The 67,919-nt window shown below is 47.2% G+C and overlaps 6 protein-coding genes across 14 annotated transcripts; 4 read left to right on the forward strand and 2 right to left on the reverse strand.

The window, feature by feature from the left end:
• The first annotated feature begins 4,459 nt into the window (after nucleotides 1–4,459).
• UPK2 (uroplakin 2) lies at nucleotides 4,460–6,703 on the forward strand. Its single transcript, XM_069553570.1, has 5 exons — nucleotides 4,460–4,584; nucleotides 5,046–5,180; nucleotides 5,367–5,505; nucleotides 5,747–5,817; nucleotides 6,199–6,703. The coding sequence occupies exons 1-5, from the start codon at nucleotides 4,509–4,511 to the stop codon at nucleotides 6,327–6,329; spliced, it is 552 nt and encodes a 183-aa protein (XP_069409671.1). The 5' UTR covers nucleotides 4,460–4,508; the 3' UTR covers nucleotides 6,330–6,703.
• Nucleotides 6,704–16,647: 9,944 nt separating this feature from the next.
• FOXR1 (forkhead box R1) lies at nucleotides 16,648–26,788 on the forward strand. Its single transcript, XM_070289328.1, has 6 exons — nucleotides 16,648–16,723; nucleotides 24,146–24,220; nucleotides 24,315–24,559; nucleotides 24,705–25,024; nucleotides 26,012–26,250; nucleotides 26,712–26,788. Exons 1-6 carry the CDS (start codon nucleotides 16,663–16,665, stop codon nucleotides 26,738–26,740), a joined length of 969 nt encoding a protein of 322 aa, XP_070145429.1. The 5' UTR covers nucleotides 16,648–16,662; the 3' UTR covers nucleotides 26,741–26,788.
• Nucleotides 26,789–37,552: 10,764 nt separating this feature from the next.
• On the forward strand, nucleotides 37,553–45,356 carry CENATAC (centrosomal AT-AC splicing factor). The gene is made up of 11 exons (XM_069553725.1): nucleotides 37,553–37,741; nucleotides 37,872–38,035; nucleotides 38,478–38,576; nucleotides 41,050–41,116; nucleotides 41,192–41,254; nucleotides 41,576–41,640; nucleotides 41,790–41,895; nucleotides 42,963–42,993; nucleotides 44,771–44,860; nucleotides 44,938–45,070; nucleotides 45,156–45,356. The coding sequence occupies exons 1-11, from the start codon at nucleotides 37,622–37,624 to the stop codon at nucleotides 45,220–45,222; spliced, it is 1,005 nt and encodes a 334-aa protein (XP_069409826.1). The 5' UTR covers nucleotides 37,553–37,621; the 3' UTR covers nucleotides 45,223–45,356.
• Nucleotides 45,338–47,630, reverse strand: RPS25 (ribosomal protein S25). The gene is made up of 5 exons (XM_069553727.1): nucleotides 47,178–47,630; nucleotides 46,845–46,940; nucleotides 46,136–46,319; nucleotides 45,472–45,570; nucleotides 45,338–45,369 (listed from the first exon to the last, which is right to left on the reverse strand). Exons 1-4 carry the CDS (start codon nucleotides 47,178–47,180, stop codon nucleotides 45,476–45,478), a joined length of 378 nt encoding a protein of 125 aa, XP_069409828.1. The 5' UTR covers nucleotides 47,181–47,630; the 3' UTR covers nucleotides 45,338–45,369; nucleotides 45,472–45,475.
• TRAPPC4 (trafficking protein particle complex subunit 4) lies at nucleotides 47,292–50,992 on the forward strand. The gene is made up of 5 exons (XM_069553726.1): nucleotides 47,292–47,856; nucleotides 48,041–48,215; nucleotides 49,524–49,627; nucleotides 50,245–50,371; nucleotides 50,648–50,992. The coding sequence occupies exons 1-5, from the start codon at nucleotides 47,682–47,684 to the stop codon at nucleotides 50,724–50,726; spliced, it is 660 nt and encodes a 219-aa protein (XP_069409827.1). The 5' UTR covers nucleotides 47,292–47,681; the 3' UTR covers nucleotides 50,727–50,992.
• A 655-nt stretch (nucleotides 50,993–51,647) lies between these two features.
• Nucleotides 51,648–58,360, reverse strand: SLC37A4 (solute carrier family 37 member 4). Of its 9 annotated transcripts, XM_069553723.1 has the most exons (11): nucleotides 58,166–58,215; nucleotides 57,207–57,409; nucleotides 57,044–57,101; nucleotides 56,618–56,958; nucleotides 55,578–55,810; nucleotides 55,024–55,267; nucleotides 54,118–54,276; nucleotides 53,786–53,871; nucleotides 53,199–53,312; nucleotides 52,452–52,590; nucleotides 51,648–52,344 (listed from the first exon to the last, which is right to left on the reverse strand). In XM_069553723.1, exons 4-11 carry the CDS (start codon nucleotides 56,763–56,765, stop codon nucleotides 52,178–52,180), a joined length of 1,290 nt encoding a protein of 429 aa, XP_069409824.1. In that variant the 5' UTR covers nucleotides 56,766–56,958; nucleotides 57,044–57,101; nucleotides 57,207–57,409; nucleotides 58,166–58,215; the 3' UTR covers nucleotides 51,648–52,177. The 9 variants fall into 9 exon arrangements, 8 of the variants coding, with proteins under 8 accessions (XP_069409824.1, XP_069409823.1, XP_069409825.1 ...); XM_069553722.1 differs by lacking the exon at nucleotides 57,207–57,409 and having other exon boundaries at nucleotides 58,166–58,222; XM_069553724.1 differs by lacking the exon at nucleotides 57,044–57,101.
• Between the last annotated feature and the right edge of the window lie 9,559 nt (nucleotides 58,361–67,919).

A 67,919-nucleotide genomic window follows, 5' to 3' on the forward strand; every position in this document is an offset into this window, starting at 1 on the left:
CAGCAAAAAAATCAAGCTCCTGGCTTCCTTGGTGGTCTAGTGGTTACGAATCCGCCTGCCAGTGCAGAGGACACGGGTTTGATCCCCGGTCAGAGACGATTCCATGCCACAGAGCAACTAAGCCTGTGCACCGCAACTACTGAGCCATCACTCTAGAACCTGTGCTGCACAAGAGAAGCCACTGCAACGAGAAACCTGCATACCACAGCTGCAGAGTAGCCCCTGCTCGCCGCAACTAGAGAAAGCCTGCAAGCAGCAACGAAGACCCAGCACAGCCAAAAACGAAAAAAAAGCCAGGCTCCTTAGCATAGCGTACAAAGCCATTGGTGGCCTAACCGATGGCTAGAGCTCTCACTGTTCGTCCTTGAATACTTCTTGCTAGCCAAGATGTATTGTTCACAGTTCCAGGAGGTGTCAGGATAATTCACATCTTTGAGTCTTTTCATGTGCTGTTCCCTTTTTTTTTGGAATATCCCTTTCCACTTAGGAAGGCTAACTGTAACTCTCCAAAAATCAGCAACTTGAGAGCAGGAGTTGTGTCTTGTCATCTCTGTATTTCATCACCTAGTGTAGTACCCACCATAGAGAAGTTGTTAAACAAATATTTACTGAATGAAAAGGGTGTGAGCAGGCTGTTCCCTCGCCCCTGGCGCCCCTTCGGTATGTGTGTTATAGCCGATTCACCACAGTCACTCACCCCCCACCCTGATCCCAGACTACCTTTCCTGCCCAGCCATCTCCTTTGCATCAGTGGGTGCATGCTCAGTCGCTCAGTCATGTCCAACTCTTCCCAGTCCCATGGACTGTAGCCCTCCAGGTTCCTCTGTCCATGGGATTTCTCAGGCAAGAATACTGGAGCAGGCTGCCATTTCCTCCTCCAGGGGATCTTCCTGATCCAGGAATTGAACCCACATCTCCCGCACTGGCAGGCGATTCTTCACCACTGAGCCACCTGGGAAGCCCTTACCTCAGTGACATGGTTGGAAAAGCAAATTCTGAAGTCTATCCCACCTCATTTGCTGCTCACTCTGAGACCTTCAGAATGTTATTTATTGCCTCTGAGCCTCTAGTCTTCTTCTGCACCAAGGGTTAATAAAAAAGAGAGGATAAGATAAATTACTTAAATTAATATTTATTGAACCAGATACAGTGCTAGGCACTCTTAAATAAATTACCTTGAGTAATAGTCATAGTATCCTGATGAGACAGATTTTATACCCTTTCTATGGAAGAGAAAACTGCAGCTCAGAGTAGTTAGGTAGTTAACTTGGTCAAGGTCAGAAAGCTGAAAGGTTTGAGGGAAGTGGTTGTGTCATGGGCAATATTAGAAAAAAAAAAATAATAAAGACGCATCCAGTTGGGTTCTATCACTGAACGACTGAGATTTTCTGACTCTCACAGCCTTTTCCAGCCTCATATCTCAAGGATAGATGCTCTACCATTCATCATTGGACCAACATTTGGTGAGCACTGCATCTGACCTCTAGATCCAAGTTGCCAGGGTTTCCCCCAGTCTGCTACTATAGATTCTGACAGTGGTCTCTACATTCCTGCTGCGCCTTTATTTTTAAAGCATTTTTACAGCTGCCATATGTTGCTAGACAAATGGTAAGGAAAGAGTCTTTCCATTTCCTAGGTGAGAAAATTGAGGTTCAAATTGACTCACCTAAAGTTACATGGTAGTGCCCATCAGAGGTTGACATGCCCATGGAACCAAGTGGGCATGTTCTTCTAAGTGACTAAGAATGGCATTGCCAAAGGAGAAACAAAAGTATAATATATCAGGCAGACCTGGGTTCTGACCCAAGCTCTTTTGGTTGCGAAATTACCATAGTTCCATTTAAAAAGAATGAAAGAAAGGAGGGAGGGAGGGAAGAAGGAAGCACTGAAGGGAGAAAGAGAGCAAGAAAGAAAGAACCACAGTTTAGAGAGTAGGTCTGTTTCAGGAGCTAATCTTTGGAGCAGAACAGAACAATCAGGAACTCCTTGAGGGCAAAAATTTATCTTACCCTCATATCCCTGGTGCCTAGCACAGTTCCAGGGACGTAACTGGTATTTAATAACTATTTGCTATTTGGAGGGAAGGAGGCAAGGGAGGAAACTTGAGTGAGTTGAGAATCGAGAAACCAAGAGGGAGACAGCCTAGAAAGAGTGGGTCCAAGAGACAGACCCCAGGCATTTATGGCCCTGGCTCGATTTCTCCAAGCCATGAGGAAATCCTCCAGAGGAACAGAGTGCTGTAGCTTTAAATGACTTCAGCGTTGTCAATGAATCTGCTCTGCTAAAAGAGTTATCCTCTTGCTCCTGTGCTTGTCCTCCCCCTCCTCTTAGCTCCCCAAACCCTTCTCGGTGGCTGTGATGGGATAATTAGATGCGAGAGCTCAGCACAGATGATGCTCCAGTTGCTTAGCAACTAATGGTTTCCATGGAGACCCCAAAGCACAGCCTCCAGAGCAGCCAGTGAGCAGCTCGGCAGGGCAGGGAGAAGACGCAACTCTCAGCTCCTCCAGAAACCTGGGGAGGGCCAAGGGTGGGGAAGGGGGGAGGACTGAAGGGAGAGAAAGGAGGGTTTAAAGGCACAGGCCCCTCTTATCCTTTTAAAATTTGGTCAGAGCTCTGTCCTACCCTACCCCACTCTGTCCCACTCATAATTTCAGATGGAGATGGGAGCTTAGGAGTGGACACAACACGACCCAGTCTGCAATAAACCCATCCCCTTCTCCTTTCTGCTGCTGGTTTGTGACTGAGATGGGAAGTGATCTCTCCCAAGCCCAAGTGTAAACATCCTCCTGGCTGGGGATGGGATGTAAAGAGTACTAAGAAGATCCCTCACCCTGGAATTCCACCATTTAGTCTGTTCCCTCTCTCCAAAGTTCTCAATGTGCCGAAGATCCTCTTTCATTTTGCAGAATGATGATCAGATCTTATCTGAAAGGGAACAAAAGCCAAGGCACACGGAAAACAGAATTCATTTCTTCACCCAAAGGCAGCCTGTCCTGGGAGACGGGGGGTGGGGGGGGGGGGGACACCTGACCCTGATCTCCAGCCGAGGATCCAGAGTGTGCGTGTGGGCGGGGGCAGAGGGAGGCCATACGGAGCATCTGGTGACTCGAGTGTGCGCCTCCCAGGCTAGCATCAATCAGCCTTACCTGGAAGCTCGTTAGAAATGCAGAATTTCAGGCTTCACCTCAGACCCACTGAATCAGATACTGCATCTTAACAAGATCCCCGGTGGTTCACATGCACGTTCAATTCGGAGAAGCGCTGGTCTGAGGCCCTCCCACTCTCCGCTTTGGTCCAGGAGTCCTGTCTTTATTTTCACCCCCTGCTCAAACCCCAGGACAGGAGCTGACTTTCTCACTGTGGGTGTACGGACACACCCTCACCAGCCCCTCAATTCCCTGGTGGGACCCTGGCCCTCTTCTGGGACTGGGGGAGCCAGAGTGGCTCCACGGGCAGAAAGACACACATAAACGCTCTCTGCGGAGGTCTACGACCTCTCCTGACAAAGTATTCCACGTTCCACAAGCGGCTCTGAGTCTCAGTTTCCACATCCACGAAAGGAGCCAGTAATGTCCACCGCACGGGCTGGCGGTGAGCGTGAGTGTAGAGTAAAGTGCCTTCCTGCGCCCAGGAGAGGTGCTTTCTCCTCCTGTCTCTCGGCTCTCTCACCGAGCACAGTGGTGGGAGGGCCTTTGGAGAAGTTGTCTCTCTTTCATTTTCTTCCTCCGTCTCTCTCTCCGCTTTATTCTCAAACAGTTCCACAAATGTCGTTGACAGAAGCTGACGGTGTGCCTCCCCCACCCGCACTGGGCAGGTCAGTGCCCACCTCTCTGATCTCTGGAAGGCCTCTATGGCATCCCTGGCCCACTCTCCAGAGGAATGGGAAGCCCTATGCACTTCCTGGCACCCATACCCCTCTGCCTCTCCCAGAGCTCAGTGCCTGGCCCTCAGTGGATGCCAAGAATTGGGGCCCTGGGCTCTGATGCCCCGATCCTGTCCTGCCGGTTTCTCTGTTTCTCTCCTGTTCCTGCCCAGCCAAGGCCCTTTCAGGAGCCCCTCAGGGTGACTCCCCTCTCCCCACACACCAGGGAAAACTCAGTTCTTGCCACCCTCATGGGAAGACCCCCACCACATGGAGGGGTGGTCCTCTACAGGCCAGGCTCCAGATGCTCGTGCAGGTGGGAACACTCGTGCTCTTACACGTGGGTGTCCCAGAAGAAGGATTTTCCACCCCCACCTCAGCTCCTCTGCCCCTCTGCGGTGACTAAGCCACCGAGATCCAGCCAGGCCCTCCCCTTCCTGGCCTGAGGGCTAGCTCCGCATCCTGAAAAACCTGTCTGGGGGCCTCCCCTGAGGCTGTTGGTACCCAAGGGGCAGGTTGGGCAGGATTCCCCTCGAGCTCCTCCCACCCCCCCAAGACAAAATCAGACAGCCCCCAGGGCAGGGCTTCAGTTGCCTTAGGCAGTCACAGCCTGCCAGCACCCACCCCAGCTCCCAGCCCAGCGATGGCATCTCCGCGGCCTGTGCGGACCTTGTCTTGGATCCTGATTCTGCTGGCTGTCCTGGCCCCCGGGGCTGCAGGTCTCTACCATCTCTGGCCGGGGTGGGGAGGGGCTTGGAAGGGGGGGTCTGGAGAGGATGCACTGTGCCTTCCAGGGCTGTCAAAGAGGGGCTGGTCTGGCCAGTTGGGGCTGGGGAACTGGTGATGGCGGTGACCAGGCATCAGTCACTGGGCCCAGGGCACACGCCTGTCCCCTTCCAGATCCAGGAGGCAGGCAGGAGTGGGGAAGAGACCAAGGCTTTCGACAGCGGTGGGGTTGGGAGCTGCCCCCTCCTAGCACCCCTGCATCTGGAGGCTTCGAGGAGTACCCAGCTTCTGCAGCCCAAGCCTGCCACCTGGTGGTCATACAGGCAAAGACTCATGTTCTGCAAACAGACTAGAGTGGAGAGGACTCTTCGTCCTTAGAGAGGACCCCCACGGGTGGAGTGGGGTGGCCGAGAAAGGGATTGATCCTCCCCTGAACTCCTTCTTGGCCCCCTAGCTGACTTCAACATCTCAAGCCTCTCTGGTCTGCTGTCCCCAGTGATGACGGAAAGCCTGCTAGTTGCCTTGCCTCCGTGTCACCTCACAGGGGGCAACGCCACACTGACTGTCCGGAGAGCCAATGACAGCAAAGGTCTGCTTCTCGCTCCCAGCACCCCCTAGTCCCCATAGATCCCTTCCCAGGATACCCAGGCATCCCTCCTCCCACTCTCCCTTCCTGTTGACCCCCTTTTCCCACCATCCATACTCTAAATACTGCCCTTCTCCTTGGGGCCTCTTGAGGCTTGACCCCGCCTTTCATCACCAATTTCCCACCCAGTGGTGAGATCTAGCTTCGTGGTGCCTCCATGCCGCGGACGCAGGGAGCTGGTGAGCGTGGTGGACAGCGGGTCTGGCTTCACAGTCACCCGGCTCAGTGCATACCAGGTGACAAACCTGGCACCAGGAACCAAATACTAGTAAGTATCAGGCCCAGGCCTGGGGCACGGGTGGGAAGGGCTATAAGAAGAGGAGCTGGGCCCTGACTTTGGTGGCAGCGGTGGTGGGATGTGGTGAGTATGGGAGAGAGAGCAGGGGCCCAGCTAACAGAACAGGGCCTCTGCTGGGCACAGCTGCGGAGGGGGGGCCTGGCCTCCCTCATACTCTAAGTCCTGGACATTGACCAAGGATTCTGTCCTCTCCTGAACCTCACCACAAAAGCATTTCCTACCTCGTGACAAAGGGGGCATCCACCGAGTCCAGCAGAGAAATCCCAATGTCCACACTTCCTCGTGAGTAACGTCTCAGGGCCCCAGAGCCTTCCCTGGCCCATCCCGCCCCATCCCCCATCTGCCCCTTCCTATCTTCCCTTAGCTTCTCTGCCTTCCTCTATCCTCACACTGAGCCCCCGGCAATTTAAGTGGCCGCTGACACATTTCCCCGCACCGCTAAACTTTGTGGGTAGTGACTGTGTCCGATTAATTTCTGAATCCTCAGTGCCTCACATAGGAGATGCTTCATAAATGTTTATCTGATGATTCGTTGGTTGGTTGGATGAATACATGGATGAGGGGATGGCTGGCTGGATGAATGGATGAGGGGCCGGGCTAGGAGCCTTCGGCACGGTGGAGGCCCTTCCTCCCTAGAACTGCCTCCCTCCTCTCTTCTGACAGGAAGAAAGGCAGAATCCATTGGGCTGGCGATGGCCCGGACAGGGGGCATGGTGGTCATCACGGTGCTGCTCTCGGTCGCCATGTTCCTGCTGGTTCTGGGCTTGATCATTGCCGTAGTACTGGGCGCCTGAAAGTGAGGAGGACAGCCCCGGGGAGCAGGCAGCAAGTCCAAGGCACTGTCCATGCTCTCAGCCCGGGGCTCTGCGTCTGCTCTTGTCTCCACTGCTGAGAAGACGGCCTGCTCCCAGGCCACAGGCACCAGGCCTGGGATCCTTCAGTACCATCCCCTCCCCTCCCTTCACTACAGCCCTTTCCTCCCTCCGTCCCCTCCTTATCCCCTAAGGTGTCCCCTTGGCCCAACACTCCCTATTCCTGCCCTCACCCCACTCCTGTCAGAATTGGTTTTTCTCCCATTTCACTTCTTTAACCGCTCTACCCCTGACAGACAGGAATTTTCCCCTCCCTCATTGAATTTAGTCCCTACAATAAAGCCCGATGCCACGTTGCTGTGGGTGTTTCTCTTTAGTGGGCTCCACTTTGGGCTTCCCCGGTGGCTCAGCTGTTAAAGAGTCCACCCACAATGCGGGAGACCTGGGTTCGATCCCTGAGTTGGGAAGATCCCCTGGAGAAGGGAAGGGTTACCCACTCCAGTATCCTGGCCTGGATAATTCCATGGACTGTATAGTCCATAGGGTCGCAGAGTCAGACATGACTGAGCGACTTTCACTTAACTTTCACTTTGGGCAAATGTACAGAATCTGTGTCCAGGCTGCAGCTGCTCCCAGTCCTCCCTCTGCCCTGGAACCCCAAAGTTACTGCTTCCCAGGAAGCAGGAAGGTGCGGATGAGATAATCCAAGAATCAGAATTCTCAAACCCACACCTGGACTGTGGGTTTTACACCATCCAAGGCCCCTAGGGTGGGAGTGAAGCTGACGCTGGTCCACCACATGGGACCCAGAGGCCTGAGGGCCTTTCTGGAAGCCAGGAGAGCAAGAAGTGCTGCAGAAAGAGAGGCTCTGACCAAAAAACAACCCAGAGGGCCAAGACTTTCCTGGTGGTCCAGTGGTCAAGAATCTGCCTCCAATGCAGGGGGTGCTGGTTCGATCCCTGGGAGGTCTAAGATCCCACAACTAGAGAGGTCCAAGCACCATAACTACTGAGCCTAAGCACTCGAGAGCCTGTGCTCTGCCACTAGAGAAAGCCCTGGCTTTCTTCATCGTGATGAGTAACCAGCACAGCGAAGGGAAAAAAGCCAGAAGGCTACCAGAGTGAGTCCCAAGGACATGGTACTGGGGATGGGGCAGGGAGTGGGGGAAGAGGGGTTACAGTTATCGGGGGAGTGAAGAACAGGCTAAAGGGCACTAGGGGAAGAGAGAAGTGGAACCCCCTGCCAGAGGGAGCAAAAGTGGTACTGTGAGTAACCGAGAGGAGAGAGTGGGAGTGCTCACTTGTATTCTCTCCAATATGTTATTCCTTCTAAGGATCGGTGATCTTTGCCTTACTCTTAGGGTAAAGACCAAAATTTTTGTGGTGACTTTCAAGGCCAGCCCTGGGTCTGTCCCCTAACTATCCCTCAGCTCTCACTATATTCTTTCTAATGTCCTGCGTTCCCTCTTGCCTCGAGGCCTTTGTACAGACTCTTCTTTAAGCCTGTGTGCATGCTAAGTCACTTCAGTCATGTCTGACTCTTTGCGACCCCATGGACTGTGGCCCACCAGGTTCCTCTGTCCATGGATTGTCCAGGCAAGAATACTGGGGCGAGTTGCCATTTCCTACTCCAGGGGGTCTTCTCAATCCAGGGAAGACTTGGGTCTCCCACATTGCAGGCAGATTCTTTACCATCTGAGCCACACGGAAGCCCCTTCCTTAGCCCTACACTGCTTTTAAGACCACCCCCACCCCTGGTTCCATTCTATTTGCATAGTTAACCCAGCTTCTCCAGGGAAGCCTTCTCTGACCTCCACCCCACCCCACCATTAGGTTGGGTTCTCCCATTTTGTCTTTCACGGCATTACTATTGTTTATTACTATGTTTGTGTGATTGTTCAGTGGTCTTCCCTCCAGACTTTAGGTTCCCTGAGAGTTGTCTCTTTGCTCCCAAGGGCCTATAGTACCTTTGTGGTGCCTGGGACATGGTGGATATTCAATATATATTGTAGAACAAGTGAGGAAATGGATAAATCAACAAGCCCCTGAAGAGAAGGTGGGGGCTAGGAAAAGTGCCCAAAATTCTGAAAACGCAATAATAAATGACACAGAGCTAGAAGATCCTGGAGAGGGAGGCATGGAAGAGAAGAACAACAGTATTTATTAATTCCACAAACACTAACTTAGCATTTATTGTGTGCCAGGTGCTAGAAATAAACTGTGAAAAGACACTCTTCCTCCCTCATGGAACTTACAGAGAATTTAGGGAAAGAGAGATTCCCCAAAGTGTGAACAGGTAAATAAAACTGCAGTAAGTGTCATGATAGATGACAGGAGGCGAACACGGGACCCTCCTTAGTTTGGGTGGGTCCAGCTTCCCTGAGGCCTGAAGTCAGGAAGGAGGGTCTGGGAGAATCCATCAGGCCCTTCTTCCCATCCTAACTGTACCAGCCAAGGGAGGTATGGTGCCCACTCTTCTTGCATTGCGGGAAGAGCATCAATTGTCCTTGTTGTTCAGTAGCTAAGTCTTGTTGACTCTTTGCGACTCCATGAAGCGCAGCAAGCCAGGCTCCTCTGTCTTCCACTATCTCCTGGAGTTTCCTCAAGTTCAGGTCCATTGAGTCTGTGAGGCTATCTAACCATCTCATCCTCTGCTGCCCCCTTCTCTGGCCCCTTCTCCTGTTGACTTCAATCTTTCTTCAACCTTTCAGGGTGTTTTCTGAGTTGGCCCTTCGTATCAGGTGGCCAATGGTGGTAAAGAATCTGCCTGTCAAGCAGGAGACCCTGGGTTGGGAAGATCCCCTGGAGAAGGAAATGACAACCCGCTCCAATATTCTTGCCTGGGAAATCCCATGGATAGAGGAGCCCGGCAGGCCACAATCCATGGGGTCCCAAAAGAGTTGAACATGATTTAGTGACTCAGCAACAACAACAAGAGTACCAGACAGGGAGCCAAACTGTGCCACACATTAGAATCATCCAGGAGACTTAAAAATCCCAACACTCAGGCCATTACCTACACCAGAATCAGAATGACTGGGGGGTGGGAGTCAGGCATTAGTACTTTTTAAAGGGGATTCCAACATGAAGCAAAGTTTGGAAATTACTGATATATACATTATTTATTTATTAATTTTCAGTTTCCTTCCTGCCTGCGCTCTGCTTCTAGAGTTCTGTCAAATGGATGTGGGTAGGGGGATGCTTCCCTGGTGGTTCAGAGGATAAAGCGTCTGCCTGCAATGCAGGAGACCTGGGTTTGATCCCTGGGTTGGGAAGATCCCCTGGAGAAGGAAATGGCAATCCGCTCCAGTATTCTTGCCTGGAGAATCCCATGGACAGAGGAGCCTGGCGGGCTACAGTCCACGGGGTCCCAGAGAGTTGGACACGACTGAGCGACTTCACTAGGGGGATGATATAAACATTTTTTAAATCATGGTCATCACCATCACCACGGTCATCACCATACACATGGACATCACCAGATGGTCAACACCGAAATCAGATTGATAATATTCTTTGCAGCCAAAGATGGAGAAGCTCTATATGGTCAGCAAAAATAAGACCGGGAGCTGACTGTGGCTCAGATCATGAACTCCTTATTGCCAAATTCAGACTTAAATTGAAGAAAGTAGGGAAAACCTCTAGACCATTCAGTTCAGTTCAGTTCAGTCGCTCAGTCATGTCCGACTCTCTGCGACCCCATGAATCGCAGCACTCCAGGCCTCCCTGTCCATCACCATCTCCCGGAGTTCACTCAAACTCACGTCCATGGAGTCGGTGATGCCATCCAGCCATCTCATCCACTGTCGTCCCCTTTTCCACTTGCCCCCAATCCCTCCCAGCATCAGAGTCTTTTCCAATGAGTCAACTCTTCGCAAGAGGTGGTCAAAGTACTGGAGTTTCAGCTTTAGCATCATTCCTTCCAAAGAACACCCAGGGCTGATCTCCTCTAGAATGGACTGGTTGGATCTCCTTGCAGTCCAAGGGACTCTCAAGAGTCTTCTCCAACACCACAGTTCAAAAACATCAATTCTTCGGTGCTTTGCCTTCTTCACAGTCCAACCCTCACATCCATACATGACCACTAGAAAAACCATAGCCTTGACTAGATGGACCTTTGTTGGCAAAGTAATGTGTCTGCTTTTCAATATGCTATCAGGTATGACCTAAATCAAATCCCTTATGATTATACAGTGGAAGTGAGAAATAGATTTAAGGGACTAAATCTGATAGACAGAGTACCTGATGAACTATGGACAGAGGTTCCTGACACTACAGGAGATAAGGATCAAGACCATCCCCATGGAAAAGAAATGCAAAAAAGCAAAATGGCTATCTGAGGAGGCCTTACAAATAGCTGTGAAAAGAAGAGAAGTGAAAAGCAAAGGGGAAAAGGAAAGATATTCCCATTTGAATGCAGAGTTCCAAAGAATAGCAAGGAGAAATAAGAAAGCCTTCCTCAGCGATCAGTGCAAAGAAATAGAGGAAAACAACAGAATGGGAAAGACTAGAGATCTCTTCAAGAAAATTAGAGATACCAAGGGAACATTTCATGCAAAGATGGGCTCAATAAAGGACAGAAATGGTATGGACCTAACAGAAGCAGAAGATGTTAAGAAAAGGTGGCAAGAATACATGGAAGAACTGTACAAAAAAGATCTTCATGACCCAGATAATCACGATGGTATGATCACTCACACTCACCTAGAGCCGGACATCCTGGAATATGAAGTCAAGTGGGTCTTAGAAAGCATCACTATGAACAAAGCTAGTGGAGGTGATGGAATTCCTATTGAGCTTTTTCAAATCCTGAAAGATGATGCTGTGAAAGTGCTGCACTCAATATGCCAGCAAATTTGGAAAACTCAGCAGTGGCCACAGGACTGGAAAAGGTCAGTTTTCATTACAATCCCAAAGAAAGGCAATGCCAAAGAATGCTCAAACTACCGCACAATTGCACTCATCTCACACACTAGTAAAGTAATGCTCAAAATTTTCCAAGCCAGGCTTAAGCAATACGTGAACTGTGAACTTCCAGATGTTCATGCTGGTTTTAGAAATGGCAGAGGAACTAGAGATCAAATTGCCAACATCTGATGGATCATTGAAAAAGCAAGAGAGTTCCAGAAAAACATCTATTTCTGCTTTATTGACTATGCCAAAGCCTTTGACTGTGTGGATCACAACAAACTGTGGAAAATTCTGAAAGAGATGGGAATACCAGACCACCTGATCTGCCTCTTGAGAAACCTATCTGCAGGTCAGGAAGAACTGGACATGGAACAACAGACTGGTTCCAAATAGGAAAAGGAGCATATTGTCACCCTGCTTATTTAACTTATATGCAGAGTACATCATAAGAAACGCTGGGCTGGAAGAAGCACAGGCTGGAATCAAGATTGCCAGGAGAAATATCAATAACCTCAGATATGCAGATGACACCACCCTTATGGCAGGAAGTGAAGAGGAACTAAAAAGCCTCTTGATGAAAGTGAAAGAGGAGAGTGAAAAAGTTAGCTTAAAGCTCAACATTCAGAAAACGAAGATCATGGCATCTGGTCTCATCACTTCATAGGAAATAGATAGGAAACAGTGGAAACAGTGTCAGACTTTATCTTTTGGGCTCCAAAATCACTGCAAATGGTGATTGCAGCCATGAAATTAAAAGATGCTTACTCCTTGGAAGCAAAGTTATGACCAACCTAGTTAACATATTAAAAAGCAGAGATATTACTTTGCCAACAAAGGTCCGTCTAGTCAAGGCTATGGTTTTTCCAGTGGTCATGTATGGATGTGAGAGTTGGACTGTGAAGAAGGCTGAGTGCCGAAGAATTGATACTTTTGAACTGTGGTGTTGGAGATGACTCTTGAGAGTCCCTTGGACTGCTAGGAGATCCAACCAGTCCATTCTGAAGGAGATCAGTCCTTGGTGTTCATTGGAAGGACTGATGCTAAAGCTGAACTCCAATACTTTTGCCACCTCATGTGAAGAGTTGACTCATTGGAAAAGACCCTGATGCTGGGAGGGATTGGGGAAAGAAGGGGACAACCGAGATGAGATGGCTAGATGGCATTACAGACTTGATGCACATGGGTTTTGGTGAACTCCGGGAGCTGGTGATGGACAGGGAGGCCTGGCATGCTGCAAGTCATGGGGTCACAAAGAATCGGATGTGACTGAGCGATTGAACTGAACTGAAAATCATGATAATACAAACATAAAGGGCTTCCCTGGTGGTTCATATAGTAAAGAATTTGCCTGCAATGCGAGAGACCTGGGTTTGATCCCTGGGTAGGGAAGATGCCCTGGAGGAGGACAAGGCAATCCACTCCAGTATTCTTGCCTGGAGAATCCCCATGGACAGAGGAGCCTGGCAGGCTCTAGTCGATGGGGTTGCAGGGAGTCGGACATGACTGAGCGACTAAGTACAGCACAGCACGTTCATTCTTTGCTTCCCTGGTGACTCAGTGGTAAAGAATATGCCTGCCAATGCAGGAGATGCAGGTTTAATCTCTAGGTCAGGAAGATCCCCTGGAGACGGAAGTAGCAACCTACTTCAGTATTCTTGCCTGGAGAATCCCCATGGACAAAGGAGCCTGTTGTGCTACAGTCAGTCCATGGGGTGGCAAAGAGTCGGACGCAACTAAGTGACAAAGCGCACAATACAAACTTAAAATTTACGATTTTAAACATCTTTAAAATATATCTATTTGGCTGCCTTGGGTCTTAGTTGCGGCACAGAGGATCTTTTGTGAGCTCTTCACTGAGGCACGTGGGTTCCTCTCTAGTTGCTCCAGGGATTTGGGATCTTCGGTTCCCAACCAGGGATCGAACCCAAGTCCGCTACATTGCAAGGCAGATTCTTACCACGAAAGTCCCTGTTTCCACATTTTAGATACTGTGAATAGGCAGTCTTGAACATGGGTATAAAGATATCTATCCAAACCTCTGATTCCTGTTCTTCAGGGTATTAACCAAGAAATGAGACAGCTAGATCATACAGTAATCCTTTTATTTTTTTCTTTTTTTGGAGAGCCTGCACCATTTTACTTTCCCACCAGTAATTCACAAGGATTCCAATTTCTCTGCATCCTAGTCAACACTTGTTATTTCCTGTATTTTCTTTGTTTTTTTTTATAATAGCCATCCCAATGGATATGAAGTAGTATCTCATTGTGGTTTTTATTTGCATTTCTCTACTGTTAATGATATGAAAGCACATCTTTTCATGTGCTTATTGGACATCTGTATTTTTTCTCTGGAGAAATGTCTATTCAAGTCCTTTGCCCATTTTTAAACTGGGTTGTTTGGATTTTTTGATGATTTGTGGGATTTCTTTATACATTATGGGTGTTAACCTCATCAGAGATATGATTTACATGATATTAACATTTTCAAATGATACATTAATTTAAAAGGGGCTATAAAAGGGTAGATGCATTACAATAACTTTTTATATAAAACAAAATGAAACATAGGAAAAAGATTAGAATACTATACATCAGAATATAATCAATTATTATCTCTGGTGGATAACAAGAATGATTTTTGTTTTCTTGTCTTTTTCTTTGTGCTTTCTATATTTCCAAGCTTCCTGTATCAGACATGTATTATTTTTATAACTAGGGAAATTATCATAAAGTTATTGTTATTATTGATATTAAAGGTAGGGTGCCAGTAAATTTTTTAAAAGAAAGTTGTTGTTTTCACCATAGTTAAAACAACATTTATTGAGGGTCTCCTACATGCCAGGTACTACTCTCAAAGTTTCCAATCTACGAGGCAAGCAACTGGCAACACAGTACAGGGTGGATGGGCTCTGATGGGAAAACCCAGAATGCACAAAGGAACCAGAGGGGGCTGCCTCACCCTCTGGCCAAATATGAATAATTTAAGGATAAAACAAATACAGTACTGAATTATAATCCACTCTGTAACATGTGATTTCCCTGGTGGCTCAGATGGTAAAGCATCTGCCTACAGTGCAGGAGACCTGGGTTCGATCCCTGGGTTGGGAAGATCCGCTGGAGAAGGAAATGGCAACCCACTCCAGTAATGGCAACCCACTCCAGTATTCTTGCCTGGAAAATGCCATGGATGGAGGAGCCTGGTAGGCTACAGTCCACGGGGCTGCAAAGAGTCAGACACAACTGAGAGACTTCACTTTCACTTTTCACTTTCTGTAACATAAGAATCAATCCTTTGATTGATTTGAGTCCATACTGATAACAAATATGTGATAAAGTTTTTCTTTACAAAAGAATGTGCTGTGCTGTGCTTAGTCCTGTCTGACTCTTTTGTAACCTCATGAACTGTAGCCCGCTCTGGTTCTTCTCTGTCCATGAGATTTCCTAGGCAAGAATACTGGAGTGGGTTGCCATTTCCTTCTCCAGGGGATCTTCCTGATCCAAGGATTGAACCTGCACCTCCTGCACTGGTAGGTGGATTCTTTATCACTTCGCCACCCAGGAAGCTCTTACAAAAGAATTCCAACTAAAATAAATGGAGATAGAATGATAGATTTAGAAAAATCAGGGAACTCCCTGGCAGTCCAGCAGTGAGGACTCAGTGCTTTCACTGTCACGGTCAGGGAACTAAGGTCCCACAAGATTGGAGGTGCAGTCAAAAAAAAAATAAAATAAAATCAGCATTTCACACCCATCATAGTAATGATTGATTTAGGCAAGAATCATAAATGGACACTAGAATTAGTGGGTACAAACTTGATGAGAAACAAGATTTTAGATCACTTTAATATAACTCCCCACAAATTACTTACTAATTACAAAAGAGAAGAAAAAAAAAAGGTACCTTCACAGTTGAAAAACATAATGGATACCACTAATAATGAGACAAACTGACATCACGGGTCTCTTGGTGTGATGTACTAATAAGGAAACAGCATCTCTTCTCTGACATTCTTGCCAAAATTACATAATCTAGTTATGAGGAAACAGGAACCTAAACTAAAAGACATTCTGCAGAATAAATGGCCTGTACTCTTCAAAATGCCAATGTTATGAAAGATTTAAGTCTGAGAAATTGCTCCAGATTAGAGGCTAAAGAGACATAAAAATTAAATGCCTTGCATGATCCTGAGTTGGATTCTAGATAATAAAGCAAGGTCATATAAAGCACATTATTGGAGCAACTGGTGAAATTTGAATAGGATCTATATTTTAAATACAGTATTGAACCCATAAGGGCTTCCTTGGTAGCTCAGCTGGTAAAGAATCTGCCTGCAGTGCAGAAGCCCTGGGTTCGATCCCTGGGTTGGGAAGATCCGCCGGAGAAGAGAATGCTACCCACTCCAGTATTCTGGCCTGGGTCACAGAGAGTCAGACACAGCTGCACTCGCTCTCTGCGATGACCCACACTCTGTGTGCTTCTCTCTGAATCTGAATAAATCTACTTCTTACCTATCAAAACAAAACAAACAAAAAGAGAATCAGACACGATTGAGCCACTTTCACTTTTATTGAATCCTTGTTAAGTTTTTTAATTTTCTTATTTCTGATTTTCTGGTTATGTAAACCAATAGCTTGGTTTTCAGGAAATACACACTTAAGTATTTATGGGTAAAGGGGCATGATGACAGCAAATTACTCTTGAGTAGTTCAGAAAAAGATAATGTATGTCTTACACAGAGAGAAAAACAAAAATGTGATAAAACGTTAATAATTGGTATAATTGGTTAGAGGACTTAGGTATACTGGAATTTTTATAGCAGTCTTGGGACTTTTCTGTAAGTATGAAAAACAAAATTTAAGAATAACCATTCCAAAAAAATGACAAAATAATAAAAACCACCATTTAATTCCATCTCCATTTTACACTTACAGATGCGATCTTGGATAAACCATGAAATCCTCCAAACTTCTAGAAAGTAGCTACTAATACCATCATAGGATCATTCTTGATTGGTAGACTGATTTACCAAATAAAAAAAGAGCTTGGGGTAAATGTAGAGGGGAGAGAGAGCCTGGGATCCCTCCCTTCTGAATCCCCAAGGTCCCCAAACCCCAAAGTGAAAGCGGGAGGGGTTGTGGAGAAGGCGAGGGGGTGGGGGGGGGCGCTCAGTGTAGGCCCGAGAGGGCGAGGGTGCCAAATGAGGCCCACCTGAGCGGGCTCCACTCAAGTCAATCAGCGCCAGGGGATTTAAGAACGTGCCTCCCAGGCCTCAGCCTCAGTCTCTCCCGGCTCTCCCACCCTGAGCTGGCTGGCCCTCCTCTCCCTAACCGTGGACCTGAAACTGCAGCGCGTCGACTTCTGGGCCAGCCTCCACGGCCAGGTCCCGGGGTTGCTGGACTGGGACATGGGGAACGAGTCCTTTCTGGCCTTCGCCACGTCGCACCTGCCCTTAGCCGAACAGAACCGTGAGTGTCCTGGACGGGGGCGTGGGGCGTGGGCGCGCCGCGACGGCTGAGGGGGCGCTCGCGGGCGCGCCAGGCCGGGGCTCCGGCTCTCACCGCCCCGCCCGCCCTCACGAGCCCCGTTACGATGTTGCGATTCTGGACTCCTTGCCCCCTTTGCGGCGCCGCTACCCGGCCCCTGCTTTTCCCAAGAGGCGAGGGGGGCCCCATCCTCGACTGGAAGCCCACGGGAGGCAGGGGCCTGCCTGAACACTGCTTTTCCATCCTCGTTCACGGGCGCCGTCGCAAAACTTTCTAGGTCTCTTTTCAGCCTTTTCTCCGTGGCGCCCAGGCCCTTTGGGCACACTACTGATCTTCCATCATCTTTCTCTTTTAAAAGATTTTTAAAATCAATTTTGTCTGTGGCCGTATCCCCTCTTAATACATCGTCTGACACCTAGAGCCGCTCAGTATTTGCTGTATGGATAGTTGACCGTTGTCTTAAAAAATTTTTTTTAGTTTGGTTCTCAGGTGTTGAGAGTTGAGGTAATTGCTTACTACATTCTTGATATATGATTGCCATCTGTTTGGGCAAAGTAGTTGGATTAACTCATTTTCTTCCTTCAGTCCCCACTCTCTTTCCTCACTTCCCACACTCCCAATCCATTTAATGTCTTTATAGATAAATGTATCTTTGAAAACTGTTTAGCATTATTTTGCTTTTATAGGTAACCTTACTTGTACAATAATACTCTTTGCTTCCCCCCATTCACAATGTTTTTGAGAGTAATTTGGGGTTGCTAAATGAAGATCTGATTCATCATTTCTGATAGCTGTGTGATATTCTATCATCTGCATATATTATCTTTTTGTATTTTAATTTTCCTTACTGAAGGAGACAAAACTCCATTGGAACTCCTTGTCATCATGAGTAATGCTGAACATTCCTGTGTCTTGATTCCAGAAATATTTGCTTATCAAGTGACTTCTCTGGTGGTCCAGTTGTTAAGATTCCACAATTCAGGGGGCCCAGGTTCAATCCCTGGTTACTAAGATCCTGCATGCCACAAGGCATGGCCAAAAAAAAGAGAAATATTAATTGAGCACCTCCAATTTCCCCAGGCACTGTTCTGGATACTCTTGATACACCATGAGCAAAAGAGACAACTCTTTATGGAGCTGATATTCTACTGGGACCACACAGGCAGTTTATATTAATATGTATACACACACACACACGTGTGTGTGTATGTATGTGTGTATATATATTATATATATTAGTCGTGGCATGTGGGATATAGTTCCCTGACCAGGGATTGAACTGGGGTCGCTTGCGTGGGGAGCACCAAGTGTTAGCCAATGGACCACCACTGGACCACCAGGGTAGTCCCAGGAACATATTTGAGCACAACTGAAGGAGGTGAGATGGTGAGCTAGACCATACTTACAGGAAAAGTTTCTCAAGCAGAAGAAATAGCTCGTGTAGAAAGCCCTCAGAAAGAAATATGCCTGGAGTGTTTGAGGAACTCGTAAAGAGGCTAGTGAGGCTGGATCAAAGTAAATAAAGAGAAGAGTTCAGAGGGTGTGGATCATAGAGCAGAGGTCAGGAAGAGCCGTCTTCCCCTCTCAGGGCCTTAGGGTTGACTCAGTAAGATTTGGAGAACGAAATGGCAGCCCACTCCAGTGTTCTTGCCTGGAGAATCCCAGGGACAGGGGAGCCTGGTGGGCTGCTGTCTATAGGGTCGCACAGAGTCGGACACAACTGGAGCTACTTAGCAGTAGCAGCAGTAAGATTTAGTACCGTTGAAAGGTTTAGAACAGTGGAGTGACCTGATTGCCAATATAGTGAGTGACCTGTGCCATTACACAGGGTGTTTATACTGGGTTTAATGTCCTGCTATCACTGTCAAGATTTTTAATAATTTTTGAACAAGGAACCCCACATTTGACTTCCCTGGTGGCTCAGACGGTAAAGCGTCTACCTACAATGTAGGAAACCCGGGTTCAAACCCTGGGTCGTGAAGATCTCCTGGAGAAGGCAATGGCACCCTACTCCAGTATTCTTGCCTGGAAAATCCCATGGATGGAGGAGCCTGGTAGGCTGCAGTCCATGGGGTTGCAAAGAGTCATGAGACATGACTGAGTGACTTCATTTTCACTTGCAAATTACACAGCTTATCCTGAATGATCTATAGTCTGAAAAGATCATTGTGGCTGCTGGTTGAAGTGTAGAGAGACTGGGAACCAGGAAACTCTATAGGAAGTTATAGTAGTAATCCAGACAAGAGTTGATGGTGGACTGGACCACCAGGGTGATGGTGGAGGACGTGGTGAGAAGAAACCAGCTGGATTCTCTTGATGGATTGGATGTATTATGTAAAAAAAAAAGATTAGAGGATGACTCCTCCAGAGCTTCTGGCTGACCAGGTTCAAGGATGGAGTTGTCTTGTACGGAGATGTGGAAGATCCGGGGAGGAAAATCAGGAATTCTGTTCTTTACATGCCAAGGCTGAGATATTTCTTAGATATTCAAGTAGAAATGTTGAGTAAGCTGGTAGATATGTTTTAATTGTGGATAGAGGTAGGAAGTTTGAAAGTCTTTGTTACACTTGTGGCAGTTAAGGGGAGAAAATAGAGTGAGCCCTAGGGGGCATTCCATTCTAAAGAGATTGGAGAGAAGAGAGATAACCAACAAAAACTGAGGAAATGACCATTGAGAATCAAAGCTGAGATTGTCTTTTCCTGGAAACCAAGTGAAGAAAGTGTTTCAAAGAAGGAGTGGTTACAGGAGAGATCAGGGATGGGCTGACTTCGAGTTATCAAAGCAGAGTCTTGATTATATGGTTTTGGTGGAGTGCAACCTTAAGCATAGTGGTTTTGGGGGAGTGGGGGAGGAGTCTGATTGGCAAGGATATAAGAGTGGAAGGGAGAGGAAATGAAGACAGAAAGTACAGGCGATTTTTTCAAGGAGTTCTGCCTCAAAAGCAAGCAAAAATATAGAGTAGTGGCCTGTACAGACAGTAGGAACAAAAGTTTTGTTAATATTTGTATTTATTTATTTGACTTCACTGGGTCTTGGTTGCAGTTTGCTGGATCTTTGGCCTTTGTTGACACGCCAATGTTCTTGTCTGGAGAATCCCAGGGATGGAGGAATCTAGTGGGCTGCCGTCTCTGGGATCGCACAGAGTCAGACATGACGGAAGCGATTTAGCAGCGGTAGCAGCAGGATCTTTAGTTGCAGCATTCGGGATCTGGTTCCCTGACCAGGGATCAAACCCAGCCGCTTGCATTGGGAGCGTGAAGTCTTAACCACTGGACCACCAGGGAAGTCCCAACAAGTTCTTCTTTTTAATAAGATCAGAGAATTAGCAGCATATTTGAATGCTGATATGGTCCAGAGACAGAAATTAATAACAGAAAAGAGTTGTTGTTGCTCTTGCTGTTCAGTTGCTAAATCATGTCCAGCTCTTTGCAATCTCGAGGACTGTAGCACGTGAGGCTCCTCTGTCCTTCACTATCTCCTAAAATTTGCTAAAACTCATGTCCATTGAGTTGGTGATGCCATCCAACCATCTCATCCTCTGTCTCCCCCTTCTCCTCTTGCCTTCAATCTTTCCCAGCATCAGGAAAGAGAGGAGACAGGAATTCCCTGGCAGTCCAGTGTGGACTCGGCACTTTCACTGCCAGGGCCGGGTTTGCTCACTGGTCAGGAAACTAAGATCCCACGAACCTCCAAGAGCTCCCCCCACCAAAAAAAAAAAAAAGGTACATTGTGTATGCTTGAGGAGGCACAGAGCCGCCTGTGTCCGAGCAAGGACAGAAGGGACAGAGACCTTGTCCTTTGATCCACTGAGAGTACCAGTCTGTTGATCCTGTCACCGTTTTTCTTGCTCTCAAAGAGTGGAGTTAGAGAGGAAGTCCTCTCTTTAACCTGGAATCCCGCAGTCAAACACAATCACTCTCTTGCATACACCGTCAACTCCTTTGGCTCTGGAACACTTGCTACGCCAAATCACGACCCTGATTAAATCCAGCTCTTCCAAACTAGTGCTCCAAAGCCATAGATCTGTGGATTGGTGTTATCACTGGTATCAAAAGATGGTTGGGGTTGAGAAGAAGATGGCTGGAAAGGGGAGGTGATGCAACACTTCTACAGGGCCCAGCAATGAGGTTATGGAGAGGTTGCGGTTACTGGCTCAGGTTATTACAGTGAGAAGGACTGTTTATATTAGGATGGAAGGCAAAATTTGGGGAGGCGAAGAATTCAAAAAACTTCCAGGCCAGGGTCTTTGGAGAATCATCTATGTATCAATTGAAATAGCCAAGATTTAAGGCAGGAGTAGCATTAGTGACTGTGAGCCAGGAACTAAATTCTTCTAAATGAGTGGACAAGAGTTTGGTAGATGATGGCAACAATGAAGATTAGTGTATAAATTCCTCTGTTAATTAGAATAGACACACCCAGGGGCAGACAGTAATCTATAGTGCTGCTTGATTATTCTTCACCTGTACCAGTTGCTATTCAGATCTGCAGTGTAATAAAGGATCTGGTTTCACTGCATCTTTGCCAAAGCTTTTTTTTTGCCTGTCTTTATAATTCTTGTCAGTTCCATGTAAAGTATTATCTCATTCTTTTATTGTGTTCCTCTGACTAGTGAGGTTGAGCGTCTTCAGGTATCCCCTCCTTCTGAATACTGATTCGTATCTTTTACCCACAAACAGTTTTGTCTTAGCCTTTTATTTTTTGATTTGTAGGAGTTGTCTGTCAGAGAATTGAGTTTTGGAGGTGATTTTTTTTTTCTGGTTTCTTATCTATTGCTTTTTTTTTTTTTCCCCTTGTGAGTTTTACTGTGCAGACCCTTCTAATTTATGTGTTATAATATCTGCATTAAATGTATAGGTTAATTTGAGAATTGGCAGCTTTATCATTGTTTTAGTTGCTAAATAGTGTCTGACTCTTTTGTGACCCCATGGACTGTAGCCTGCTCTGACTCCTCTGTCCATGAGACTTCCCAGGCAAGAATACTGGAATGGGTTGTCTTACCAACCCGGGGATTGAACCCTCATCTGCATTGGCAGATGGGTTCTTAGCACTATGCCACCTGGGAAGCCAATTGGCATCTTTATAATATGTATTATATGTCTTGGTTTATTGAAGTCTTTTAGGTCTTCAAATAGTAATTACATTTTTTTTTCACATAAAGGTCCACATTATGTCTTTGATTGCTATTATAAACAGCATCTTTTTGGAAAAAATTCTATTTTCCAGTTTCTTAGAGCTGGTATAAAGGAACGGTGGTGATTAGTATGTTGCTCTTAATATCTATCAAACCTGCTGACTCTTATTAGTTCTAATAATTTTTATTACTATATCAATTTTATATGGTTTTCTATGCTAATCTGTTTTTTTCCCCTGCAAATGATCATAGTTTTGCCTTTTTCTTTATTATATCTCTTACTACTTTTTCCTTTCTAGAGTGAGCTTTCCAATAAGTATACCATCATTTTCCAGCCAAAGACCTAGATTCTTCTGTAGTATGACACTCATGGGGACAATGAGGGAGACAAAACCAGTTCCCCCTACCTGGACCAGACGCTAGATTCCTACCACGCAGCTAGCTCTAATGTATACCTAATTTACTCTGATGAGCTTGCCATGTATCCATTCATTAATTTAAATTGAGCTCCTCCTATGTCCCAGGCAGTGAGGGAAACAGACCTGGAGACAGACTCTAAGCAAGCAATTAGAATAAAATGTGTACTGTGAGAGGACAGATAGTCAGAGAAGGCTGCTTTAGAAAGATGTTTAAACAGACTTAATGGGTGAGTAGCAATTAATGAGGCAAGCAGGAAGAGGGTTTCCAGGAAAGGGAACAGCTTATGGGAAGACCTAGGATCTTCTACATAAGGTCTGTTGGAGATGGGTGGAGAGCCTGGAGCCAGGGCCTTATAGACTATTTTAGACTTTCCTGGTGGCTCAGACGGTAAAGCGTCTGTCTACAATGTGGGAGACCCGGGTTCGAGCCCTGGGTTGGGAAGATTCCCTGGAGAAGGAAATGGCAACCTACTCCAGTACTATTGCCTGGAAAATCCCATGGACAGAGGAGCCTGGTAGGCTACCGTCTATGGGGTCACAAAGAGTCGGACATGACTGAGGGAGCCTGAGAGCCTGGAGCCAGGGCCTTATAGACTATCTTAAGGAGTTTAGATTTGGCCCAATGGCAATGGAAAGCCATCCAAAGGTTTACAGTGAAGAGTGGCAAAATTGGATTAACATTTTAGATCACTCAAAACTGCAATTGTTCAGTTGCTCAGTTGTGTCCAACTCTTTACCACCCCTGGGCTGCAGCATGTCAGGCTTCTTTGTCTTTCTCTATCTCCTGGAGTTTGCTCAAACTCTTGTCCATTGAGTGGATGATGCCATCCAACCATCTCATCTTCTGTTGCCCCCTTCTCCTTATGCCCTCAATTTTTCCCAGCATCAGGGTCTTTTCCAATGAGTTGGCTCAAAATTGCAATATGATAAGTTAAAGAAAAGGTAAACAGAACTTTTAGGTTACAGGCTTAGACTGGGATGGTAGAACTTGGTGATTGACTGGGTGTGGCTCTATAGCAAAGAGGAGACAAGAATGATTTCCACCCACAGATATAGAAAACAAGCTTATGGTTACCAAAAGGGAAGTGAAAGTGAAACTCTCTCAGTTGTGTCTCTTTGCGACCCCATGGACTAGAGTCTGTCACGCTCCTCTGTCCATGGAATTCTCCAGGCAAGAATACTGGAGTGGGGAGCCTTTCCCTTCTCCAGGGGATCTTCCCAACCCAGGAATCGAACCCAGGTCTCATGCATTGAAGGTGGATTCTTTACCGTCTGAGCCACCAGGGAAGCCCTGAAGGGAAGTGAGGGGAGGGATAAATTAGGAGTTTGGGATTAACAGATACATATTACTATATATAAAAAAGATAACCAACAAGGACCTACTGTACAACACAGGGAACTATATTCAGTATCTTGTAATAACCTATAATGGAAAAGAATCTGAAAAAGAATACATATATATGGGTGTTGTTGTTTAGTCACTAAGTTGTATCTGACTCTCTTTTGACCTTGTTGACTGTAGCCTGCCTGGTTAAAGTGCTTGTGGGTTATCCCATAGACAGTTATACTTAAGGGCTAGCAGAGAAGTCTAGGCTAGAAATAAAGATATGGAAGCTTTGAGGTTATAGATGGTGACTGACTGAAGTAACAGGCATTAATGAGATGGTTCAAGGACATAATGTGGGGTGAGAAGGGAAGAATGCAGAGGATAATGAGAAGGTCAGAGAGATAAGGGGAAACCCATAGAATAAGACATCACTTCCCAGGCAGGGCCCATAGCCATCTTCCAGGGAGGCTTCAAGGCCACAATGGAAATCCTAGGATGTTTTGACTCTCTTTCTTTTTGCCAGTTGCCAGATATAAACTCCGAATAGTTGAGCCACCAATGCTACTTCTGGAAAAAAAACCCAACCCTGATAAAGATGGTGAGTGAAGGGAAGTGACATGGCCCTGTGGCCTGGGTGGGCTACCCAAAGTCCTTGAGCTATGGGCCACAGTCTCTTTCTCTCTCTATTGCAGGTCTAGATTTTGAGCCCAACTTGTGGATGTGGGTAGACCCCAACATCATGTTCCCCCCTGGAAAGCTGGAGGTCCCAGAACCCAGTAAGGGGAAGAATCTGACAACCACAGCTCCCTCCTCTCAGCCAGTCCCAAAAGAAGACTTTGACAAATGTCCGGAGGCCACAGAAGTGGAGTCGCTGTCACCCCCTGGAGACCAGTCTTCCCCTTGGAAGCAGTTTGCCACCTCCCCCAGCAACTGGGAGGTAGGGATTTCTGGGGTGGGCTCTAGGCAGGGAGTGGGCCCAGGGATGACGCAGCAGAGGGCTCTGTTTTCTTAGGACTGACAAAGGGTTAGTGGGTTCAGAAATTAGCTGTGCCCCCCATCTTCTGGGGTGGGGAGAAGCCCAGATGGTGGCCCTGGCCCACCGCCCCTTCCTGCCACCGCACCCCTGGAGTCGAGACCATGGAGTCAGGACCAGTTCCTACTCTGTGCTCCTCCAGCTCACAGAAGAGAAGGAGGCAGAGGACCAGGATGACCGCTCCTCTGTGGCTCTCCCGTCCTCTCACAAACCGGCCCCCCTCCAGAGTCGGAGGCTTCGGCAAGCCAACAGCCAGGAGGGGAGGCTCTGGTCCCGGCCCCCTCTCAATTACTTCCACCTAATTGCACTGGCATTAAGAAACAGTGCCCCCTGTGGCCTCAACGTGCAACAGATCTACAGTTTCACTCGGTATGTGCCGGGGCCCTGTGAGGAGGGCGAAGGGAGGGGGCAGGGCCCTGCTCTGATACCTTCCAGTTGGCTGGGGGCCCTGGGCTGCTGCCTCAGCTCCCCCACATGTACCCCAGAGGATCCCTCTCTGTCCCCAGGCCCTGGTTCCAGGTTGTCCCCGAATATGTGTCCTCACCTCACATAGACAGGATAGCCACCACCACCCCTCACATCTAAGAGACTCCAACCTTTTTATAGCTTAGTTCTTTTTTTTTTTTAAGTTTTTGTTACAATAATTCTTTCTGTTTTATGTTTTGTTTTTTGACCATGAGGAATGTGGGCTCTTAGCTCCCTGACCAGGGATCAAACCTGCTCCAGTTGCATTGAAAGGCGAAATCTTAACCACTGGACCACCAGGGAAGTCCCTATCTTAGTTCTTCAAAACATATTTTCACCTGGGTCATAAATTCTGTCATCTTCCCTCAAGATCCCCCAGCAGTTTCTCACGTTTTCCCTTTGGACTAAACTAATCTGGCACGGCCTGTCCCCCAGGGACCCAGGGAAGCCAAGCTGAGAAAGGATTTACACTGCTTTCCGACAGTCAGGTACCCATGAGTATGAGGAGTTTTTTGGACCTTTTCCCTCTGTTAGAAGAGTCAGTCACAGAATATTAATCCTCAAGAGGTGTCCTCCTTGACCAGGATTCCTCTGACAGAAGCTGTTGGCCTGATTTTAGCTCTGTTCAGTTGTCAGTCCTGAACCCTTGGAGGGAGGGAGGAAGGAAAGCGAGCCTGGGAGTGTAGGGGCAGTAGACTGAGTTCAGAGGGTTAGGCTTTGTACCAGCTGCGCAGCCACAGGCCTAGTCAGCACAGTGCCTCGTGGGCCAGCTTCTGCTTCACCACCTTGAGAAGAGGGCTGGGGGCTCCTGGCCCCTGGGTGAGAATGTTCTCCAGGAGAGGCATCTCCAGGAAGACCACCCCTCTCCTGACCATTCCTCCATGTCCACAGACAACATTTCCCCTTTTTCCGGACGGCTCCTGAAGGCTGGAAGAATACCGTGCGTCACAATCTCTGTTTCCGAGACAGCTTCGAGAAGGTGCCGGTCAGCATGCAGGGTGGGGCCAGCTCACGGCCCCGATCCTGCCTCTGGAAGTTGACTGACGAGGGACACCGCCGCTTTGCAGAAGAGGCCCGTGCCTTGGCCTCCACCCGGCTGGAAAGGATCCGACAGTGCATGAGCCAGCCAGGTGTGAGGCCTTGTCACACGCGAGGCCCAGGGGAGGGGACCTGAAGATCCTGACCTGAGGCTGGGTGTGCATGAAAGGAGCTAGGGTCACACCAAGGTGGAGGGGAGGGGCAGCTTCTGGAGGGAGGGGAGAAGCCAGAGGTGTTCTGAGATGCTGGGTGGTGCCTGCCTGAGGGGTCCTCACAGAGACAAGCATGGCACGTGAGGTATCGGGAGCTGAGGCGAAACAGCTGGTGCTGCTCACAGCCCCGCAGCCTGGGGAAGTAGTGACCACATGATGTGAGAAGCATGGTATGGGAAATTCTCAGCAAAAGGGGGCTTTTTCCTCTCCTGGAGACCAGGTGGCATTTGAGCTTGAGAGAGAAGTACTTACGTCATCTGCTGTGAAAGAGTGGTCCAGGTTTAGGGAAGAGCAGCTGCAGGGGGCAGACAGATCCCTTTGACTTTCTTCTTTCCTTTCAGATGTGATGTCCTCACTCTTTGACCTTTAGTTCCAAGAACCAGCCAGCAGCCCATGCCTTATTAAAGAATCTGCAGCAGCCTGGTGTGTGTGTGTGGTCTGAGGATGAGGTAGCACGGGAGGTGCAGGTCAGCTCTGAGGGTGGACATGGGTTGCCCTCAGAGCTGTTGGGTGCTCCAGAGGCAATGGGCCGGTTGCCTGGTGTGCAGCAGAGGGAGCCCATACTCTTCTTTCCTCAAAGGAAGAAAATACTCAGCCTTCTCGAGATTTCTTTTTTTCTTGGAAGATGGCTAGCATTAAGCAGCCAGCCCTGAAAAAGGCCCCCCAAATCACCACCCACTCACAGGAGTGGATGTAATCAGCTGGGGACAGTGAGGAGAGGCCTAGGGAATTGTATCATTTATGGAATAGTTGAAGGGAATACCTTCTGGGAGGCCATGAGGGAGCAATGAGAAAGGTGAGACGGAAGAATTTCTTTTTGAAAACTATTTTTGGCTGCACTGTGTCTTCATTGCTGTGCTTGGGCTTTCTCTAGTTGTGGCAAGTAAGGAAGGGCTGGTAGTTAGGCTGGTAAAGAATCTGCCTGCAATGCAGGAGACCCCAGTTTGATTCCTGAGTCAGGAAGATCCCCTGGAGAAGGGAACAGCTACCCACTCCAGTATTCTGGCCTGGAGAATGCTATGGACAGAGGACTCTCACAGAGTCGGACTTGACTGAGCAACTTTCACTATCACTCTTTGTTTGCAGTGCTTGGGCTTCTCATGGTGGTGGCCTCTCTTGTTGCAGAAAACCGGCTCTATGGTGGGCGGGCTTCAGTAGTTGTGGCTCCCAGGCTCTAGAGTACAGCCTCAGTCTTTATGGCACACGGGCTTAGTTGTCCTGTGGCGTGTGGGATCCTCTGAGACCAAGGATTGAATCTGTCCCATGCATTGGCAGATGAGTTCTTGACCACCAGGGAAGTCCCAAAGGAAAACAGTTTGAGAAAAGGAGTAGCTGGGCTCAAGCCTCATTTCTCCCACTTAAGCATTAGGAGGGAGGGAGGGGAACTCGGAGCTGAGGGGCATGGCCCTTTCATACCTCAGGGTTCAGTAGAAGCCAGAGCACGTGGGGATTCAGGGTCCCCAGAGGCTATAGATCTCAGCTGGGCTGAGGTGGCTTTCTGGATTGCGGGAGACTGCGTCCAGGGCAAGGCCAGCTGCCACCCTCAGATCTGAGCAATAGGGAGAGAAGCCAGTGGGACGGATAAGAAGGGAACAAGATTCAGAGCTGTGTCAGGATGCCATAGGTGTTCCCCACAGTGCTCAAAGATCATTGTGGGTTTCCCACGGGGCTGAAATACCTGTCCTGCTGTTGCTCCCCCTTACCCCGAAGCTGGCCTGCACAGAAGTATGGCTCCAGCCTCAGACACGGTCCCAGGGGACTGGGTATCACTCCTCCCCAGAGGTGGCAGTGGGTGGTGCTTGAGTCTCAGGAAGGGCACCCCTTGTCCGGGCAGCTCCCGGACAAGGATAGTCTCACTTCTCCTTTCCTTCCTGCTCGCCTTCCTGTTTCTCAGCTCTGATGTAGCCACTTGCTTCTCCTGCATCCTCATTGTAGAAGAACGTGCCTCAGGCAGCCACTTTCTCAGTGTCTAGATGAGGAAAATGAGTTAATGATGGCTTTCTTAGCACTGTACCAGTGTGGAGATCGATGGGGATGGAATAGCGTGCTTCCTACTGAAACTGGAACTCAGTTCTAAATAAAGGGTAGCTATTTTATTGCTTATTGTGATGTCTAGTTAGGACACCCTCCCTGCTCCTGGAGGCTGGTGGGCTAGTAACAGCCTGTATCTACTTTCAGCGCTTGGCAACTGTCAGTGGGAACTGGGACCTTGCTGTTGCCAGCAAAAGTCTTGTTCTCCATCTCTGACTCCCAGCTCAGCTCCCTCTCCGCAGATCACCTGTCCTCTCTCTTTGTATCTTTTTTAGCACAAGTTTTCTTAACACTTCTAAACTTCCATTTCTTTTGCATGCAAGTCAGGGATAATAGAAGTACACACAGATTTTGATTTGGAAACTAAATAGGACAATGGAAAGTGTATACTTCCATGTCTGGCTTATCAACATTAACACTGAGTGCTTACAGTTGGACCAGACATCATTTTATGTGTGTTTTCAGGGTTAATCCATACAATTAAACCTGGATTAAAAGCCTTAAAGAGTAGGTACTGTTAATCTCCCAGGTGGTGCTAGTGGTAAACAACCGGCTTTCCAATGCAGGAGCTGTAAGACGCAGATTTGATCTCTGGGTTGGGAAAATCCCCTGGAGGAGGGCATGGCAACCCACTTCAGGATTCTTGCCTGGAGAATCCCGTGGACAGAGGAGCCTGGCGGGCTCTACAGTCCGTGGGATCGCAGAGGGTCTGACACGACTGAAGTAGCTGAGCACACGCGCGCTGTCATTCTCCTCAGCTCACTGCGTGCGGTGGTCATTATATTTAAGGAGTTGCCTTCATTTTCTGTCCATTTATTCAGCTCTTAATCCCTTGTAGTCTGTATCACTATAAAATCAGACTGCTTCCTCCCTGGTCTCTGAGAAGTGCTATTCTTGAAAAGTACAAGCAGTATCCCACCTGACCAAAATCTCTACCTTGAAAGAAAGGCCCCAGTTCATGTGTGGTTTGCACATTTTTGGTAACAGAAATGAAGTCTCGCCCTGGTCACCAGTCTGTCACCAGAGCCATCTCTTCTCGACCCGTTGCAGCTTTGCCTTCCTTCTGGAACATGCACCAAAAGTAGTGCTAGGCCAGGGGCTCTCACTGACCCTGGGGAGCACTATGGTTGTGCAGTGATTTGGGAGATTGGCAGGCCCAGGAGTGTCCAATGTCAGTGTAGGAGATAGTGTCTCATCTTGAAGAGCTGACCCTTATACCTAAGGCCATTGATAATGAATGAGCTGAGCCAAGAACCTAACCCAGTTTTACGTCTAAGCAGAAACTATTTGTTGTATTGTTTTATTATACACTGACTTTTCCAGGAATGCAACTCTTATGTAAAATGAAGGAAGACTCCTTTTTTTCGTTTGGAAGTTTACCAAGTGTTGTTTGCCATTTTGGGAAATCACTGACAGCAAAGCTGCTCTGGTATTTAAGTCACCAGTACCACATCCCTGTATTGGCCTGTGTTTGTATCTGTTGTGACCACAAGGATTCTACATGTATAAACAAATATGTGGTGGTGTCAAGGTAGCCAGTATAAAGGAAATGGATTTTCAATAATCATCTGAATGACATCTCTTAAATTTCAGCTATTTACTGTAAGAATGTGCAAATGTTCAACTGTTTCATGTTTTCAAATATAGTTTATCCATTGTACTCTCATCCAATATACTCATTATAAATTTCTTTCGCTTTATTTTTTCTGTTATATTACAGAGCATTACAGTTTATTTTTTTTAATTTTATTATGATTAATTTTTGGCTGTACTGGGTCTTCGTTGCTGTGCACGGGCTTTCTCTAGTTGTGGCAAGTGGGGGCTACTCTTCGTTGCGGGGTGTGGCTTCTCTCATTGCAGAGCTTGGGCTCTAGGGCATACAAGTTTCAGTAGTTGTGGCTCCCAGACTCCAGAGCTCAACAGGTAAGATTCATGGGCTTAGTTGTTCTTCGTCATGTGGGATCTTCCAGGGTCAGGGATCGAACCCAAGTCCCCTGCTTGGCAGGCATATTCTTAACCTTCAAACCACCAGGGAAGTCCTCCAGTTTGTTTGTTAATGATATGTATAGGTAGGTTATTTTGTCAGCAAGGTTCACTTCAGGGTGGTGGAGATGGTTGTACGGGACTTCCCTGGTGGTCCAGTGGTTAGGAAACCACCCGCCAATGCAGGGGACATGGGTTTGACCCCCTAGTCCAGGAAGATCCCATGTGCCATGGGGCAGCTAAGCCCATGTACCACAACAGCTGAAACCCACTTGCCCTAGAGCCTGTGCTTAGCAAGAGAAGCCAAGGAAGTGAGAAGCCTGAGCACCTCAATGACAAGGAGCCCCACTCGCTGCAGCTAGAGAAAGAGAAAGCCCATGTGTAGCAATAAAGATGGTCTTAGAGTATTTGCTCCATTCTAGGGTGCTAAGGCTAATGAAATAGGAAACCACCAAACCAAGGAATGTATAAGATATAGTCCCCTGTCCCAGAGGCGCTCACCCTCGGTGACTTTGGCAACCACTGAGGAAAATACAATGGAATAAGTCCCTTTCATGTCAAACTCCAGAGCCTAGCATGGGGCCCGTTAGGTAGTATGAATGCTGTTTGCTATTACTTGTCACTAGTAATTTCTCTTAACAGAGTCCATGTTCTCTGGAAGCACAGAGAAGAGAGCAATTAGCTTGAGAGGAACTGGGGAAGACTTCTCACAGAAGACATGAACACAGGGTGTTTTTTCCAGGTCTGGAAAACAACAGCTAGTTCTTCTCCAGATGCGCTTAAAGGCAGCCCTGCCCTGCTGGGTGAGGGGTCAGGATGCTTTGGGCAAGCAGTAGAGGAGGCTGGGGAGGTGGGGTCGATCAGGGAAGAGAAAGTGACTGGTGCCAAGAAAGAGATGACACGCATGCAGATTCCCGGCTGGAGCAAGTCAAGAACTGCCTTTCTGAGACTTCCCTGGTGGACCAGTGGTTAAGACTCTGCTCTCAATGCAGGGGGCACAGGTTCAATCCTTGGTTGAGGGATTAAGATCCTGCATGCACAGCCAAAATAGTCTCTAGCCACTGGGGAAAAACAAAACAAGTATACCCCCCTTTTAAAAAAATGTTTTTGGCTGTCCTGGGCCTTCATCAGTGTGGGGGCTTTTCTGTAGTTGCAGAGAGCAGGGGCTTCTCATTGTGCTGGCTTCTCTTGTTGCAATGTGTGGGCTCTACGGCTCAGGCCTCAGTAGTTACAGTGCTTGGGCTCAGTAGATGCCTCTCCCTGGCTCTAGAGCACAGGTTTAATAGTTGTGGCACACGGGTTTAGTTGCTCCACAGCATGTGGGATCTTCCCAGACCAGGGATCGAATCTGTGTCTCCTGTATTGGCAAGTGGATTATTTACCACTGAGCTACCAGGGAAGCCACCAAGAATATTCTTTGGAAAAAAAGAACTGCCTTTCCCTGGCCCACCTGGAGTGATTTTCTCTGGGCTATCTGGATGCTTTTTTTTTTTTTTTTTTTTAATGTGGCATCCACCAGAGGAGGGGTGGAGGGTCAGGTCATTAGTGTCATCAGCTCTGAGCCCACCCAACACGCTGCAGCCAGAGTCCCCTTACTGACCGCCCTTATGTATACAGGTCCCAGGAAGAAGAGGGTCCTGAATCCTAAGCTCTGGTTTCAACTGGCCTTAGCTTGCTTCACCTGTACTATGTACACATCTTTATCCCTGTCCACATTCTTGTTGATATTTGGTTTAAGCCACAAGTGGATCCCAAAAAGCAACAGATCAGAAGGAAAGAATACAACAATATAGCCTTTGTGGGAAAAGGAACTCAGAAAAATCTGCCTTTGCTCATTTGTTCTCTAATAGACTACTATACTTACACCTACCTCCTCCTCTTTGTTCATTCAGCAACTATTCATTTTGAGCTTTCATTATGCCAGGCCCTGTGCCAGCTGCTAGGGATAGAGTGAAACCGAGAATGACTCCTCCCTCACAGTCTCAAAGGATATTAAACAGACACCCTAATAATGGACAATGATGAGAAGTCTTAATAAGGTAGACTTAGGTTATTGTGAGACAATATGGATACTCAACCCTAACTGGAGAGGAGGTCAGAGAAGGCCTTTCTAAGAAAGGTGTTTTAACTGAGACCTGTTTAATGAGTAGCCAGGCTGAAGCATGGTAAGGAAAAGTGTTCTAGCAGAGGGAACAGAATAGACAAAGCTCAGGAGGTAGGAACCTCCTCACCTTGGCCTATTGCGAGAATGGGGATCGGCCATAGAATATGGTAACTAAGTTGATGTTGGGAAGGGAGGCAGAGACCAGACCCTTCTAAACTATGATATGAAATTGAGAGGTTTTGGTTTTTTCCCAAGTATAGTGGAAAGTAGTTGAAATAACTGACATAACTCCCTTCAATTTTTTAAATGATGCTTAGCTATTCACTGAAGGTGGCTTGTAGGGGCAAAAGTGGAAGCAGGGAGCCTGTAGGGAGATGACTGCAGAATCCAGATGGCAATAGAAAGGGGAGAGGCAGCCCAGTTTGATGCTGTAGGGTGGAGACAGAATCAACAAGTCAACAGGATTGATTAGATGCAGAAGAAGAAAAGAGTGACTCTGAGGTTTTTTGTTTGAGTGATTGGGTGAATGAGTAGCAGGTGTGAGCAGTTTTGTGTTTAGAATCTGAGATATCACAGTGGTTATGTCAAGATGATAATTGTTGTAAGTCTGGAGTTCAGAAGATAAGCCTGAGCTGAAGATGTAAACACATCTGACAGGAATATATAGACAGTACTTAAATCACACTCAGTGTACTGATATAGAAAGATATCCACAATGCATTTTTAGGGTGAAAAAAACAGCAGAACAGTATGTTTGAAATGATTCCAAATGTGACAGAAACTATGTTTATATAGATACACATATGTTGTTGAAGCAGAAAGCGCCTTGAAGAAAATAGATATCAAACAGTAATAGTCATCTTTGGGGAATGGCAGGTAGCAAAGAGATGGAGGCCAATCTTTTTTATTTATAACCTTGGTACAGTTTTTTTTTTTCTAATAAATTACTTTTTAGAATTTTAAAATAAACTTATCCACTAGGCTGTTTTGTAGTTTGATACTATTAATTGTTAGGGAAGCATTGACTGAAACTGCCCACCTTGGCCAGGCACAATGATGACCACTTGCTTAAGTTATCTCACAACAGGAGGTCCCAGTAAGGAACATGGTGCTGCCACCAAAAATGGGGAGAGTTGGGAGGGGCCAAAAGGAGAGAGGAGATGCCATAATATTGTCCTACCAACCTCCCACAATCCTTCACACTGGAATCCATGTTGGCTGAGAGATGCGTGGGCCACTAGAAAGGACCCTGAGATCAAATATGGGCCAAGCAAGATGACTGGCCAGAGACAACCTGGAAATTAATTTTATGACCATAAGTGCTAGTGGTAAAAAACCCACATGCCATCGCAGGAAACTTGAGACATGGGTTCAATCCCTGGGTCAGGAAGATCCCCTGGAGGAGGGCATAGCAACCCACTCCTGTATTCTTGCCTGGAGAATCTCATGGACAGAGGAACCTGGCAGGCTACAGCCCATAGAATAGCAAAGAGTTGGGCACGACTGAAGCAACTTAGCACTAGCAACATAAAAACTGGGACTGTGAGCCAGGTGGCAGAGTAGTTCTGGAGTCCCTTCCCTCCTGCTCTCTGCCCAGCTGTCCCTTCCCAATAAAGTCTCTTGCTTTGTCAGCACGTGTATTTCCTTGGACAATTCGTTTCTGAATGTTAGAAAAGAGGCCACTCTCAGGCCCTGGAATAGGTCCCTCTTTCTGCAACATAATTAGGAGGCTGTTAGCTGCATGTTTCTGAGGCTCTTCCCAGCACAGATTACCATACCATGGGCATGTCAACACAAGGGTTCCTGGAGTTTTGATGATTTTAACTTAATTTGACAAACATGCATTGAAGACCCCTTTCTGCTAGTTCTACCAAGTCAGGCACGACCAAGATAGAGTCCCTACACTTGATCTTTCAACTGTTAGATTTTCAACTGACGATTGAAAAAAATGACAAGATGAGCAAAGGATCTTGGAATTGAAAAATTAATCCCGCAGGATCCACTCTGGTGGGCTTCACAAAAGGGGTGACATTTCATTCATTCAATCATGAATTGATCCAAGAGTTTATAAATAGACTGACATATTACTATGTTCCAGACAAAATCACCAGCCTTAGGGAAATTCCATTCTAGTTCATATTTCACAGCAGTTTCATATTTCTATTATATGTAATAGAATTTGTCAGGCAGAGCTGGAAAGAAGTAAATTCTAGGCTGGGGAACCAAGGGCTGGAGAAGCTGTGGAACTAGAAATACTGCCTGGAGAAGGGGAGGGGAGTGTGGGGTTTAAGACTGAAAAGGAGGTTAGGAAACCTAGTGTAAAATTCTTGCTGCAAAACTTAGATACTTCCTGAAGGCAATTTAGACATTAATCAGGAAAGTCATTTTAGAGACTACCTTCAGACCAGAGTCTGGAGGATGAATGGAGGTGAAGTACGCCGGACACTTGGAAACCAGTCAGAAAGATTTTACATGAATCAAAACAAGAAAGGAAGGGAATTGAAATAAAGTGCTCTGTGAGTGTAAAAGGTAGAGAACAGATTTTAAACATCTCAGAAATCTAATAAGACAACTTGTGCAGGGTGGATGTGGGGACTAAAGGAGTGTCAAAGATAACTCAGTCCAAAACTCCAGGCTTTAACTTGGTGGTATTATTTCCTGGGAGGATGAAAACAGGGAAGATCTGAGGAAGATGGTGAGTTCTGTTTCACAGAATCTAGTTCAAATGGCAGCCCAATAAATAGTGGTGGAGGACTTTAGGGAAACAGTTTCAAAAGCCAAACTGCAGAGGGCTGCGAAGTTAGAATTTGAAGCAGACAGTGTAGACTACCTAATGCAGTTTTGGAACAAATGACGGAGACAGATGAGATAGTTGGGTTGACGGTTAGGGTGTGACAGAATGAGAGGTCTTGGTAAGTCAAGTGAAGTGATAGGTTGCCATGAGAGTGAGGTGAAAATATTTCTGGGTTCCAGTGGGTAAAGCAAAGCCAAGAGGACCTAAGACCTAGACCAGTGATTTTTTTTTTTTTTTTAGCAGAGATAGGTTTTTATTGTTTTTATTATTTATTTTTGGTTGTGCTGGATCTTTCTTGCTGCGTGCAGACTTTCTCTAGCTGCAGTGAGCCGGGGCTACTCCCCAGTTGTGGTACATGGGCTTCTCGCTGCAGTGGCTTCTTTTGTTGCGGAGCACCGGCTCTTGGCACTTGGGCTCAGTACTTGTGACACACCGGCTTAGTTGCTCCAAGGCATATGGAATCTTCCCAGACCAGGGATTGAACCCATGTCCCCTGCAATGGCAGGCAGATTCCTATCCACTGTACCATCAGGGAAGTCCTAGACCAGCAATTCTTGACTGGGCATTAGAATCACCTGAAGGGCTCATTAAACCACAGATTTCTGGGCCCTACTCCAGAGTTTCCAATTCAGTAGGTCTAGGGTGGGGCCCAAGCATTTGCATTTCTAACAAGTTCCCAGATGCTGATGCTGCTGACCTGGAGGCCACACTTTAAAGATTTTAAAATCTTTAAAGGAGCAAAGTATTTAGCTTCTGGCAAATGCTGAATAATTTTCTCAGTGAATGGATAAGAGTGCTTATATTCATCCTTGCAGTTAAAGACTACCTGGAAGGTAGGGCCACAAGGGAGGATGGAAGACGGTGGTCAGAGAAGAATTTCAGAGTTTGAAGTCAGAGAAGGTGCAGTTTTTGGTGAAAAAAGTTCGGGATCACCCCTGCTAGGGGAGTGATGAGAGGTCAAGGAATTGAGAACTGCAAGGGTCATCAAAATGGATCACATCTAGTGAAGGCCTGAGTCTAAGGGGAAGCTCCAACAGGAAGTCAAGCTCTGAAGGGGAGTCTGCCTACTTCCTGGGTCTGAATAATGTAGAGTTGACTGTATACACCCACAGCCACTGTAACCCATCCAGGTTAATGCACCAGTACAGGTAACACACAGTCAGGGAAGCTGGGGACCCTGTGACAGCTCTGTTTGCAAGTCCTACAAGTAGAGTCTGGGCCAGGCCTCAGATATTTTGGAGGGAGCTCTAGGGTGCAGATCACAGTCACAGTCTGGGGATTTCAACCTATGAGTTCTTAAGGGAGCTAGACAGACAGGAAGGCTGTTGACTCTAGGAGAAGTGAGTGGCTTGTGAAGAAAAAATTCCACTAGTTTAGCACATTTGTAGATTAAAGATGTCAGCAATGATTCTGAACCCCTTATAGCTTTCCCTTTTTACAGCTTTACAGGGGCAGCGTTCAGATCGCCCCTGTGGCAGCATGGGTGTGAGTGACTAGGTCTTAGATTAGGCCATCCACCTGTGCTCCCAAGAGGTCACTGGTGGCTCAGAGGGTAAAGAATCCGTCCGCAATGAGGAAGACCCGGGTTCGACCCCTGTGTCAGGAAGATACCCTGGAGAAGGGAATGGTAACCCACTCCAGTATTCTTGCCTGGGAAATTCCATGGACAGAGGAGCCTGGTGGGCTACAGTCCTTGTGCGATCACAAGAGTCGGACACGACTGAAGCGACTTCAGCACGCATGCACATAGAGAGTTATTGTGATCACAGAGTACGTGTCAACTTCTGGACACATACTGAGCACCCTATAAACACGAGTTACGATTGGTTACATTGTATGGGGCTTCCCTGGTGGTGCAGAGGTTAAAGAGTCTGCCTGCAATGTGGGAGACCTGGGTTCGATCCCTGGGTCGGGAAGATCCCCTGGAGAAGGAAATGGCAACCCACTCCAGTATTCTTGCCTGGAGAATTCCATGGACGGAGGAACTTGGTGGGCTACGTCCACGGGTCGCAAAGAGTCGGACACGACTGAGCGACTTCACTTTCACTTACGGGTCCTTGTCAGTGTTCCCGATACGTGTGCGGTCTCCCTTAACTATTGCGGGCGCTCTTTCCTTTCACCTTTCCCAGCCAGACAGCATTTGGCGATGCTGGTGACTGGTTCGGCTTGCGCCCAGGGAGGAGCCGGGAGAAAATCGTGCGCAGCCGCGAAAGGACTTGCAGTGGCGCCTACCAGCCGCTGGGGGCCGCGGGGCTCCGGAATTCTCCCGCCCCCAGAGGTCAGAGGTCACGGGGCCGCGAAGGAGAAGCTCTGCGTCGCGGCTTCCCAGTCCTGGGCAGATGGCGCCGGCGCAGCGTTGTCCTCTTTGCCGCCAGACTTTCTTCTGCGGTCGCGGGCACGTCTACAGTCGCAAGCACCAGCGGCAGCTGAAGGTGGCTTTGGAGCGGCTCCTGCCGCAGGTACGGCCGGGAGGCTGGAGGGGACCATGGACGGCCTGGGGCGGGGCTGTGAAGGCCCGAAAGGGTGGGCTCTGCGGATCCCGCCGGGGTCCTACTTAGCCTGTCCGCCTTGGCATCCTCTCCGCCGCAGGTGGAGGCCGCCCGCAAGGCCGTCCGCGCTGCTCAGGTGGAGCGTTACGTGCCCGAGCACGAGCGATGGTGCTGGTGCCTGTGCTGCGGCTGTGAGGTGCGGAAACACCTGAGCCACGGAAACCTGACCGTTCTGCACGGGGGGCTGCTGGAGCATCTGGCCAGGTCAGCGCCGGGCCCGGAACCGCATACAGCGCTAGTTGTATGATACAGAGGTTGTATAATAGGTTTAGATTAATCTATAAATGAATGGAGGGAGGGTTTAGGGTGGGTGAGAGGAAGAACGTTTTTGTGATTTGATCAGATTGGATGATTCCGTCATCTTGTAGGCATGGCCAACCCTGAGGGGTAGCGGCCTTATGGTCCCAGTGGTCCCAGTGCTGGGGGTGGCCTTGATTGGACAACTGGCTCAATCAAGTTTCCTTCCCATCGCTTCCTCTCAGATTGTCACATTTTTATTGGAAGGGGAAAACTGGAGATCTTGAAACTACTGTTAGTATTCTCTCAGCCTTGCCCAGAGACCCAGGTGTCAGTTTGTATTGTTTATCAAATGCCATGTAATATTCTGTGATCTATCATTGAGATTACTTGTCCTGTCCATTCTCAGTCCAGAGCACAAGAAAGCAACCAACAAATTCTGGTGGGAAAACAAGGCTGAGTTCCAGATGAAAGAGAAGTTTTTGATCTCCCCCCAGGACTTTGCACGGTAAGTCATTCCTTCACATGATGACGTGGCAGAGTGTAGATTCTTTGCATCTGTGTCAGGAGCTTCCTCTACTAATTGGACGGTTTAGAAAGGACTTCATTAGTGACCATTGTCTTTGTAGCACTCATTATTCTAGGCACCATGTTGAACAAAAATGAAATATGACAGAGTCCTTGAAAGGTTTATAATCTAGTTGAAGGGGTGGGATTTACAATGTATTTAGCAAATAGAGAAGTGTATAATAAAAGGTGACCATAGTCAACTGTTTAAATATGTGACAGACTACTAAGTTTCTTTAGAAATAAAACATGCTTTTTATAGAGTGCAAAAAACTGATGCTCACCCAGTACCCACTTTTAATAGTTTTAACTGGCCTTGGAAGGCCCCAACTACCTGGAGTGCAGGAAGCTTGGCAGCACAGAGGGAGTGAGTTGTGACTGCCTCAGGAAGAGGACTCAGGCAGCCTCACATCACCACTTTTATTGGGACTGTATTGAGATTATGGAGAGTGGAACCCAAAGGGATCCCAAAGCCAAAGTTAAGAGAATACATAGTTTATCATTCCTTTCTACTCAGTGTGGAGAATAATGAGGAATTAAGAAGGACTTCCCTGGTGGCTCAGACAGTAAAAGCGTCTGTCTACAATGTGGGAGACCTGGGTTCAATCCCTGGGTTGGGAAGATCCCTGGGAGAAGGAAATGGCAATCCATTCGAGTACTATTGCTTGGAAAATCCCATGAACAGAGGAGCCTGGTAGGCTACAGTCCATGGGGTCGCAAAGAGTCGGACACGACTGAGTGACTTCACCTTCAAGAAGTACTTAAATCCCATCACCTTGTCTTCCCGGTTCTGACCGGGAGGAGATAAGAAAATGAGGCCAGGGACGTCCCTGGAAGACTTTTTAAAAAGTGGTCCACATCAAAAATTAAAAAAAAAAAAAGAAAAACAGGCCACTTACTTGTCACAGCCTGACCCAGCTCTATAGAATTTTTGGTGGATGAATAAAGGGTAGTTAGCAGAAAGGTTATAATTGAGAATTATATGGACAGACTCTCTAAACTTTTTATTTAAATATAGTTTTGATTTTTCAACTTTATAATTTCAAGCTCACACAAGACAAGGCCAGGCCAGGCTTGACTGATTTGACCTGTAAAGATACAAATGAGCCACTTTTAGATTCAGGCAGCTTATTACTTACATAGGCAGTGAAAAGAGTAAGCCCAAAGTGCCAGCTTCCCAGGTTGTCCCACACACCAAAAAGAACCATAGTGATACAAATAGGGCTGGGTGACTGTAGCATGAACTGTGGGATACTGTTGTTGGGGAGCCAAGACTAGGCTGAAGCCACAGGCTTTATATCTGCAGCTCTAATCTGAGAACAGAAAGCCCCCTACCCCATCAGAACTGGGAGTTAATGAAAAACTGTTTTGTAACGACCTCCCGTGAGAGATAAGGAGATGAAAGGGAGATGGCCTCCTAGCAGTTCCTTTCAGACCTCCTGTCCTCTTGTGTTCTGGGAGGATCATGCAGACCTTCTGCCAAGACTTTGATAAGTTGCAGTTCAAGGCTTTGCCTGTCAGGACTGCCAGGGCACCATGGGAGAGCCATTCCCCTATATAAATGTTTTACATAATAAAATTAGGCAAAGACAAATTATCGTGTAACTATTAAATTGATAACAATGACAAAATAATAAGAATTTAACATCTTAAAAAAATTTTTTTTTTTTTGGTTGCTCTGGGTCTTGGTTGCTGCGTGTGTGCTTTCTCTAGTTGTGGACAGTGGGGGGCTACTCCCTAGTTGCAGCTTATAGGCTCCCCAGTGCTGGTTCAGTAGTTGTGGGGCACGAGCTTAGTTGGCTTGCATCATATGGGATCTTCCAGGACCAGGGATTGAACTGGTGTCTCCTGCATTTCAAGATGGATTCTTAACCACTGGACCACCAGGGAAGCCCAGAATTCAAGTAACATTTGAAAACAAAACTCTGTATACCCTTAGAAGGATATTGTCTAAGGACTAAGGAACTGCAAAGAAATCTTGAGCTTTGCTTAGTAGTCTCATTGATAGTAGTACTGATAATATTCAGATACCTTTGTGTATATTGTAGAATAAAAACTACTGCAAATATATCGTCCCAGGTATGGGACAATTTGGACATCAGAAAGGGTAATTGATTTTTTTTTAAAGTGTGGTAATGGTTTTATAGGCTGTTCCTTTTCCCAGGAAATGCATACTGAAAAATTTAGAATTAGTCTCATGTTCTTGGGAGAAGGGAAAAGAGAACTGGAGCCAGTATGGCAGAATGTTAACAGTGAATCTGGGTGAGAGGTACATGGGTGTTCATTGTACTCCTGAGACTTGGTTTCTGGGAGCCTGACACTATTCAGAATCTAGAGAAAAATTATCTACTGAGGATCTTTTCACAACTGGCAGGGACTGGGATTCTGGGGTGACTTGCCCCTTTCCTTTTTAGATTCAAGAAATCCATGGTGAAAAGTCTGGATTCCTATGAGGAAAAAGAGGATGAAGTGATTAAAGAGGTGAGTTAAAGGAAAGGCCTCTGAAGGACCCAGCCCCACCTTCTGGCACCTGTCTAAGTCACCCCTCTCCCACAGATGGCAGCTCAGATCCGCGAGGTGGAGCAAAGCCGGCAGGAGATGGTTCGGTCTGTCTTAGAGGTTGGTTTCCCTCGGAGGAGCCAGAGCAGTATCCAAATCCACTGATTCCTGGTTCTCCCAGGTCCAGCATTTCACCTACCAGCTCTTCTGATGAAAAATTAATGGACTCCATCTGCTTGTCTTGAATTCCCTTCTCTGCCCACCAGGGGGCAGGCCTTATCAGTGGAGAAAATGTGGGCGAGGCTGGGAGGGAGGGAGGTTGCCAGATGGGGCAATATCCTCATCAATTTGTCAATTTGTTTACTTCTGGAGGTGGGGAGCATGGCCTAGGCAAATTCTTAAGCATTCTAGACACATTTATTTTTCCTGAATCAAACTCAGCCTCAGACAGTGCCAGACCCAGAAGAGGGCTCTTCAGCACCTGGAAGCTGGAATGGGACGAGCAGGTAAAAGACTGTTAGGAAACCTCTTACTGGACATTCTCTCTTCGAATGTTCTGTAACTTTGATCAGGACATGGAAACAAATCTCATTCTTGCTGTCCTCATGGCTAAAGGACCTTGTCTGCCAGCCTGGCTCCTGTTTGTCTTTTTCAGCCAAGTAGCCTCCACCTCACAGCAGCCCTCATACTTGGACCTGCCACCAGCCCCCGAGCTCGACTGGATGGAGACAGGACAGCCTCTGACATTCATTGGCCATCAGGTACGATGGGAAATGGCTAGTGCCCCCGCGGTTCCCACGACACCCATCTCCCCTGGCTTTTCTGTGTATTCTGGCCTTTCCTGTGTTTGCAGGCTTTTCCCTCTGGCTGCCCTGTTCCACAGCGTCATGTACTCATTCCTCAGCCTCCATGGTGTCCACACTACCCCCACTGTCACAGAGGAGCGCCAACTCCTACATCATCCCATGCAGAGTCCAGTTCCAGCCCAACAGAGGGACACTTACAGACACCCCACAGGCACCTAACCCCCACACTCCTCTTTCTAGGAACTGTAGACAGACTGTCCCCTCCTTTTTTTCATCTCTCACATTCCCTCAATGAGTATGCCCACCTCCTTTTTTTCATCTCTCGCATTTGCTCAGTGAGTATGCCTTGTCTCCTTATTTCACCTTGGGACAGTCTCTACGCCTGCAATCTTGTGCCAAACATGAGAAAATAACCTCATCACCTGCTATCTTACATCCTATCCTCCAGCCTCCTGCTGTGCTCTTTAGTTTTGAACATGTAATTGCTTTTTTAATTGAAGGATGATTGCTTTATAATACTGTGTTGGTTCCTGCCATACATTATGAATCAGCCATAACTATGTCCCCTCCCTTTTAACTTCCCTCCCACCGTCTTAAATAACACGTCTTCCTTCCCTCCTCTACTTACCCTTACCTTCCTCTTCAGCTCAGATGTCACTTTTTCATGGAAAACTTATAAATGTATGTCATACCATGTAAAAACCTGTGAATGTAATTTGTGTAATTCACACTTAGTTCTCTTCCCCAGTAATATGTATGCTCTGTGAGGAAGGGGTTTTGTTTACTTACCATGTAGTAGGCAGTTTATTTTTGGACATCTCCAGCTTGAGCCCTTGAGTCTGGTGGGGACAAGACTGTCTTTCAATGATTTACTACACTCTGTGAGATTTAACATAAGCCCAATGCAGCGTTAGCAATATGGCAGTGGTTCCATCCACCTCCTGTACAATTTCTTCCTCTAGGCTGAGTATCCTTATCATCTCGTGGCTTTCTTACAATTTTCCCCCCATTTTCCACTACAGGATACACCAGGAATTGGTAACATACACTCAGGTAAGGCCCATGGCAATGTTTCTTAAACCGTAAGAGGTTTTTGAGTTGTAGGTCTTTCACTGGTAGGAGGGTACCCGACACATATGTCAAATGCATCTAACTCAGAAAAGTAACAGACATACGTTTACCTGCTTAGCAGATTTTTTTTACTTTCATATCTAAGGTGTTTTAAAGTTAGTAAATGTTGGGACATGGTAATTCTTATGTGGGTTTTTGTTCAACCTCTGTATTTTTTAAAATACTACTTAATATTTTTATATTAAAGAGAAATAAGAACTATAAGGATATTTCTTTTATAGCAAGAATACATGTAGTTGTGGAGAAGGAAATAAAAATAAGGGTATCAACTAAATAGGATCCTACTACATAGCACAGGGAACTGTATTTAATATCTAAAACTACTTGCAGTTGAGGGTCAGAGTCTTTGTACCTTACATAATGCCCACCATAGCATTAGACCTGCCACAGCCAGACAGCCTCTTTGTGTTTCCACTAAGGGAAAAAATTATTTTGCTTGAAAAATGGAACACCGCAAAACTTTAGCTTAATAAACATGTTTTCAAAAAAAAGAAAAGCATCTGATGAAGAACTTGTATCTTCAGTATATGAAGACCTTTCAAAACTCAATAGGCTTTCCAGGTGGCACTAGTGGTAAAGAACCTGTGTGCCAGTGCAGGAGATTTAAGAGATGGGGTTTGATCCCTGGGTTGGGAAGATCCCCTGCAAGGGTCATGGCAGCTTACGCCAGTATTCTTGCCTGGAAAACCTCATGGACAGAGGAGCCCAGTGAACTACAGTCCAGAGTCAGACACAACTCAAACAACTTAAGCATAGCACAAAACTCAATAAAGGCATATAAGAAGTTGGTCATCAAAATAGCTAAACTATGGACTTATCTGATGCTTCAGTGGTTAAGGCTCTGCATTCAATGCACAGGGTGTGGGTTTGATCCCTGGACAGGGAACGAGTTGACCATGTCACACAGCAAAAAAAAAAAAAAAAGTATGTATGCAGAACTGTTTGGAGAAGGCAATGGCACCCCACTCCAGTACTCTTGCCTGGAGAATCCCATGGACGGAGGAGCCTGGTAGGCTGCAGTCCATGGGGTTGCTGAGGGTCAGACACAACTGACTTTACTTTGACTTTTCACTTTCATGCATTGGAGAAGGAAATGGCAACCCACTCCAGTGTTCTTGCCTGGAGAATCCCAGGGAACGGGGGAGCCTGGTGGGCTGCCATCTATGGGATCATACACAGTCGGACACGACTGAAGCAACTTAGCAGCAGCAGCAGAACTCTTATAGACTGCTGATGAGAATGCAAAATGGCATAACTACTTGGGAAGAGTTTAGCAGTTTAAAAGTTGAAAAAATCGAAACATACCCCAACAAATCTGAACAATTCAAAGAATACTCCACAAGGAAGGAATGACCGATACCTGTAACATACAATCTCAGAATAACTATGCTAAAAGGTAGACAAGAGTACATATTGTATTCCATTTATGCAAAATTATAGAAGAGGCAAACTAATCTATAGCAACAGAACACACATCAGTGGTTGCCTGGGAAAGGGGTATAAAGGAGGTGCGCTAAAAAATAATTTAAAGGGGCACAAGGATACACGGTGTGATTTTACCCCAAACATTTCAAATTGTACACTTTAAATGTGTGCAGTTTGTTATGTCATGCCTCCAATAAGCTTAAGCCGCTCTAATTCCCATGGTCCAGAACTCTTAAGTGTTTTCATTTCTTCTTAAAGGGTCTTCCTTTTCCAGGTGCCACACCCCCCTGGATGGTCCAAGATGAGGACTGTAGTTCTGGGAACCAACAAATAGGACCCTCCTATGAAGAGTTTCTTAAAGAAAGTAAGTTAATACAGGAATGGTGATGGAGGCTTCCTACTCTGTCACTCTTGCTACTCAAATAAAACTGCTCATTGTAGAGGAAAAACAGAAACTGAAGACACTCCCACCAGACAGAGTTGGGGCCAACTTTGACCACAGCTCCAGCACCAGTGCCGGCTGGCTGCCCTCTTTTGGCCGGGTCTGGAATAATGGACGCCGCTGGCAATCCAGGTACCAGCCCAGAGTCAGGACCTCGACCTGATCCCCCCTGTGGAGATCGCACTCTTTGTGCTGCTAAGCTTTCGTTTCTTTTCAGGCATCAATTCAAAACGGAAGCTGCAGCAAGAAACAAACATAAAGGAAAAACACTAATGGCTTCCTGATGTACTTCCAACCACCATAAGGCTCAAAGCCAAGGCAACAAATCTGCTATAAGCTATTATCCTGTAACTGCCTTTCTTAGGAACCAGACAAACCCAGTTATTTGATTTAATAAAGTTTTATTTTTCAAAATGTACAGCTGGTGGGACCTGTTTTAAAAAAGAAAAAAAAAAATCAGAACTATAGACCCTTGTGAAGGGGATGTGTACTTCGTATAGGAGGCCCAGGTTCACGAATCTTCACCAGCTCACCTGTTCATGCATCTTCACCAGCAGCTGGGGCATCTCCACCCTTGGTGTTTCTGGTGTAAATCACTTGAGCTCTGTGCTTTGAAACCAGTTTAATAAGTCCTAGGAAGAGAGAATAAAATTTTCACACAATAGTACTATAAAAACTCAACAAACTAGAAAATGCTTAATTTAAACATGACTTTAGGAGACATGCCTACATTTCTTGGTGATAATCTAATCTGACTCACCCCTTAAAAAGAAGGGACTACTTTAAGGGGTGAGTTACCTACTCTTGGGATGGCTACCCTCACAACACTTTACTGTAATCTGAAAATCACTGTTTCCACTGTTAGGCACTACCAATAGCCTAGATTACATGCTAGAATTGTATTGCTAACCTCCACCTGAAGTGAAGTCGTCCAGTTTTGTCCGACTCTGCATCCCCACGGACTGTAGCCTACCAGGCTCCTCCGTCCATGGGATTTTCCAGGCAAGAATACTGGAGTGGGGTGCCATTTCCTTCTCCAAGATAGGGATCGAACCCAGGTCTCCCGCATTGTAGACAGATGCTTTACCATCTGCGCCACCAGGGAAGTCCACCTACTGCACTTAAAATGGCTAACATGGTCTGCCCAAACTAAGGTGCAAAAAGCATACAAACCAGTACAACACTCCATCCTCTCACCTTTACTAAGGAGTTCCTGAAGGGCTGCTCTGGCCAGGGAACCACGAATCTTCAGTCTCTCAGAGACCACAGCTGGAGTTATAAGCTTATAGTTGGGAACTTCTTTACAGAGTTTGTCATATGTTGCTTTGTCAAACAAGACTAGGTTATTGAGCTTGTCCCGAACTTTGCCTTTGGACCACTTCTGCTCACCAAAAAAAGAAAAAAAAAATCAGTGCTCTCTAAAGAACCAGTATTTCCGTTCTCTGGAACAACCTGACTCAAAGAATTGTTACACGGTTGCAGAGCTATACAAGAGTGGGTCTGTCCTTTGGGCTGCAGAAACCTATAAAATTCAGAACCTGCAAACACTCAGCAAATTAAGGTTGAAATAATTATAGAGCCAAATTCAAAGTAAAAGAGACTTTGGTTACTGCTGAAGGCATTGGAGACACTACTTTGGTGGGAAAACAAACCATCTTTGAGGCTTTCGGATATTGGCTGAGCCCCACTAGCCCAATTAAAGTAGCTCAGTACACACTTTTTCATTTCCGAGTAGCATATACACCCCCGTTCTTTATATGAGTCAAAAGCAAAACGATGATGTGAGTATAAACTCTTAATAACCTGACTCTAAACCCCACAACCTTACAAGCCATTTGCTACAGTATAGGGAAATGAGACTAGACGTCCCCAACATCCCTCACCGTTTGAGGGGCTATACTCCTACCTTCTTTTTGGCCTTGCCCCCAGATTTGTTCACTGGATCTTTGTCTTTCTTGGCCGACTTTCCGGCATCTTTCTTCTTCTTGTCGTCCTTGGGCGGCTGTAGGAGAAAAGCCGGAATGCGGCCAGGTCACAAGGCAGCCCTCCACGCTCCCGCTACTCCTTTGCCCCCAGCCCTGCCCAGACTCCACTACCGGAGCACATGGGGCAAGCTACAGCTCTCCCATCTCCACACGTGGACCGGCAGTTATGTGAGCCCTCCTCTGATGCTGCCCCCAAAGCGCGCCGGCACCGCCCGCTCCCAGAACCACGCCAGCTTCCCCTACACCAAGCTCACCATAGCGAAGCCCGGAGAGCAGCTGCAACCACTGCCGCCTCGCTAAGATGTCGGACAAAAAGGAAATGCGCCCCGCGAGCAAGCCCAGAAACCTCCGGCCGCAGCGATTGCTTCCGGGACAAGGGGCGGAGCCGCGCGGAGGAAGTCCGGAGGCGCAGGTCGGGCTCTGGTCCGGGACTGGCTGCCGGAAGCAGGGTCCGCCTCCGCAACGTCACGCTCTTGGCGTTATCCTTGGCTTTTCGATTTTGCGGCCAGTTGAGAGGCAGTCACGTTTTACACTTTCCTGGCGCTAAGATCCGGTAAAAAGGAAAGGAGAACAATTTTATAGGTCCCGGCAACTAAAGTCCCTATCTTAGTGACACCCAGGCGTGCTCCAAGTGCGCAAGCGCCTCAGCGGGAAGGGAAGCGAGGCCTGGAGCCCCGAGGGCGGGCCCCGTGCTGTGCTTCCGGGGCGGGGCCGGGAGGAAGAGGCCGTATCCTAGTCCGGCAGCCTCGGCGGCAGCTATGGCAATTTTCAGTGTTTATGTGGTGAACAAAGCTGGCGGCCTTATTTACCAGTTGGACAGCTACGCCCCACGGGCCGAGGCTGAGAAAACGTTCAGTTACCCGTTGGATCTGCTGCTTAAGCTGCACGACGAGCGTGTGCTGGTAGCTTTCGGCCAGCGAGACGGCATCCGGGGTAGGTTAGGCTCGGTCCCGGGGCGCGAGGGGAGGTGGTGGGATGGGGAAGCGGGGCCAGGTGCTGCCTTGGTGGGCTGCTGTCTCTGGGCCGGGGGACGGATGAAGTTGGGGGCCAGGTCATTTGTACCGTTGGCGGGATCCGCAGTCTGAGCCTTGGTTGACGGTTAGCTTCGCCATTGCAGTGGGCCACGCAGTGCTGGCTATCAATGGTGTGGACGTGAATGGCAAGTATACGGCCGATGGGAAAGAGGTGCTCGAGTACCTGGGCAACCCTGCTAACTACCCTGTGTCCATTCGATTCGGCCGGCCTCGCCTCACCTCCAATGAGAAGCTCATGCTGGCCTCGATGTTCCACTCGTAAGTCCCACAACTCTTCCTAGATTCTGTCCGTCTACTCTTGGCTCATAGGCTGACTGGATTAGTGTAGTTCTGCGCTCAGAGACTTGCTGACTGGCAGTGCTTACCTTTCTCTAAAAAGTAACATAGTTCCTCAGCTGTGTCCCTCTCTTTGTGACCCCCCTACACCCGCCATGGACTGTAGCCCACCAGACTCCTCTGTCCGTGGAGTTCTCCAGACAAGAATATTGGAATGGGCAGCCATTCTCTTCTCCAGAGGATGTTCCCCACCCAGGGATGGAACCTGGGTCTCCTGCATTGCAAAGGGATTCTTTACCATTTATTTGAGCCACCAGGGACGCCCCATCTACATAAATCCATTCCATAATTGTGGGAGATTTTATTCCTTGGCTAAACCTTTGCTTGTTTTTCTGATTGAGCTTGAGTAGTAGAAGAAAATTCCTATTTATGACCGGGTCAGAGCAATCCTTATTAATTGGCCAGGTGAGGGGAGTCCATCTGGTCATACCAAGAGTGATCTGAACATAACTAAAATTTTTCTTTAAATTTTCTCAGGGCCAGCCAGTTAGAGCATTTGAGGGGAGAAATCCACCAAGGTAACCCAGAACTACTAGACATAGGTAATTGGTCACAAACCCAACAATTAGATTGAACTAGCATAGGATCATACCTATGATAGAAAAACATTTGATTTGTGTGCCAAGGTTCACGAAGTCAAGAAAATATTATAAATGATTGTACAAGTCGTGTCAAGGATTTTGGACAAGTTGTCCACCTCCAATGTCTTCTATTCTTGCTGTGAGTGTAGGGTCCCATCAGCCTTCTCTGCCTCCTCCTAAATCATCAGTTCTGTGTCATGTGAAGAATTGATCCAGTATGACTAGGCTTTAGGTAACGCTGGCAGTGGTGTGATTTTATTTGCCTAAGTCACCTTCTCCTTCCTGAGTTTTAATGTGTTCATCTTTAAAGTAAGGTGATTAAATGATCTTTAAGATCCTTTCCTGCTGTCAGTTGTATTACAAGATGGGTTGGATATGCATACCCAGCTGGTGGGTAAACATGGCAAGTAATCCCAGAGTGTTAATTTTACCCAAAGTTTTCAATGTACTATGTTTTGTAGCAAAGTGTGAATGTAAAATACATGCAGAATTCAAATGGATTCTTATGAAATTTTGATATTGCTGCTTCTATTTCAAGCTGTAATTTAAGTGTTCAGAACATAAGGGTCACCTTGGTGGAAAAGTTTGAGAAGCACTCCTTCCTTATAGCATTGAGGTGCATTCCCAACTTTGCCTTTCTTGCAAATAGGCTGTTCGCAATCGGCTCCCAGCTGTCTCCTGAACAGGGCAGCTCAGGCATTGAGATGCTGGAGACAGATACATTCAAACTGCACTGCTTCCAGACACTGACAGGTACGCACTTCCAGACAGGCCAGAGGCATGCGATGGGTCTGGTTGGAGGAAGGCATTGACCAAAGTTGGCTCTGGTAACCAAGGGGGTGGTGGTTAACCTTTTCTGGGACAAGTGCACAGTTATTTGTTTTGTGAATCTAAAGCCAATATTTAATCTTGCCGCCAGTTTTGTCTATGTTCAGCCCTCGTCATCCTGTGCGCAGATAAACTCACCTTAGTGTTCTCTCGTGTTGCACACATTTTGGAAGGTGTAAGTGTTGTTCCAAAATGAAACTGGAATGCCAGTTGAAAATGGCCTTTGGATCCTGAGTGGCATGTCCTCACTTCGTGAAGGCAGAGCACTGAAAACTGCCTGAATTTGTTCCCTGCCTGGCGCTTTCTGCTGAGGGACACCCAGGCCAGAGCTAGAACCCAAAGCCTAGTCAGTCAGTCAGCTGGGTGGTGCTATAAAGTCATCTCACTTCTCTGCTGTCACCTGTAGATTCAAAGTCTTGCTTTTCATGCTTTATGAGGCAATAAGGATAAAGTAAAAGTGACCATATAAAGTACTGTACAAACAGGACAATATTATTTGCTGATTCTTTACCCTTTGGTAATCATTCCCGGTCCCTCTCCAGGGATAAAGTTTGTGGTGCTGGCGGATCCTAGGCAGGCTGGGATAGATTCTCTTCTCCGAAAAATTTATGAGATTTATTCAGATTTTGCCCTGAAGAATCCATTTTACTCCCTGGAAATGCCCATCAGGTAAGCGGTCCCAGTCTGTAGATTCTAGTCAAGCCTCCTTGTTTCCTCTCCCTGTATTTTCTTCCCCAATGTTATTCTGAAGTGTAATAGAATTATTTAAAAATAAAACAAAAGTAACTAGCCTTTCACTTACTTATTCTTCGAGAAAGCAAGGAATTTCCCTGAGGTTCATGGCCTTCAAGCGGAGTTTCTACTGGCTCTGCCTCTGTACTCACGGTGGGGAGAGAGCCAGGCCTAACACCTTGTCCTTACTTGTGCCTCCTGGGCCTGGCCTAGGTGTGAACTGTTTGACCAGAACCTGAAGTTAGCCCTGGAGGTGGCAGAGAAGGCTGGAACCTTTGGACCTGGGTCTTAGGCTCAACCTGCAGTGGACCCCACCAAATTCTTAAGAGATCCTACAGCAGGAATCCTGCGGTTTCCACTTTGATGGAGATCCCGGCAGCATTGTTATTGCACTTGAAAATGGGAGGATGCTGAGCCTGATGATGTGTTCTGATCCCAAGCCTTAATACCATTCTCTCTTTCCTCCTATATCTATCATGGTCCTACTTCCCAACTCTATACAAATTATTTATAGGAGGTAGGCCCATAAATGTTGTAATAAACATTCCTTTGAGTTCAGTGTTTGCTATCCTAATTGATGGTTTGGGGGAGAAAGCCTCAGAAGGGGAAACAGGAATGATAAGGGAATTTAAGGAAGCTGAGATAGTGTGTTCCAGTAGAAAACAAAACAAATAAATATTCATTAAGTGAATGAATGAACATGGGACTTTGAAGCAGGAGCCTTGGATTGCCACTGACTTCCTGGGTGGTGTAGTGATGATGATAATGAAAACAATGATGGAACATTTATCAAGGGCTCACAGCCAGGCTTTCCTGCTTTATCTCACTGCATTCTCTCCCTTAGCTCAGGATGTTCATCCTGTTTGTGTTACAGATGAGATTTAGCAAAGTACAAACTCTCTGCTTTGAAGTCTCAAAGCTAGTTACCAGCAGACCTTGAACCTAGACTTTCTGACTATACTGTTGCCTCCTTCCAGCAAGTTATTTAAACTGCCTGACACCCAGTAGCATCACCTCTAAAATGTTCATTGAATTCTGCAGTATGAAGTTGAAGGCAGAAGAGGCAGGAGCTTAAAGGAGTCCATTTACCCTTCAGCTTTCCCATTCCAGGGGAATGAAGTCTCTCGTGGGGTAGAGAATGCAGATTATTTCCCAAAGGAAAGCTATCTCTGGCTTGTATTACACCTTTTGAAAGAATGATTCACTGACAAGGTTAGTATCAAATCTAGTTTTAATTCTCTATAACAAATCTTTCTACCCTCCCACCTATTGTACCCTTTGTATTGGTGAGAGTGACCCTTTGGCCCTAGAGTCCAAGGTATTGGCAGGAGCAGTTGCCCCCCTGCTGAGGCCTTCTGGCAGAAGTCTTGGGCCATGGCTGCCCAGCTGCTGCAGGCAGGAGATGCCTCACCTCAGGTGAGGAGGGTGAGATGGAGACAGGATGGGGTTCAGGAGAGGGAGAAGGGTATAGGAGACACCCTAAGTGCAGGGGCTTCCTATTTGAAGGCAGGAAATAGGAGCTAATGGAGTCCAAGAACAAAGGTTGTCCTTTAAATAGAGATGAGATGAGCTGGGACCTCATTAACTACTGATAACTTCTAGTGCCACGTAGATAAGGAAAAAGGAGCAGAAAGGGAAAGTCAAAGGTGTTAGTTAAGACGGCCCCCTCCCTCCTTTTCCTCCCTGCCCCCACGGAGGGGAAAGGCCCCAAGTAGGACAGGATGCTCTGAGCCTGCACTGTCTTCACTCAGCCTTCTTGGGCACTCGGCCCATCTTGGTGCGGATGTTTCGTAGAAGGAAGAAGGCACCTGTGCTGGCTGCACAGATCACCTCAGCCACCCAGAAGGCAGTGCTCCAACTGTAATGTTTGGCAATGGTGCTGAAGGGCAACCCAGCCAGAAAGCCGCCCACTGTCAGGGAGGAGAAGAGCCCGTGTCACTGTGAGGCTGGAGCCAGAGAGGCTTAATCCAGCCCCTCGCTGGCCTGAGTGCAAGGCATCAATGGGGGTATCACTTACCATTGGCCATGAGTCCCACAATGGCATGGGAGGTGCCACACAAGTTGGGAGGGGCGCACTCATTGGCTATAACTCCAAATAAGGCAATGGGACCATAAGAGGAGAAACCAAACACAGCTCCCAACACCAGGATCCAGAGCTGTAAGGGCAGCGCAGGGTGGCAATTAGAGTCTGAGAAAGACTGCTACCTACCTGCCCCTGCCACAGGAGAGAGTGCTTGGCCCCGGGATCAAACAGTTGTAACAAGGAGAGAGTGGCTCCCACACACAGACCACTTCCCAGTACAACTGACTACAGGATTGGAGGAGCAGGGGCCACACTGAACCAACCTGGGGGGCTGTGTGGGTAGGTGAGGGAGGTACAGAAGCCATCCCTCCTGAGTTAGATGCTGTCCCCTCAAGATTTGTGCAAGCCAGATTGGCTAGGGATGAGGCAGAGCGAGGTAGGATAAAGGTGAGACACACCAAGAGGAAAACCAGAGATAAAGATGGAGCACCTCGTTCTCTGTAAAGCCTGTGAGCTCAGCAAGAGGGTGAAGAGCCGGAGTCCAGAAAGCAATATCCTAGAGGAGCACAGAGAGGAGAAGAAACCAGGCCCAGAGTCAAGGAGGGGCACCAGAGCACAGAAGAGGGGAACTGAGGTATGAACAGCTGAAAAGGACAGTCCGAGAAAGGCCAGGGAGAGGGAGACAGTGGCCCTTGCTTTCTCATCCTTGTCCCTGCTGTGAACCAGGCCCTCTTTATTTACCTTGGGGGAGTCACTGGTCACAGTGGCCCGGAAGAGGTACATGGACGCCGTCATGCCAGCCATCATGAACAGCAGCAGGCCATGGCGGGGATTCCCGTAGATGGACAGCCCTGCCTGTGGGCACAGTCCTGGCAACGTCAGGCCCCAGGAGCAGCAGAGAACCCCCACCCCTGGACTCTGACACAGCAGGCCGCTGCTGACTGGTCTTTGGCAATCCCACTGCAGTTCTTGGCCCAGGGCAGCTCTGGGAGGCCCTGGGACCTGCTTATTATGTTCTGAGGCCAAACTCCACAACATCCCTTCCTCCACCTGGGGCAGGCTCGAGGACATGGGCTGGCAGGCTGCACCCAGTTTTCCTGGGGCTGTGGAGAAGCTAGGTGGAGAGAAATGCTGGTTCTCCTTGACATCAGTTAGCTTCATCTCCACATTCTTAACGAAGAAAAAATATCCTGGAAACATTCCCACCTCAGCCAGCCTAAACAGCATGCCAAGCTGCATGTGCCCCAGGGCTCCCACTTCTGGTGTCCCAGTCATGCTGGGAAGATTTAAAGGGACCCTCCTCCTTCCTGTCCCTTCTGCCCACTCACCTTGGCCATGGCCCGGTCTGACAGGTAGCCAGCTGCGATGCTGCCTACAAGGCCCCCAACCTCCAGGGCACTCATGTAGGAGCTACCTGCAGTGAGGAGTTGCAGTGGGAAGAGGGAAAGGAAGGGTGGAAGGGTGTTACACCTTGGGGTTGTCCCAGACTGGCTTAAACCCAGAGAGGCACAGGGTCCCCAGGAGTGACTGACTAGAGCTGCCTGAGTAGTCTCTGGCCTCAGGACAGAGGCGGGGGGATAAAGGGAACTGGGCCTGAATTCCCCATCCGCTGCACTGGCTCCTGCTCCCTAGGCCTGCCCCATCCCAACACTCAGCTCACCCACGAGGGCAGACTGTCCTCTCTCCTGGATGAGGAAGAACTGGCCCCAGTCAGTACAGCACGTCTTTACTCCAAACACCACAAGGTAGCCGGTGGAGAGCACCCACAGGTAAGGGGTCAGCAGCAGCTCCTGTAAGGTACTCTCCTCCTTCGAGGAGTCTGGGGGTGGGAGGAGGCCAGGCCTCAGACTCTGCTCCAGCTGCCCGGCCCCCCTCAAGCCCCCACCACTCATTAACTAGCCACAGGGACAGAGTCCATCCACATAGACAAGGATCAGCACAAAGGTACCCCCTCACCTACCGTTCTGCCCTCTCCCCTCCACGGCAAGTCTCAACCAATGAACGAGAATGTGAGAACCAGTGAGGATGGAGGAGGTACCCAAGACACTTAAGCTTAGGATGCTGTCCACACAAGGAACTGGCTTTGTTACCAGGAAGGACCAGGCTATAACATGAGTCACAGCATTTGTTGGCTCTGCCACTTGGCTGGTACTGCTGTCTCTCAGGATAGAGTTTTACTCCCCAGTACTCCTGCCTGGAAAATCTCATGGACGGAGGAGCCTGGTGCGCTGCAGCCCATGGGTCACTAAGAGTTGGACACGACTGAGCGACTTCACTTTCACTTTTCACTTTCATGTATTGGAGAAGGAAATGGCAACCCACTCCAGTGTTCTTGCCTGGAGAACCCCAGGGACGGCGGAGCCTGGTGGGCTGCATCGTCCAGTCTATGGGGTCACATAGAGTCGGACACGACTGAAGCAACTTAGCAGCAGCAGCACCCACTCCATCACCATCCCTCCCCTGACATCCATTGGCTAGCACAGGGCCAAGCATACAGCCATCTTCAGTGAGAGTCTGCCAGGTGAATGATACAGGTTCCCAGAGGTTGGCTTCGGTGGGTACTCACCCTTCTTGCCCTTGGAGGGGGTGGGGTCCAGGTTTTGGAGGCCAACATCAGCAGGTTCATTGCGGATGAGCAGGAGACAGAGGAAAGAGACGGCTACACACAGTGCCCCAGACAGGGCCAGCGCGGTGCGCCAGCTGTAACTCCGGGCAAGGATGGTTGCCAGAATGGGGCCCAGCCCTCCAGCCAGGTTCATGCTGGTTGATAGGATGGCCCACCAAGTCCCGAACTGAGATGGCTCAAACCACTGTGGGGCAGAGAGGAACACAGTAGGTGCCCAGACCCCAGTCCATTCAGAAGGTGGGGTCAGGTGGGACAGACCCAGGAGCTCACATTACAGGAAGGAGGGAGAGGGCGCTTCTACTTGGCAAGGCCAATTCCCTCATCTGCCACCTGATCCCACCATGTTCGGCCTCCTAAAATATCTTGACAAGCAACAGGAGCTGGGCTGAAACTCCTGAGGAACCTGCTCTGGGGTGGAGGTGCCGGCGCGCCCATGTGGTCTTTAGGTGTCCTCTTTGCCAATCTGAACCGGCTCCTCGGAAGCAGACACTCACCTTCCGCAGAACCTTGCCACATGGGGGCCAGCCCAGCCCCTGTGCCAGGCCATTGAGGAACCAGAGAGCAGCGAAGACAGGCACTGTGGAGCTCCAGGAAAAGACTACGTTGACCAGGCCGACCAGGAGGAGCCCAGAAGAGAAGAGCCAGCGAGCACTCATCTGGTCAGAAAGCACCCCGCTCACAAACTTGCTGATGGCGTAGGCAGCGGACTGGCTGCTCGTGATGAGCCCTGCAGAGGAGGAGAGCAGGGAGCAGGACACCTGGGGGGTTAGGGGAGGGCCAAAGGCACAAGAGGGTGGAGGACGTCATGGGGTCAGGTGTGCAGAGGTGCCTGGCAGGGAGAGACAGGTTCCTTCCAAGAGGAAGGATTCCTGACATTCATTCATGGTGCCAGGCTGTTCCTTCAGTCTCTTCATTAGCATTAGCCCCAGGCTGACCCATGACTTTTCAGCCTCTTGGAGAGTCCTAGCAGCAGCTGTCGGGGGGCAGGCCAGCCCTTCTCCCTGTGATTCTCATATACCTGATTTCCCCCTCAGGGCCTCTGGCAGTTCTGTTGCCCCATCTCTGAACATGGGGCAAAGGCTTAGAATCGGAGTCAAGGACCTTATTCTTCCTGAAGGGCTAGCTTGCTAGACCACATGGAGTCCTTGTGCCAACTCACTGGTTTCCAGTGCTCACAATGTCAGCAGCCAGCACTCACCCTGTGGTCTAAGCCTGCACCCACAGAGATGCAGAAACTGCTCAGAATCCCCTTGACACACAGTGTCTCTGGGACACCTGTTGGTCACAGGCACACATGCACACACACATGAGAAACGCAGCCGTCAGACATGCACAGACCATACCCACTGTCCTTTACCTGTGCCCACTGACATGGATCTCAGAGCTTCCTCATCCTGCACATGCACTGTCCCTTGGCCTCAGCTGTGCAGACAATCCACACACGTTCCGTGCCTATACCCACCACACTGCACACTCAGCTTGTCCTGCTGGTCCTGTGTTCCTGAGCCCATCACCCTGCCCTGCCAGGACTCACCCAAGTCATCTTTGTCCAGAGGGATCTCCTCCACCAACGATGGCATGACAAAGGAGAAGGTCTTGCGGTTGTAGTAGTACAGGCTGTAGCCTCCAAACATGGCCGAGAAGATCACGGTTCGGTAATAGCCGTAGCCTCGGGCTGCCATGGTGGCAAGGAGCAGGCCCTACTGGCTGGGACACAGAGTCTCTGACCACGGCTGGGGCTGGCGGGCTCTCAGTGCCTGGTCTGCTGAGTTAGGCTTTTTCTGTTCCCTCCTCCACCCAGCCTCCCCGGCTCCCTTTATAGCCTCCTTCTGGACAATCATTAAGCCTGGGGCGGCTCCTAGGGAACCCGGTGTCCTGAGGGAGACAAGAAAATAGGAGATACTGACGCCCAAGCTGTGGGGGCTGGAGGGGGTTCGGGAGGGAAGGCAGTGTCCCTGACCTGGGCCAGCACCCGGTGTCCCCAGGATTTCTTTCACGGCGCTTCCGCCTCCGCGAGCCTATGAGACCAGCGGTGATTAAAGACTTAGCCTAATTACTTTTGTCTCCTTGCGCCCAGGGGAGGCAGGGGTGGGATGATCCAGCCGGCTTCCTCAGCCACTTACCTCATTCATTCAGGGAAAGTTTATTGAGGGATTACTGGTTGCGAGGCACTGCACTAGGTGCTGGGTTAGTTTCTACACATACACATTCAATCAACATACACATTCAATCAGACACGAACTCCAAACAACCTCTCTTCCTAGTCTTCCACAGCTGACTTCAAGCCCTTAACTCCCGATGCTTCTTGGCACACGATGGGGCGTAACTGTTTATTGATAGTTGCAGAACTGTAAGCAAGGGAAGGCAGGAGAAACTCCCCAGCTCAAGACACACTGTCACATCGAAAGCCCTGCTAGGGGCTGAGGTCTGATCGCCTTTACCCTTGACGTCAGTATGGGCTCCGGTCTGGCAGGCTGGGGCTTCAGGGACTGTGACTGGACAGCCCGTGGGCGGGAAGGTGCAGCGGCGGACTCCCGGCGCAGTGCCCAAGCGCCCCGCTTCCCAGGGCCCCGGCAATACGTCCCCAGCTTTTCGGCTCGGTGGGGAAAGCAACCGGAGCAGAAGGCGTGGGCGCAAGCGGAGCAGTTGGCCGCTCGGAGGCCCCAGAGGCCCCTCGCTTCGGGGGCCGAGTCGCTCGGCCTGACCGGGTGGAACCGAGCGGTAAGAAGGGGAAGGAGGGACAGAGGCGGCGTGCTCTCGGCACCTGCCCAGCCCCGTGTCCTCAAGCTACCCAGGACACCCGACTGCGGCTGGGAATGGACGAGGGCCCGAGTGCCGGGGCTGGAGTGGTGCGGGGACCCCAGGACTCGTGTAACACAAAGGAGCCGGCGCGGACTGCTCCCAGACAGCGCTTTGGCGGCCCCTCGACCCAGCGAGTGCCCCCACCCTTGAACCGGCAGCCGCAGAAACAGCTCCGGGCGGGGTAGAAAGCTGGGCCTCCGACGAAAGAGCCGCAACACCTGAGACTCGCGCGCCAGTCCCGCCCTCAGGAGACGCCCCTCGCCCCCACACCGCCCCCTACCTGAACGGAGGTGGGAGCCGGAGTAGCAAGGGGCGGGGCCGGCCGGGCCTGTAGGGCGCATGCGCGCGCGCCCTGACTGGGGCGGGGCCTCCGCCTGCGACTTGCGGTCCTGAGAGTCGATCCTGCTCTAATGGTTTAGGTTTAATCTTGCGGGTCACCCTGGTCCTCGGATGAGGACAGCGCCGCTTAGGGGCTGGAGTCGTATGTTCCCTTCTTAACTGATCGGCTTCGAGAAACCATTTTTTAGTAAGTGCCTCCGGCTACCAGTCACTGTTTTCACGGTCTGGGAGATGTCTTGTGTTTTCTGTAAAAATTAGTGCAGGCCTCAGTAAGCACAATTTGAAGATTTATCTTGTGGTCAGATTGTTGGGGACATAGTTAAAATAGCTGGAGTGTTTAAAGTGTGGACCCTGAGTAAAGCTTAAATTCGAATTCCGGACGCACTACTTGGATCAGCGTGTCCCTGGGTAATTAATAATCTGTATGAGCCCCAGTTTCTTACCAACCTCATAGGGTGATTGTGAGGGTTGAACAGATTTAGAGCTCCGAAAATTTAGATAATTGCTTTCACCGAGTATATTAAAGAATTGCTGAAATTATTTTAAGTGCTTCAAAGTTGAGAGTAAAGCTGTGCTGTGTTTTGTTTTTAAATCTATTATCTATTTTTTGGCTGCTCTGGGTCTTCAGTTGCTGTGGGCTTTCTCTAGTTGTGGTGAGCGGGGTCTGCTCTCTCATTTTGGTGTGCCGCTTCTCATTGCCCTGGCTTTGCTTGTTGCTAAGCATGGGCTCTAGGGTGCATGGATTCAGTAGTTGTGGCGCACACAGGTTGCTCCATGACATGTGGGATCCGCCTGGACCAGGGGTCGAATCCGTGTCCCCTGCACTGGCAGGTGGATTCTTAACCCACTGGACCACTAGGGAAGTCCCAAGAGTAAAGCTCTTTTAGAGTAATGTTAAAAACACAGCAGCAGGTCCAAAATTGAGTTGCTTACCTAAGCCCCAGATCACCAAAGGGAGACTTCATTACAGTTTTGCCTCTCCCACAAATGGAATCTTAAATAAGTTAATCAGTAGTTGCCTGATCAGTACTAGTTATGTCATCTACCTGACAGATCCTCTACCGTTCCCTAAAGGAAAGTAACCTGGTAATAACCAATCTGCCTTTTGCCTAGTTTAATTTCTTGTTCCTTCTACCTATAAAAGCCTTTCATTTTTTACAGTTCCTCAGAGTGCCTTTCCAAGTGCTAGACTGGATGTGTCCTGATTTATAAATTGTTGAATGAAGTCAATAAGATCTTTAGAATTTACTCAGTTGAATTTTGTTTTTTAACAGCAGAAAAATGATCAGGAAAGGGAGGAGGTGGAGGAGAGGCAAGATAAGATAGGACAATTGGTGCCTGAACTTGATTAACTGAACAGATATCTACTGAGCCAGAGCCTAGTGTGTATCAGGCACTGTGCTTTCATGAGGTAGAGCCCAGGGCCAGGAAAACGATTGTCTCCAAAACCAAGCCATATCAGAATCCGTATTTCACCTAGCAGACAGGGAGCCATTGTTCCCCCCTCACTTATTGTTAAGGTATAAAATACAAAAGGTATGAAAACAAAAAAAAAACTGCAAATCTTAAGTGTACAGCTCAATGTTTTGTGTTTTAAAAACATACGTTAATGCCCTTATAACTACTGCTTAGATTAAGTTAACTTTCAAACCAGTGTTCAAACCAATAGAAAAATTGTAAGAATACCCTTCACCTCTCAAATGTTAAATTTTTTGCTATGTTTTGAAAATCTCTGTATAATTATACATGTGTTTGTTGTTGAATCATTTGAAAGTTAGTTGAAGGCATTGTGAACTTTCACCCCTCTGTATTTTAGCTTGTATTGCCCTAAGAACAAGGGCATTCTCCTATATAACTAACTACAATTCTCACATTCAAAAAATGTTTTTGTTAATATATAGTCCATATTTAAATGTCTCCAATTTTTCCAAAGATGTCTTTTAGAGCTTTTTTAAAATCCAGAATCCAATCAAGGATTATATTGTTGCATGTCAGTCAGTCAGTACAGTCACTCAGTCATGTCTGACTCTTTTCAATCCTATGGACTGGAGCACGCCAGGCCTCCCTGTCCATCACCAACTCCCAGAGTTTACTCAAACTCATGTCCATTGAATTGGTGATGCCATCCAACCATCTCATCCTCTTTTATCCCCTTCTCCTCCTGCTTTCAATCTTTCCCAGCATCAGGGTCTTTTCCAATAAGTCAGTTCTTAGCATCAGGTGGCCAAAGTACTGGACTTTCAGCTTCAGCATCAGTCCTTCCAATGAATATTCAGGACTGATTTCCTTTAGGATGGACTGGTTTGATGGCATCTGGTCCCATCAGTTCATGGCAAACAGATGGGGACAGCCCCTTGCTGTCCAAGGGGCTCTCAAGAGTCTTCTCCAACACCACAGTTTGAAAGCATTAATTCTTCAGCACTCATCTTTTTTTATAGTCCAACTCTCACATCCATACATGACTACTGGAAAAACCATAGCTTTGACTACACAGATTTTGTTGCCAAAATAATGTCTCTGCTTTTTAATATGCTGTCTAGGTTGATCTTAGCTTTTCTTCCAAGGAGTAATCATCTTTTAATTTGATGGCTGTAGTCACCATCAGCAGTGATTTTGGAGCCCCCTAAAATGAAGCCTGTTACTGTTTCCCCATCTATTTGCCATGAACTGATGGGACCAGATGCCATGATCTTAGTTTTCTGACTGTTGAGTTTTAACCCAACTTTTTCACTCCAGTCTTTCACTTTCATCAAGAGGCTCTTCAGTTCTTCGCTTTCTGCCGTAAGGGTGGTGTCATCTACATATCTGAGATTATTGATATTTCTCCCAGCAATCTTGATTCCAGCTTGTGCTTCATCCAGGCTGAGATTTTGCATGATGTACTCTGCATATAAGTTAAATAAGCAGGGTGACAATATACAACCTTGACATATTCCTTTCCCGATTTGGAACCAGTCTGTTGTTTCATGTCCAGTTCTAACTGTGCTTCTTGACCTGCATACAGATTTCTCAGGAGGCATGTCAGGTGGTCTGCTATCCCCATCTCTTGAAGAATTTTCCAGTTTGTTGTGATCCACACAAAGGCTTTGGCATAGTCAATAAAGCAGAAGTAGATGTTTCTCTCGAACTGTCTTGCTTTTTTGATGATCTAACAGATGTTGGCAATTTGATCTCTGGTTCCTCTGCCTTTTCTAAATCCAACTTAAACATCTGGAAGTTCACAGTTCACATACTGTTGAAGCCTGGTTTGGAGAATTTTGAGCATTATTTTGCTAGCATGTGAGATGAATGCAATTGTGCGGTAGTTTGAGCATTCTCTGGCATTGCCTTTCTTCACAATTGGAATGAAGACTTTTCCAGTTCTTTGGCCGCTGCTGAGTTTTCCAAATTTACTGGCATATTGAGTGCAGCACTGTCACAGCATCATCTTTTAGGATTTGAAATAGCTCAACTGGAATTCCATCACCTCCACTAGCTTTGAATAGCAAGGAGAGACAAGAAAGCCTTCCTAAGTGATCAATGCAAAGAAATAGAGGAAAACAATAGAATGGGAAAGACTAGAGACCTCTTCAAGAAAATTACAGATCCCAAAGGAACATTTCATGCAAAGATGGGTACAATTAAGGACAGAAATGGTATGGACCAATAGAAGCAGAAGATAGTAAGAAGAGGTGGCAAGAATATACAGAAGAACTGTACAAAAAAGATCTTAATGACCCAGATAACCACAATAGTGTGATCACTCACCTAGAGCCAGACATCCTGGAATGTGAAGTCAAGTGGGCCTTAGGAAGCATCACTATGAACAAAGCTAGTGGAGGTGATGGAATTCCAGTTGAGCTCTTTCAAATCCTAAAAGATGATGATGTAAAAGTGCTGCACTCAATATGCCAGCAAATTTGGAAAACTCAGCAGTGGCCACAGGACTGGAAAAGGTCAATTTTCATTCCAATCCCAAAGAAAGGCAATGCCAAAGAATGTTCAAATTACCACCCAATTGCACTCATCTCATATGCTAGCAAAATAATGCTCAAAATTCTCCAAGCCAGGTTTCAACAGTATGTGAACCGAGAACTTCCAGATGTTCAAGCTGGATTTAGAAAAGGCAGAGGAACCAGAGATCAAATTGCCAACATCCATTGGATCATTGAAAAAGCAAGAGAATTCCAGAAAAACATCTACTTCTGCTTCATTGACTGCGCTAAAGCCTTTGTCTGTGTGGATCATAATAAACTGTGGAAAATTCTTCAAGAGATGGGAATAGCAGACCACCTGACCTGCATCCTGAGAAGTCTATATGCAGGTCAAGAAGCAACAGTTAGAACTGGGCATGGAACAATGAACTGGTTCCAAGTTGGGAAAGGAGTATGTCAAGGAGTATCATGCAAAATTCCAGACTGGATGAAGCACAAGCTGAAGTCAATATTGCTGGGAGAAATATCAGCAGTCTCAGATATGCAGGTGATACCACCCTTATGGCAGAAAATGAAGAGGAACTAAATAGCCTCTTGATGAAAGTGAAAGAGGAGAGTGAAAAAACTGGCTTAAAACTCAACATTCAGAAATGAAGATCATGGCATCCGGTCCCATCAGTCCATGGCAAGTAGATGGGGAAACAGTGACAGACTTCATCTTGGGGGGCTCCAAAATCACTGCAGATGGTGACTGCAACCATGAAATTAAAAGATGCTTGCTCCTTGGAAGAAAAGTTATGACCAACCTAGATAGTATATTCAAAAGCAGAGACATTACTTTGCCAGTAAAGGCCCATCTAGTCAAAGCTATGGTTTTTCCAGTAGTCATGTATGGATATAAGGGTTGGACCATAAAGAAAGTTGAGTACCAACGAATTAATGCTTTCGAACTATGGTGTTGGAGAAGACTCTTGAGAGCCCCTTGGACAGCCAGGAGATCAAACCAGTCCATCCTAAAGGAAATCAGTCCTGAATATTCATTGGAAGGACTAATGTTGAAGCTGAAAGTCCAGTACTTTGGCCACCTGATGCAAAGAACTGACCTTGATGCTGGGAAAGATTGAAAGCAGGAGGAGAAGGGGATGACAGAGGATGAGATGGTTGGATGGTATCACTGATTTGATGGACATGAGTTTGACCAAGTTCCAGGAGTTGGTAATGGACAGGAAAGCCTGGCGTGCTGCAGTCCATGGGGTCGCAAAGATTCAGACATGACTGAGCAACTGAATTGACTGACTGGAGTCTTAGTATTAGCGAAGTATGGACAGTAAATTATCCGGAAGATATCAACAACATTGTGGACTTGCCTTCCACAGTGAAGTAGAAAATCATGATGGAGAAGGCAATGTGGCTGGAGATAATTGTGGTGATGAGGAGGAGGAGGATTCTCCTGACTCTGAAAGTCCAGATGATTCTGAAAGTGACTCACAGTCAGAGAAACAAGAATGTGGTGAAGAACTCCAAGCTACTGATAGCCTCAATGAAATGAAGAATCCTCGAAACAAAAGAGATGCTTAAAGCAACTATAAAATGATGTTTGTTAAATTCAGTCATTCAAAACTCCCAAACACTTAGTCTTTGTATTAAAAGTAGGACTTCCCTGTTGGTCCAGTGGTAGAGTCTGCCTGCCAATGCAGAGGACACAGGTTCATGTCCTAGTCTGGGAGGATTCCACATGCTGAGGGGCAACTAGGCTCATGCTCCAAAACTACTGAAGCCTGCAAGCACTAAGGCCCCTTGCGTAAGAGAGGGCGCTGCACTGGGAAGCATGCACACTGCAACTAGAGAAAGCCCGTGTGCAGCAACAAAGATCCAGAAAGTGAACATCGCTCAGTTGTGTCCGACTCCTTGCAACCCCATAGCCTATACGGTCCATGGAATTCTCCAGGCCAGAATACTGGAGTGGGTAGCCTTTCCCTTCTCCAGAGGATTTTCCTAACCGAGGGATTGAACCCAGGTCTCCGGGATTGCAGGCGAATTCTTTACCAGCTGAGCCACAAGGGAAACCCAAGAATACTGGAGTGGGTAGTCTATCCCTTCTCCAGGGGATCTTCCTGACCTAAGAATGGAACCGGGGTCTCCTGCATTGCAGTCGAATTCCTTACCAACTGAGCCACCAGGGAAGCCCAAAGATCCAGCGAAAATAAATGAGTTTTTAAAAATAAATAAAAGTAAGCCTTACCATTACAATGCACAGTGGAAGACTGCTCAAAAAGCAGAGAGCTTTGTATTATAATTTTAAAAGTCCTTTTAAAATAATTATAAAGACTTTTCTTTCAGATGCCATTGGTCACACTGTTATGGGTGTGACTGTAAACACTGTTGTAAAGAGTAAGCATTGCACAAAATAAGAAATAAGTACAATACTCAGTTTCTTTTCTTATTAGCATCATCAATCGCACTTTTCTACCCCTTCAAATAGAGTTATGGAGTTTGGGGGAAGACACTAATTTTTTGTTTGTAGAAGCTGTTTTATATTTTTTTGTTCCTTCATGCTTTTCTCTTATAAAAAGTTCATCTGGGACTTCCCTGGTGGTCCAGTGGCTAAGAGTCTGAGCTCCCAATGCAGGGGGCCTGGGTTCAATTCCTGGTCAGGAAACTAGATTTCACATACCGCAACAAAGACCCGGAGAAACCAAATAAAATAAATTATTTTTAAAAGTTTATCTGATACTGTGATGTCTTCATGATAAATATTCTTTTTTAATATTTTGTTATAGTAGAATTATTCATCATGGATGTTTCTCCTACTAGTAACAGTCTAAATTAATGCTGGCAAAAGATTGAATATGTCGACTGAGAAAAAAAAAAGCACAACCTAAAAGCTGAGAATTGTGTTTCATTTGGCCAACTTTGCTGAAGATTTAATCCTGGAAGACAGTCTCTCAGAGCAGCTCTGAGAGACTGCCCCAAAGAGATGAAGAAGGAGTCAGGCTATATAGGAGTTATTTGCAATAAAAACAGGTAGTCCAGAACATCAAAAGATTACTGTTAATTAAAGAAAAAAACAGATATCTCAAGTTAATGAATTTAGTACTTCCTTATGTATGGGAAGTTGTAAGAGTCTGGGCTCACTGAAATCGTTTCTTTCCTATGCACATTAACTATTTGGGCCAGTATCCTATTTTACTCCACCCTAAATCCCCTTAGACAGCAAGAGATCAAACCAGTCAATTCTAAAGGAAATCAACCCTGAATATTCATTGGAAGAACTGATGCTGAAGCTGAAGCTCCAATACTTTGGCCACCTGATGCAAAGAGCCGACTCATTGGATAAGACCCTGATGCTGGGAAAGATTGAAGGCAGAAGGAGAAAGGTTGACAGAGGATAAGGTGGTTGGATGGCATCACTGATTCAGTGGACATGAGTTTAAGCAAACTCCGGGAAATAGTGAAGGACAGGGAAGCTTGGCGTGCTGCAGTCCATGGGGTTGCAAAGAGTTGGACACAACTGAGCAACTGAACAACAACAAAATTCTCTCAGGGTGCACAGTTGGGGGTGGCTGCAGTGGCTGAGGGGTTGATGACTTCAACATCCTCTGTTTAGTGATACAACATTCTTCATCCATAGATATTAAGTTTATTCTTGCAGATTCAACTCTAGTCTTTTGAACCGAAGCCACAGGAGAGCAAGTATTTTCACAGCTAATAGAACGGCATTGCAACTGTCATATGTTCAGAATGATATGATCCCAAGCAGGCTTTATATAATTTGAATTATATTGTATGTTAGATGTTTTATAAAATTTGGCCAATTTTTACATAAGAAATTATTTCTCTGATACTTTGGTCCTATCTATGTAAAACTAGCTTTTTTTTTTTTTTTCTTTTTCATATTGGCCGTGCTGCAGAGCTTGTGGGATCTTAGTTCCTCTAACAGGAATTGAACCCAGGCCACAGCAGTGAAAGCCTGGAATCCTAATCACTAGACCTCCCCAAACTAGATATTTTTAAAAGTAATATTAGTGATCAAATTTAATTTTCTTCCCCAAACTAGATTTTTAAAAGGATAAGGTGGTTGGATGGCATCACTGATTCAGTGGACATGAGTTTAAGCAAAATCTGGGAAATAGTGAAGGACAGGGAAGCTTGGCGTGCTGCAGTCCAAAACTGGATATTTAAAAAAATAATATTAGTGACCAAATTTAACTTTCTTCCTAAGGCCTAAATAAAAAGAAATCAGTTTCCCATTAAAGAAAGAAAAGGAAGAGAAGGAAAGAAAGATGGAGTAGGAAATGGCAACCCACTCCGGTATTCTTGCTTGGAAAATTCCATGGACAGGGAAGACTAGTGGGCTGCAGGCCATGGTGTCACAAAGAGTCAGACTAAGCAAGCGCGCAAAATCAGTGTTTCAAAACACTTTATTACCTGTGTCAGTCCATTTGAGTTTAGGTTCAGGATGTAGATGCCACTTCTAAAAGGAGATATAATAAACATGTTTTTTAAAAAAAGAAAAAAATTTTCATGACTTTAATATTTTTCAAAAGTCTAGGTCAGTTGTTTTGCAAGAATGTCCCTCTTATGAGTTTGTCTGCTTGTTTTTGCAATATGGATCATGTTAAATAATTTTGGCAGAAGTACTGTATAGATGGTGATGTGTCCTCAGTGGACCACACATCAGGAGGCATGTGATAAATTTGATCATTTATAGTTAAGATGACACCCACCTGATTTCTATACGGTAGGAAGCTTTTCCTCTTTGTAATTAGTCATCTATGGGACCATACTTTGATACTACAGATGTATCCTCCTGTTTCAACAATTTTCCACCCAGTGGTTTCAGTATCCATTGATGATTCTTGCCTGAATCATTTATTAACATTTTTTTTTCAGTCGCGCAGTTGTGTCCGACTCTTTGCGACCCCATGAATCGCAGCATGCCAGGCCTCCCTGTCCATCACCAACTCCCAGAGTTCACTCAGACTGACGTCCATCGAGTCAGTGATGCCATCCAGCCATCTCATCCTCGGTCGTCCCCTTCTTCTCCTGCCCCCAATCCCTCCCAGCATCAGAGTCTTTTCCAATGAGTCAACTCTTCACATGAGGTGGCCAAAGTATTGGAGTTTCAGCTTTAGCATCATTCCTTCCAAAGAAATCCCAGGGCTGATCTCCTTCAGAATGGACTGGTTGGATCTCCTTGCAGTCCAAGGGACTCTCAAGAGTCTTCTCCAACACCGCAGTTCAAAAGCATCAATTCTTCGGCACTCAGCCTTCTTCACAGTCCAACTCTCACATCCATACATGACTACTGGAAAAACCATAGCCTTGACTAGATGGACCTTAGTTGGCAAAGTAATATCTCTGCTTTTGAATATACTATCTAGGTTGGTCATAACTTTTCTTCCAAGGAGTAAGTGTCTTTTAATTTCATGGCTGCAGTCACCATCTGCAGTGATGGGTGGTTGCAAATTAGAGGTTTTCTCATTCTATCATTATTTTTGTATTTATGAGTTAGTACCCACTCCAGTATTCTTGCCTGGAGAATCCCAGGGACAGGGGAGCCTGGTGGGCTGCCGTCTATGGGGTCGCACAGAGTCAGACACGACTGAAGCAACTTAGCAGCAGCAGCAGCAGCAGCAGTCTCCTGTGAAGACCTTGTCCCCCTCCTCCAACCTTGAAAAGATTAGGATCAATGTGGATTCCCAGGTTTTTGTATTTTCTGTATTATATTCCATGCTACCATTATCTATGTCATGCCATGTGGTGCCAAGTCACTTTAGT

The sequence above is a fragment of the Ovis canadensis genome, chromosome 15, assembly GCF_042477335.2.
Source record: "Ovis canadensis isolate MfBH-ARS-UI-01 breed Bighorn chromosome 15, ARS-UI_OviCan_v2, whole genome shotgun sequence".
Lineage (NCBI taxonomy): Eukaryota > Metazoa > Chordata > Mammalia > Artiodactyla > Bovidae > Ovis > Ovis canadensis.

What these genes read in the sequence shown, in the direction of transcription:
- RPS25 (XM_069553727.1), bottom strand. An exon ending in GGGGCAAGGCCAAAAAGAAG is followed by an intron (nt 46,320 to 46,844) that starts GTAGGAGTATAG and finishes TTTGGTGAGCAG; the next exon opens with AAGTGGTCCAAAGGCAAAGT. An exon ending in TCAGGAACTCCTTAGTAAAG is followed by an intron (nt 45,571 to 46,135) that starts GTGAGAGGATGG and finishes CTCTCTTCCTAG; the next exon opens with GACTTATTAAACTGGTTTCA.
- CENATAC (XM_069553725.1), top strand. Translation starts at nt 37,622, where the DNA reads ATGGCGCCGGCGCAGCGTTGTCCTCTTTGCCGCCAGACTTTCTTCTGC. An exon ending in TGGAGCGGCTCCTGCCGCAG is followed by an intron (nt 37,742 to 37,871) that starts GTACGGCCGGGA and finishes TCTCCGCCGCAG; the next exon opens with GTGGAGGCCGCCCGCAAGGC. An exon ending in AGCTGGAATGGGACGAGCAG is followed by an intron (nt 41,641 to 41,789) that starts GTAAAAGACTGT and finishes TGTCTTTTTCAG; the next exon opens with CCAAGTAGCCTCCACCTCAC.
- TRAPPC4 (XM_069553726.1), top strand. Translation starts at nt 47,682, where the DNA reads ATGGCAATTTTCAGTGTTTATGTGGTGAACAAAGCTGGCGGCCTTATT. An exon ending in CCAGCGAGACGGCATCCGGG is followed by an intron (nt 47,857 to 48,040) that starts GTAGGTTAGGCT and finishes TCGCCATTGCAG; the next exon opens with TGGGCCACGCAGTGCTGGCT. An exon ending in CTGGCCTCGATGTTCCACTC is followed by an intron (nt 48,216 to 49,523) that starts GTAAGTCCCACA and finishes TCTTGCAAATAG; the next exon opens with GCTGTTCGCAATCGGCTCCC.
- UPK2 (XM_069553570.1), top strand. Translation starts at nt 4,509, where the DNA reads ATGGCATCTCCGCGGCCTGTGCGGACCTTGTCTTGGATCCTGATTCTG. An exon ending in CCTGGCCCCCGGGGCTGCAG is followed by an intron (nt 4,585 to 5,045) that starts GTCTCTACCATC and finishes TTGGCCCCCTAG; the next exon opens with CTGACTTCAACATCTCAAGC. An exon ending in GCACCAGGAACCAAATACTA is followed by an intron (nt 5,506 to 5,746) that starts GTAAGTATCAGG and finishes TCACCACAAAAG; the next exon opens with CATTTCCTACCTCGTGACAA.
- SLC37A4 (XM_069553716.1), bottom strand. Translation starts at nt 56,765, where the DNA reads ATGGCAGCCCGAGGCTACGGCTATTACCGAACCGTGATCTTCTCGGCC. An exon ending in TCTGGACAAAGATGACTTGG is followed by an intron (nt 55,811 to 56,617) that starts GTGAGTCCTGGC and finishes CCTCCTCTGCAG; the next exon opens with GGCTCATCACGAGCAGCCAG. An exon ending in TGACCAGTGACTCCCCCAAG is followed by an intron (nt 52,591 to 53,198) that starts GTAAATAAAGAG and finishes CTGCCCTTACAG; the next exon opens with CTCTGGATCCTGGTGTTGGG.
- FOXR1 (XM_070289328.1), top strand. Translation starts at nt 16,663, where the DNA reads ATGGGGAACGAGTCCTTTCTGGCCTTCGCCACGTCGCACCTGCCCTTA. An exon ending in CAGATCTACAGTTTCACTCG is followed by an intron (nt 25,025 to 26,011) that starts GTATGTGCCGGG and finishes CCATGTCCACAG; the next exon opens with ACAACATTTCCCCTTTTTCC. An exon ending in ACAGTGCATGAGCCAGCCAG is followed by an intron (nt 26,251 to 26,711) that starts GTGTGAGGCCTT and finishes CTTTCCTTTCAG; the next exon opens with ATGTGATGTCCTCACTCTTT.